The following is a 72089-nucleotide window of genomic DNA, read 5'->3' as shown; positions in this document are numbered from 1 at the left end:
TTTCCTTCTGCCCTAACTCCCACCTCTATCCCTTAAACAGGTCCAATGTTGGATGAGATCTTTGTCAGACTCAACACATCTCCCACACCCTGGCAAGTGAGTGCATGGAGAAATGATGACCCTCGATTTCTGAACTGGAAACACAGGCCTTACATAGTCAAAGGGAGTTCCCCTAGAGTCTCGGGCAAATGAGAGGAGTAAGGAAAGGGTTCTGATGCAATTGATTAGATCAAAGGCAATTCTTTGTCCTGTGTCAGGAAATTTTCTGCTAATGCACACTGTGTAGGACACCACGTTCGTAAGTGCTGGGGTCACGGGGAGCTGTTCCATCTCCAGGCGATGTCTTCATAGTGATATGTTGTGAGAGGGACCTTCTCCTTTCATCTGTGTCTCTTTGTTTTTCAAAACCTTTCTGTGGTTCATTTTATAAAGTTGCAACTCAGCTATTCCTTTGAAATTACCCAAGGAAAGGCTAGAGGACTAATTATTTCATTTATTCAAGCAGCATCAAGATAATCTAGCAGGAAGACAATCTTGGGCAATGGTTTCTAAGTCTAACTGATGGTCCCCAGGAATGCTCTTGCTGTGTTAAGACTCTCTGGTCAACCCAAGACATCACATCTTCAGGGAAATAATGTCTTAAGAACTGTTTTTTGAAAGATACTGGAGCTAGGGCTGGGAAGGTGGCTCAGTGGTAGAGTGCTTGCCTTGCATGCATGAGGCCCTGGGTTCGATTCCTCAGCACCATATAAGCAGAGAAAGTCAGAAGGGGTGCTTTGGCTCAAGTAGAGCACTAGCCTTGCGCTGAAGAGCTGAGGAACAGCGCCCAAGCCCAGAGTTCAGGCCCCACAACTAAAAAAAAAAAAAAGAAAGAAAGATACTGGAGCTAGATAAATGATTAGCTGAGTGAGAGCACCATCCTTAAGCCATGAATCACAGAGGGTTCTCAAAGTCACAGTCCACTAGAGAAATTGTAAAATGGGCAAGTTTTATGTCCAACTAGAAGGGACAAGTCCCCAAGGTGATTCTGGAATAGGTGGCCATGTACCTCATTGCTCTGCTTGTGGTTGTGGACAAACTGTGACACATTTGTGACACTCAGAGGTCACCTGCCCAGGGCCAGTTGCAAAAGTAACATGGCCACTACATGCCACAAGATTTACCACTGCCAGAGAGAGTGAGTAGAGGGGATAACTTTAGGGACAGATTGGGCTTCTTGGTGCATCCTGCTGTTCCTAGACCAGGACCAGAGAGATTCTCATGCCCTCCCTGCCCTCCCTCCTGAGTTAAAACCTCCTCTGTACCTCTTAGCCTTGGTATCGCCCTGGCTTGCTGGCTTCCTTTTTCCCAGTTTGATTTCAGTTCCAATATGCATATTAGAATTATCTTTCATATATATATATATATATATATATGGTATAAGATGTATGTTATACAAGTTATATATAATATGTGATTATTATAGAGTATATATACTTTTATATATTATAACATATAATGTGATACAATATTATATATATATATATATATATATATATATATAGTTTCTCTGTGCCTTAACCATTTTCAAGCATACACAATGTTTTCATAACAAATCCAGATTCCTCTGCATAGGATGTGAAGTTGTTTGTCACACAGTGAGCTTCATTCTTCCAAGCTGATCCATGATGGTCAGCTCATATATGTGACAGCTGGAGGAAGCACCTCTTCTTCCAACATCCTTGCCATGACCATTCGATGGACTCTTCAACTTTCGACCTTAAGCTAAACCATAATTCATGCCATAAAAACTTCTTTGACCTTTTTACTACATTTATTACTCTTACTGAGTCTTGTACAGGCTTATATGAAAGCATTTATTAGTCTATATTACATTTATTTATTTTAAAATCTATTCCCTGTAGTGCAATGCAACCATATTGCAATGCTATTATTATTAAGAAGAGTAGGAATCATAGCAGTAATTATTCTATTCTATATCATTGCAAGGTGCTGTGTTCTGTGCTTTGTATGAATTATCTCATGTGATCCTTCTAAAACCTTTAAAAACTAGATACTACAGCAAGCCAGTATTAGAAGATAGGTTAATCTCACTTAAAGGTAGGTGCTTCACATTTAGTATTAAGTATTTGTAAAACAAATAAACTTAAAGAATTTGTAAAACAAATAAACAACTCATGTCTAAATCTACTTAAAGTCAATCTCACTTAAAGGTAGGTGCTTCACATTTAGTATTAAGTATTTGTAAAACAAATAAACTTACGTATTTGTAAAACAAACAACTCATGTCTAAATCTACAAATTAATAAATAATACCAAGTTTTCATAGAAGTGGCTAATTAAGCAGTTATGAGTACGGCTACTTACTGAGTGGTCTGCTGGGATTCTTGAGCAGTATACTTCTATACATACAGAGAATAAAAGATCTACACTCTACACAGGGTCTTTTCTTCACTCTCTGAAAGATACCTCCTTTCTCTCTCTCCCTGTCTCTTTTTCTTTTTCTTTTGGTCAAGGCTTGCACTCAGGGCCTGGGTGTTGTCCCAATAAATATTAAAAGCAATCTCTACCAACTAAGTATATAATGGACTATATCATACAGAAAACAGAGTAACATTGGTAAATGAAATTTCAATGTGGAAGAAAGCATCAAATGAATTGAATTTCAATTAAGGTGGCACCTGCATATTGCTGGCCTGAGCTGTTATCTGTACAACTCTGGACACGCCATGTATCATATTGGGGTCCTATTTTCTCATTCCTAAAAGATAGAGAATTCGTTAGAGAGCCATGGTAGCAGTAAGATCTATGATTTTTTCTAATTATTTTCTAAGTGACTGTGTAAAATTGAAAGCATTGAAAGAATCCAGAACAATAAAAGATAAATTTGTTAGCATTATATCTTGTACTCCATGAAAGAAAAAAGAACATTTTGGAAAAAATGACTTAAAATATAAAATAATAGAATATATATATTATATGCAATTGTAATATAACTTCTTCCACATACTAATTACTTAGATGTTAATTTGTATTTCCAAATCATATTATAAAGCAAGTATCCTACAATTAGGATAATGTGCCTCTAAAATGGACTTTTCATTAAGTTTTTGTGTTTCATGTACTTTTGAAGCTGTAGCATAGCCCTGTTGCATTTTATTTTTAATAAAGATGATGTGTGTAAATGAATTAAAAACACAGAAATGAGAAAGAAGCTATTGGTTTAGAATGGTCCATGTTCTGTAGTTCAGAGTTTGTCAGAAGTTTGTCTCAGAAGTTTGTCAAAGCAGGGGGGATGAAAGCCATTCAGAACACCGAGGAAAATGTCCCTGGGTATGATTTGTGAGAAAGCAAGAATTACATTCTCATAGTTTGGCCAGATTACTAGGGGAAAGAGCAGGGACTGGGATAACTGCTTCCCAGCTTTAGGGCAATCAGCAAGTAAACCCAAGAGAAGCTGGGTAAAGGGAAATTCCACTATAGGACTGCTGGGAACGCTTAAGCTCATAATTTTGCTGCTAATATTGTTGGAAGGATGCTGATCTCTCCCTTTGGCTAATCCAAGGAAGGAAAAGAAACACACTTCATAAAACTCAAGTGCATGTGGACCAGTCAAAGGAACAAGTATTTCACCCGAGATGCTTTTCCAAAACCAGACTTTTCTTTATTGAGAGGAAAAGGGCTGTAGCTGAAGGGGCAGACTTGGTTACCATGTTCAAGGAGCTACCTCAGTCCCTGGCACACAGGAAAATAAAGCAACCAAAACAGAAAAAGAAATAATTAAGATGGTTCTAAAAAATGTAGGTATGTATTCCAAAGAATATCTTAAAACCTTAACAGAAATATTAAAATATAAACTTCAATGAATAGTTTGAAAAATTTCAGGCTTTTATGTACAAATTAGCTTACAATCTTTACAAAGGTTTTGCAACACATGATGGAGGGGAAAAATAACACGGGGGAAAACCATGAACTCATATAAAAATAATGCATGATTCTTTTTTTTTAAGGTCATGGGGCTTTAATTCTGGTGCTCTACCACTTGAACCACAGCACCACTTGCGGTTTTTTTCTGCTTATGTGGTGCTCAGGAATCGAATCCAGGGACTCATGCATGCAAGGCAAGCACTCTACCACTAAGCCACCTTCCCAGCCCCTAATGCATGATTCCTTACAAATATATACAATGCTTAATTAACTTTATTTGTATCAAGATGACTTTTGCTGTCTGGAATTTTCAATTATCAATACTTGACACTAGCGTTTGAGTATCTTTTAGCCAAATATGTAACACTATCTATTCAATATTTAACATTAGAGGTTGAGTATTTTTTTATGCAAAATGCTGGGAACCTGGCTTCAAACTCACAACTCTGTTACCTTAGCATTCCAAGTGCTAAAATTAAAAACATGTGGCCCAAATCCAACTCTGCTTGCATTTTGATTGTGACCTGTCACATGAGTCAGGAATGGAATTTTCCACTTGTGTCATCATGTTGTCATTCAGAAAGTTTTGGATTTTAGTGTATTTCTTACCTCATATTTTTGGATTGTAGCTCTTTAACCTGTAATGACTATTTTTTAATAGAGATGGCTCAAAGAAGCCTCTCAGTTTTCAACCCCATATTCATGTCTTTGAATAATGACTACCTTTGTATAGGCAAAGCAAATTATTCTTGGTAGAAGTCTTTGCTCTATGCACCACTAACAATCAGGAGGCAACTTCACAGTGAACACACCATGGGAGAGTTATGAAATGGGCAAATGGTCCCAGTGGTGCACGCTTTGGCAAGGAAATTGTAATGTTGAGAAACACAATCCCGTTTGCTGGATATTAAGTCAGATTTTATTCTAGCTTTATGTCTTTTCCATGTTAAATAGCACCTATAACTTGCTAAATTTGCATTGGATTTACCATGTATTTATTGCAAATAAGTACCTAATTCAATGAAGCTACCCAATTCCCTAACTGATAAGAGTATTCTCTACTACATGTGTACTACAAAGTGTAATAAATGGGCAAAGTTGGTCAAGGGACATCTTATATATTTCTGGAGATATCACAATAAAGCCCCTCTGTATAACTGATAACAATTTATAAAAGAAAAAGACTAATCATTCTAAAAGAATTAGAATTACAAAATGTTTCATCTCAGAAACTTATCAAGTTTGCTTCCTATAATTAGGAATAAGGAAAATCATTTCCCTTTGGAGTTGAAAATTTGCAATCATGCAGAAAGCACAAAGGGAAAAGCCATACTTTGTAAAGTCTTGATTGGTCTTGAGAGAGTGATTAGAACTCAAGCACAGTCATTGTGATTGCCATGGCATATGAGTTGAAAAGACAACAAAACATACTCACTTGAAGGCCACGTACCTTATAGCTCTCTTACTGGAATATCCAAGGGTCTTGCTCTCTGCCCTGTGTCCTCTCAGGAGAAGTTACTCCAAGTCCTATGCTTCTGCTAGATTATTTTTCTTCAGCAGGTCAGGAAAGTAAATGTTTACACATAATGTCTATTTCTTCACTCAATTATTTTATCTTTATCCTCTTGCTTGATAATTTTTGCTTGACAGAAATATACTCAAAGTAAGTTGAATGACTATTGACTTCTATGAACCCGGCCCTCTGTAGACATCTAATACTCGCTTGTATTTTCTATCTAGTATGTAAACTTTGTGCCTATGATGATTATTTCAAATGATAAGCATCATTGAAAGCAAGTCTTAATTTGTCATTTTTCATTCATTCACGAGAGTTTAAAGTGTATGGCCTCTTTGAAAGGGAATTTTGTTTATGTATATTAACTTTAGAGAGAGTGGAATAATTGCCTTCTTAAAAAAATCTTATGTAGTTTTAATTTTTGTGTCAAGCATTATCATTCTTTTGTTTGATACAGAATCTTACTCCCCCAAGCTGGTCTTAGGCTCACGATGCTCCTGCCTCAGCTCCCCCTGCCTAAGCTAGGATACAAATGTGTACCACCACACCTGCCTCTGTTATTTACTTATCTTCTTTTTATTAGCATCAATTAGTTATATAAGAAGGTCTTGTTTTAACATGTCCATTTATTTATACAATTCATCCTGGTTATAATCACTCTCTCTGTCATTCTTCCTTTTTTCTCTATCCCCTTTCTCTATCCCCTATCTCTATCTTCTACATTATATTCTCATTTAAAGAGGAAAATTTTTCTACCATGAAAGGAAGGCAGATATTGCAATGACATTGTGATAGAAGAGTTTGAAGCCAGAACCTTGAACATGTTAGGAAAGTACCCTATGACTGAACTATATCCCTAGCCCTGAGGGAAAAAAATCATATTCCAAATCATGATTATCAAGAAAATCCATTTCAAGTTCCATGAATTTCTATACCTGAAACTAAAATCCAGAATATATTTTGTCTGGACATAATGGCACATGCCTTATGTAGCTACTAAGGAGAAAGGTAGGAAATCACAAATTCAAGGGAAAAGTTAGCCAGAGGAAAATTAGCAAAGTTAGATCTATCTCAAAAACAAAAATACAAACAAGGGAGTTAAAGCTGTGGCTCAAGTGGTAGAGGCTCAAAAGATCTAACACATTCAATGCTCTGGGTTTGGTCTTTGGTACCACAAATTATTGCTAAGAAAGCTCAGCCTTTTAGGAGTTCTAAAGACCAGAGATTTCCCAAAGTAAGACTATTATGTGCCAGAAAAGTTTCCAGTTCTTTCCAACCCCAAAACTCCTATTCTCAAATGTGGGATTGGTCTTCCAGGTCTATATTATTATTATTACTAGTCATAGAACTAGCTGTTATATTACACGGAGCTAAATTCTAGGCAACATCTAAAATACTTGACATTTAAGAATCCCCATTTAAACAATAACCATAAAATGTAGTTTTCCAATTTCCCAGATGAAAAACTGTATCATGGAAACTAACCAGCTTGCCGAAGGTCATAAGCTAACCAGCTTGCCGAAGGTCATAAGCTAGTGACTAGTAGAAATAGAAATATCTGATTCCAAAGTCATAGATCTTTCTCCTCTGTCACCAGGTTTATAAAGCAACCATTAAATTTCACAGTAACCCTTAGTAACCATTGCGCCAAACTTTCCATGTAATGACAGTTATAAAGAATGATAGTTATCTTTAGAACACAGAATTCCCCTCCAGAATCTTATGGGCAGAGAAATCACAGTTCACCCTGGAGAATCTTGGAAAGCTTCATGATAAATGCAGGAATGCACATTTCACCCAGTGAGAAAGGGTTGTCCTCAAGAGGGAAGTTCACAACCAGATGGCAAATATAGTTTGCAGATGCCTGACACTTGTGCTTTCTTTCCTGATCAGAGTTCACCGGTAGAAATGTCACAGCAATGGAGCCTCCCTGGTATTTCCTTGTGATCGAGATCATTCTGGACAAATTGTTCCTGTTGTCTCTTTGTCAGCATCAAATCACAGGTGGTGCCAATCGAGGCATCTGCTGTCTTCTGGTATTTTTCTTATAGTTCTTATAGTTCTTTTTCTTATAGTTCTTATAGTTTCTGCCACCTCAGATAATATCTGTATGTGCTCCTCACTGTGGGTTCTTTCTTCTGTTTCATCCATCCTCCCTCTAGTTTTTGTAATTGCCCTTGGTAGGCAAGCACTCTATGGCTTAAGCTAGGCCACATCCTCAGCTCTCCTTTTTTCTACTTAAATTCTTGTTTTTGCTAACCTTCTCCTTTCTTCCTCTTTCAAATCTTACATTATTTATTTATTTTTTGTGCCAGTGCTCTTACCTGGTTTTCTTGTTCATGACTGGCACTCTGCCACTAGAAACATGGCTCAGGCTTAGCATTTTTCTGTTTAATTGGAGACGAGGTCTCTAAAGACTATTCTAGTAGGGTGCTGGTGGCTTATACCTATTATCCTAGCTACTCAGGAGGCTGAGATCTGAGGTTCACGGTTTGAAGCCAGCCTAGGCAGAAAAGTTCCTATGAGGCACTTATCTCAAAAAAAAAATACCCCCAAACCAAAAACAAACAAAAAACAAGCCAACAACCTTCCCCCCCACCCCCACAAAAACCTGGAAGTGGAGCTGTGGCTCAAAGTGGTAGAGCAAAAGAGCTCAGGGACAGCACCCAGGCCCTGAGTTCAAGCCCCACAACTGCCTAAAAAAGACTATTTAAAAAGACTATCTTATCTAATCAAACTGAGATCTACCAGGTAATAGCTAAGGTTACAGGCATAAACTAAAGGGCCTGGCTTCAAATATTATTTCTCAAATGTCTGCTGTGGTCTGAAAACTGTGTCCACTGTTCGCCAGAAAGACTCTGGATATACAATTCCTCCTTCAGCCAACTCCCAGCATGCAGTCAGAAACGTGAGACATGGTCATGGTGGACAGGGTGTAGGAGGATCACACAAAGATCATGGTTCTGGAGAAGAATTTAAATGCCACCTCACATTTCCTAAATCTAGCTCCATGTCACACACATCTAAACTTTGTGAGTCAAAACTGCTTTGCTTATTCATTTAAAGGTTCTAGGGTTCCTGGAATCAAGGGCACAGAATGGCTGGATGCTAGCTGCCGTTGTACCACTAGTGATTGTTTCTAGATACTTTCTAGGCACTCACACAAGATTTCCCTCTGGAAATCCCTCATGCTCAACTTCATTCAGCACCTTATAACCTTTGGCCTTGTTTTGAATGTCAGGCTTTGGGGAAGCCTTTGCCAGTACTGCTTTCCCTGATACCCTGATCAAGGGTGCATGAGCTATTTTATTGTCACCAAAGCCTATGGTTCTTTACTTACCGTCCTTATGACACTACATTGATTCTCCTGCTCCATCCCCTCTTGTCTTACTCATTCTTATACCAGAACATCAAACACACTTATTAGGCATTTAATGAATGTATGGCTGAACGTCTTCCTTGCATTTAGCCCTATGTGTGTAATTTAAATTGTGCAATATATAAGGCAAGTGGGCTGAGATTGGTAAAGGTGAGTTTATGAACGGAAGTTGGGGAGAAATAGAGGATGGTCACTCTTTATGGATTGCAAAGAGTTCTTATAAACACAACTAGCAGTTTGCCTACCACAGCTATGACAGATCACACCTGAAATATTTTCCTTGACTTTGTCACAAACAGTTGCAAGGGAGAAGGTTAAGTGCCTTTTTATTTTTATAATGCAAATACATCTAGTTATTATGATACTATTTGCTCTATAGTCCTAAATATGATCCAAATTAATTGGATTAATTTTCTTTTGATTCAGCAATGGGTTTAATACATAATGCTAAGTCATACACAATGCTAAGCCTGAGCTATAGAAGGAGGGATAAAACCCAGCCCTATCCTCAAAGCACTCATATCCAGGAAACAAAAGACAAATTACTTAATATTACATGAGCACCAAGTAAGTGTATGTGTGTGTATGTGTGTGTGTGTGTATGTGTGTGTATGTGTGTGTTTCTTTCTGGAAACTTTCTTGGTTATAGCTTCTGATATCACAATCACTGTGTAGGTTCCTTTCTGCTTTGCCTACTGGAGATTTTCACCTTTGCCTACAGTGGGTTCATCGTGATATTTGCTTTATGAAATGAAGGCAAAGGAGGTTAGAGTTTGTATTCAGAAAGTGCTTTGCCAGCTCCTTCGTTGGTTCCTCTCAGCATTTGTACCCACTGAACTCTTGAGTGAAGAGTCTCTTTTATGAGTAAGAGGGCAAGTGAAGAAGTTACACAACAGCCCACAAGGATCCCCAGACTGTAATTAGCCACTGCCCTTTTAACTGAAGCACAGTACCTTTGACTTACTCACTCTTCCCTAATGGTCACCATCTTGAAGGTAAAGAGTCAGTGGTCAGTCCTTTTGCACACATATGCAATGAATGGTACAGAGTTTCAGAAACTTTGCCTCTTAAGCCTAGGAGAGGGCCAGGCTGCTGGTGGCTCATATCTATAATCCAACTACTCAGAAGGCTGAGATCTGAGGACCACAGTTCAAAAGGCAGCCTGGGCAGGAAAGTCCATGAGATTCTTATCTCCAATAAACCACTCAGAAAATTGGAAGTGGTGCTGTGGCTCAAGTGGCAGAGCGCTAGCCTTAAGCTGAAGAGCTGAAGGACAGTGCCCAGGCCCAGAGTTCAAGCCCACGATTGACAAAAAACAAAAATAAACAAACCCCAGGAGAGGAATGTAAAGCCATTCTCTTTTTAAGTGCTCTCACTAACCCATGAAGAAAGAAAATCAAACAAAGTCTGTCTACATTCATGATTTTCACCTTCAGATGCTAACCCTCTCCAAACCTAGGTACGAATAATGCATGATTAAAAGAACTTTGCTTCAGATAAAATGAGAGCCTGGGCACAAATCTACTCCTCACCTTACCTAGATTGTGCAAGCTGTGAAAACCCTCCCTCCCACAATGGCTTTGTCTCTACTCATTATCCAGACACAGGTCTGTTTCCTCCTCAACTCAGAAATCATCAGGAAAAAAAAAGCCCTCATTTCCTCCCAAAGAAATAAACACAGGCAAAGGTCAGGGGAATGCATTCCATGGACACTGTCCATAGTGGAGCAAAGTGCATGGCAAGCAGCCTGCACCAGAGGCCTGTTCCCGTCAGCATCAAGCATCTGGGGCTGCGTCCCCAGAGTCAAGTGAGACCCCCTTCCCTACAGCCCTGCAAACACATTCTGCCTGGTGTGTGCTCTTTTCATGTGTCTATGGTCTTTTGGAGAAAGTGCTTTACTATCTATCCTGTCTGGTTTCACATTTGTTAGGTAGCCCAGATTTGCCTTAAACATCCAATGTTCTGCCTCAGTATCCTGATTTGGGATTGCAAGTGTGCAACACCCTGCCCAGCTAGTATGTGTGTATGCTCGTGTACACACGTGCATGCGTTTGTATGCAATATTGGAATATTTCTAAAGAAAAGCATGGTCATTGTAGTGGGGATCCTTTTCATTATCAAAATCAAACTGAATATCATGTGCCTGTTGGTGGGTGGTATGCTCCTCCAGATGGCAGGAGCATCCTAAGCCTCTTCTATGTCAGTCATCAACTTCTTCCTCTGCTCTGCCATTGCTTTGCTGCCATTGTTCTTGTCAGACCTTCATCATCTCTGAACTCTTTCCTCTAAGCAGATTTCTATTTGCTCATTCTATGCGTCATGATCCATTCTTTCTAAAGTCAGATAGGAGTCCATGGCTTCCTTGCTGTAAAGTACATACACAAGCATGAAACATGAATTTGTAGCCTAAACCCATCGCTCCTTTTGTCAATTAATTTATGAATGCAAATTTTACTAAATGAGCTAAGTTCTAAGGGCCTTACTACACGGATAGGACAGCATTGGGGATGGAGAAGGGAATCCAGGAATGGGAGGAGACTGAGGCCAGGCTGCAGACTTTCTTACCTTGCATGCATTATGTGCTAATAAAAACATGCTAAAAGCATTGAAAAATAAGAAAGCAGCAAGTGCCCTTTGTACAAAAATGCATATCTCAAGATACCTATAAAAACAAAATCCCTCAAAAACATCTTCATATTTTATTTGGTACCTAAAATGGAAACTTGGATCATTAAACACAAATAGAAATCACGTCTTAAAAAAAAAATCACGTCTTATTTATTATTTATTCCCTTATCCCATGTAGCGCCATGTATTGGATATAGCAGATTTGCAAAAAAAAAAAAAGATTTTTTGAGAATTATTTGCCAGTATGAACTTTATTCAATGAAACTAGGTCTGAAAAAGCAAGTGGTATAATTTCCTACTAGTTTTAAAAAAATGATGATCCCCAAACACTTTAGTTAAACTCAAATTGTCTTCATAAATGCTCAGGGAGGATATTGTTCAAGAAACACTACGACTAAGGCTTTACCATACTGAATTTTAAGCTGTTTCTAAGAACAAAATCCCTTCAGACTAAGAAACCGCCAATGGTATATTAAGTACCATTCTTTCAAGTATTAATTCATTCAGTGTTGTTGAAGTTACCAAGGGCCTTTTCTATGGGTTACTGCTACTCTTATTTATATGAAATTATGAGAGGAATCAATAGTTATTTTTAGATATTCTCAATTATGCCATTTCTGTAGTGATGATGGGGCCTGAACACATGAAGACGGGAAGCCGCTGCCGCTGGTTCAGACCTATTCTTTCAGGTTTTTACACGTGCTGTGATGGGGCCTCACTACCCTACCTCATTAGGGCTTCTTTGATCATGTTCCTTGACTAATTAGTGCCTTGGTATAGAACAGTGAATAAAGGTGGACAAAAGTCTCTAAGTGGATTTTGTCTTCTGTGCGTGCATGTGTGTGCACATGAGTGTGCATGTGTGAATGCATGTGTGTGTGTTTAATTGTAGATAAGAGTCTCATGGACTTTCCTGCCTGGGCTGGCTTTGAACCTCAATCCTCAGATCTCAGCCTCCTGAGTATCTAGGATTGCAGATATGAACCACTGGCACCTGTCTGGACCTTGGCTCTTGCTAGCCCGGAACATGTATCTGTATATGTCTGCTCTGTATTGTATGTGCTCTGAGTGACCACGTGAAGTTGTTTTGAAAGGAAATCAAACCAGTAACTCCTGTAGTTCCCAGTGCCTGTGTGTGTGCACTTACCCCGCTGATTATCTTGTTGTGGCTGTCTTCTCATCATTTGGATTGTTTTTTTTTTTTTTGGTGAGCCTTCCTGCATTGACCCATTTACTGTTATCAACCCTCTATATAGTCATCAGATGTCCCCATGGTTCTTGCTTTGAAACACAGCATTAACTGCTATTAGTTCGTTGATTTGTTGCCTTTGCATATTATGTTCTTTAATGTAAGCTCCACAGAGCAAGCAGAGCTCACTCACTCTGTGAAATCCTCAGCCCTTAGCACAGCATCTAGTTCATATGTTGAGTAACCAAAGAACCTGGGTGTCACAGTAGTCCTCTAAAACAACCTTCCAAACAGAAATATAATGTGAGTTACACATATGATGTAATATTTTCTAGAAGCCACATTAAGAAAATAAAAAAGACACAGGTTAGTTTTTGGAAATGTATTTCTTATACCTCAACATGTCTTGTCATCACAAAATATAATCAATGTAAGTAATTTTCATGATATACATAATGTTTTTATATTGACTTCAAGAAATGCTATATGCTATATATTAGTGGTACATCTTGGAACATACTAGATGTGTTTGTGGGAGTTTTTGTGTATGCAAACATCTTTCAAAATTCTTTTATGGCATGAGAAGATTGAAACCCATGATTACTTAAGAAAAATAAGCTCGCAAATCAGTTACTATGTAAAAGAAGAAAACAGGATTTTTTTTTGAAGGTAGATCTCTGGACTCAAACTTGCAATCTCTCTGCTTTAGCCTCCTGAGTGCTGGGATTGCAAGAATGCACTGTCGTCATATTTGGCAGAAAACTAACTGTGATAACTTGTGAGCATATTATTTCAGATAATTCTGTTAACATGACACTGTTTATCTGGATGGACTTCGAGCTTAAAACATATTTCAGAAACGGAATAAATTTTCTTTGTAGCATACTATGAGAGTATGCTGTCAGGAGCATACTTGGGCTTAGAGCTGTGACTTGGAAGAGGTCTTTGGAAATCAATATGATACTGGGAGTTACGGATGAGAAGAGTGAGATTATTTTAATTAAGTTTTCACCAGTTCCTTGTACATGGGCTGAATGCACTTTTCAATTCATTAAAAAACATTTAAAATCTGAAATAAGAAATCTAGCGCACTTTATAACAAATTCTCTCCCTTCTTTTGTTGCAATTGGCAGGTTATTTCTAGGGCAACACTGTCCCAAAGAGCTTTTGCAATCATTTAAGAATCTCCAAGGCAGTCCTTTATGTTTAATTCAAAAGAACCACATAATTATAATATCATTAAAATAAAAACAACCCAAGAAGGTCAAAGTTTATCTCAACAATAGGGTAAATACATATATGGGAATAATAAGGGGAAGTTCGATGTACTAGGCATTGAGTAGTCAAAACAGGAACATTTAAAATACTCTGTTCATAGTTAAAAATAATTTGTACTCTAAGCCCAATGACCACTTGCCAGGGAGAACCAAAGTTGAGAAATTTCTATTAAAAACATGACTCAGAGGGAAAAAAATACAGAGGCTAGTAATGAAGGAAATGATCTGATATCGTCTCCAATTGGTTCCTCCTACAATCACATGTTCTGGGCATCTTTAAAAAGGAGTTATCTGGACTCAGGAGAATCATAGCACCTTCTTGAAACCTGCAGTCTCTTTCTCACCTGGAAGAAGAATCCTAGAAGGTTCACAAAATGTGTGATGCATTTGTAGGTACCTGGAAACTGGTCTCCAGTGAAAACTTCGATGAGTACATGAAAGAAGTCGGTAAGAAACTGTACTTGGATGACTGGATTTGTATCTTTTTTCTCTTGGTGGGAAAAGGGCTTAGAGCTGGCTTTTCACCCTGGAAGCACTGGCTAGAAATAGTAAGGCTGTTTTCTATATTGAAGCTGTACAGGCAGCAAATGAGATTCTATTTCTAGAAAAATTCTGAACCATAGCTATAACTAATGCTTCCTACAGGTGAAACAACCTGAAAAATTGCATAAATAGAATTGTGAGCTATAGAATGACAAGACTTCTACTTTTTCTGCAAAGCTTGAGTGTCTTTGGTTTACATAGCTCTTTTCATGCTATACTTTCATCCCCTTTGTATGTAAAATATGCAATAACTTGGTAAGAAAAACATTGATTTTGCAATATGCAATGATTTATCTTTAAAATTGAAGTCACTATATTTCCTGTCTTAGAAAAAACTTCCTTAGGGGTATATGTGTATATATATATATATATATATATATATATATATATATGTATATGTATATATATATGGTATATATGTGGTATATATACACATACATATATACATATATATGCCAATTATTTTCTTGTTGATCCATTAAGAAGTACAACAGTTTTATATAGAGAAATATTGATTTTGAAAAGATATTCTCTGAAGAGTTTAAATACTTCTTTGAGTAGAAAGAACATGACATGCCATAGAATTATTGAGTTATTAAAAATACAGAGTTATATAAGTAACATACTTTCCTTTTGATAGTAGAGGCTTGCAATCATTTAAGCTCTGCTAACATCTCCAGTGTGTCACTGGGTGAATGTCTACCAGATAATTATTGCAGTAGAGCTGTAGAGGTAAATTAGGGAGGCCCTTCTACGAAGGCTTCAACTTTGAGAAGCCCTTTCTCAACCACAGGGTTAGATCCACACCTGGGAAGAAATTTTAGCCACTATCATCATTATGGTTTAGATTTAATTATCTAAATTTCAAAGACTTTACCTTCTCCTTAATTATATAGAATATACTTTTGGTTATCCATAACTACTGATTTTTCCCCATTTTTATTTTTTTTTTGTCGGTCGTGGGGCTTGAACTCTGGGCCTGGGCGCTGTCCCTCAGCTCTTCAGCTCAAGGCGAGCGCTCTACCACTTGAGCTACAGCGCCACTTCCGGTTTTCTGGTGGTTTATTGGAGTTTGGAGTCTCACAGTCTCTCCTGCCCGGGCTGGCTTTGAACCGAGATCCTCAGATCTCAGCCTCCTGAGTAGCTAGGATTACAGGCGTGAGCCACCAGCACCAGGCCGATTTTTCCCCATTTTTGAATTATCTAAGTAGCTGTACAAAGCAATTTCAATTCCGCATGCTAATTTATGAGTTCAATGCATCTTGAGTGATGTCATCTCTTCCCTTAGTCTTCCCCTCACCATAGATCCCAACCCATCTATCCCTTCAAGTTACCTCATTCCATTTTCACACTTGTACATAGATTATGATGACTGTTTTTACCCACCACTCCTCTCTCCATTTATTTGCCCTCGTCCCCTCAAGCCCTTTGTTTTTCTTGTTTGTAGATGAGAAGGAAATTCAGAATTTCAGCACAACTAATTAGCTGTTGATTATTTTTTAAGGTCTTTGCACTTGTGATCTGTATATTCAAGTTCTAAAACTACATCTAAATTATAGGACTGGTAAATGGAGTTAATAAAGTATTTCCTGGGAGAAACTGGCAGTTCTAAGGAAGGGTGAATGGGTAGGTATTGCCTCCAGTGGTTAAATAAGGGAGTAAAGGAACACGGTGATTTTTCCCAAGCTCAACCTGTCTGGACTCACACTCCACTTTGCCTGCCTTACTAGTCTGTGTTGCTCCCTAGGTTTAATGTTGTACATTATATCAGAGCCAGCACTGACCATATATTAGCTTCCCACCTGTGGTCACTTCTTAGGTAGGAAGCTGAATCAGGCCCTTCGTATTACCTACCTTACCCCATATTTCTTTCTCAGTCACTCCTCATTTCCTATGTTTGGCTACTTTTAGTCAAAGAAATGGTTTAGATTTCTGTGCATGGGCCAGAAAACCCCCACATCTGTAATGGTTATAAATTCTGTATAACACATGCAGTGGCAGCAAAGTAACACTGTTCATATTAGGTTGTAAGTTGTTGATCCTACACCTTACACAAGAAAAATGTATTCCTCTTTAAAATAAACAAATAGGAGTTGGCCAGGGACTAGTGGCTTACACCTGTAATCCTATCTACTCAAGTGGCTGAGATCTAAGGATCAAGTTTAAAGCCAGCCTGAGCAGGAAAGCCAATGAGACTTGTATTTCTAAGAAGCCAGAAATGGAACAGTGGCTCAAGAATAATGCCCGGTCTTGAGTTCAAACCCTAGGATCAGCACACAAAAAACCCAAAAAAACTAGGAGTTGAAAACTCAGGTAACTGAGATTCAAAGTATCAGTTTCCAAACTATTCTAAGAAACACTAATTTCTTTTTTAAATATATTTTTATTGTAAAGATACTGTACAAAGGGGTTACAGTTACACGAGCAAGGTAATGAGTCCATTTCCTAATGAGCATTGTTACCTCCTCCTTTGTTTTTCCATCATCCCCTACTTCCCCACTTCCCCAACTCCTCCTTCCCCTCCCACAAAATTGTAGTTTGTTTTCAACATAGTGTCTTGTACATCTCATTGTTACAATAGATCATCCTGTATCCTTATTTCAGCATTTTGTTATTTCCCTTTCCCTCCCCAAATTAGAAAAATGTATATATAAGATGCAGGACACTGGAATCAAATACATTGACAGCAGGGGTTATTAAATTATGAAATGTTTCCAGTTTATGCCTATGCAATCCTTCTTTAATGTTTCCAATAACTTTTGGGCAATTTTATCACCTAACATGGTATGAACATAGGAAAGATTTTTTCTTCTGGAGAAATTAATCAAAATCTTGAATTCATAGTGGAATAATCAGGGAAAGAAGCCTAGAAAATTAGACTTGGCAGTAATAGCGATGAGATGTAATTTTTGTTCAGACAAAATAAATGATCTTTCAACCATTAACTCTATATTAGTTCTATACATTCTGTTTCTGACTTTGAATTTTCAAAAATAATTTTTAATCCAGGCACTGGTGACTCATATCTGTTTAATTTAAGAGGCTGAGATATGAGGATCATGGTCTGAAGCCAGGCTTGGCAGAAAAATCCAAGAGACTCTTATCTCCAACTAACCAGCAAAAAACCAGAAATAGAGGTGTAGCTCCAGTGATAGAGTGCCAGCCCTGAGCCAAAAAGTCAAGCCCTAGAGCAAGGCCCTGAGTTCAAGCCATATTATGGGCAAATAAAATACCTTTTAATATCTAAGAAGGAATGAAATGATGCCTCAATCATAAACAGGAAAGTGATTATGGAAACATCTATTATATACATATAAGCATGTCCATATACATGTATACATACATGTGTATATTCATGCATGTTATATGTGTATATAATGTGTGCGATGTATAGTTAACTTAATCTCTGCAAGTATTTCTGTTGAAAATTAATACTAGGTGTTCCAAAGAGTTGGATTCCAAGCTACCAATGGGGAAGTTTGAGGAATAATCCCATGTCTCTTGAACCTCAGTTTTTCTTTAAGTATTAACCCAATATATTTACAGCAAGAACCATTTAAATAGACCTTGAGAAATTCACTGGTATCTTTTTCTTCTCCCCTGTGCTCATGTGGATGCATACACATACAAACATGCTCACCTGTACACCCATACAGCTCTTTGATTTAGACAAAGATGTAAGTGAAAATATCAACCTGACAATATTTTCTTTTCCTAATGGTAGGAGTGGGCTTTGCCACCAGGAAAGTGGCTGGAATGGCCAAGCCCAACATGATCATCAGCGTGAATGGAGATGTGATCACCATTAGATCAGAAAGTACCTTCAAAAACACAGAGATTTCCTTCAAACTGAACCAGGAATTTGATGAAGTCACTGCAGATGACAGGAAAGTCAAGGTGAGAAGTAAACAAATCTGCTACTTATTGCCTCTGCTCACCAGAAGCAGTTTCATAATAACAGGAGGAAAAACTCTTCCATCACAGGCCAAAGATTCCAACTAAAACTCATATTGCATGTGTTTCCTTATGCAGTTGATTGATTATCTCTTTTTTACTTAGTCATCTTTATATTAAAAATAATTAATGTAATTTGTTTGGTATTTAATACATAGAGTTTTTAAAGCAAATTAATTAAAGAAAGTTTTGGGTTTTTTTTTTTTGTTGTTGTTGTTGTTGTTTTTTTGTTGGTCGTGGGGCCTGAACTCTGGGTCTGGGCATTATCCCTCAACGCTTCAGCTCAAGGCTAGCACTCTACCAGTTGAGCCACAGTGCCACTTTTTTTTTTGCTTCTGTGGTGCTGAGGAATCAAACCCAGGGCCTCATGTATACAAGGCAAGTGCTCCACCACTGAGCCACCTTCCCAGCCCCAAGAAAGCTTTTTTTTTTTTTTTTTTTTTTTTAAGTTTATTAAACTGGGTGCAGTGATGCATACCTATAACCTCAGCTACTTGGGAGGCAAAGGTAGAGGGATTTGGGGGCAAGGCATCCTCAGCTATATAGAAAGACTCTGTCTCAAAAATAAATAAATAAGTAAGTAAATAAATAAATATTTTTAAGTGGACCAGGATTCAGGTAATTAGTGGAGCACTTGGCTATTGAACCTAAACCTTGGTGTCAACCATCTGAACTGCAAATAAATAAATGATGTGTTTTTTAAAAAAAATTTAAAAGGTAGTTTATAAAGAAGAATGCTCACCTATAGTACCATCATCTCAATGTAAATATAGCTTTCTTGTTTCATAGTATTATTTTTTCAAATTGTTCTTTTATTGAATATTCTGGTGATTGCATGCATGTTGTATATACATATACACATATACATGCATATACACATATATACATATATCCATTCATATATGTATACATGCATATATATGCATATGTATATAAATACACACATGGTTTTGCCGTTTTATTTTTTTGCAGAGCATCATAACTTTAGATGGAGGTGTTCTGGTACAGGTGCAGAAGTGGGATGGAAAGTCAACCACCATAAAGAGAAAACGAGAGGATGATAAACTGGTGGTGGTAAGTACATTCTAGGGGCTTGGTTCTAGACTTCACTCCTAGGTCATCTCATGGTCAAGGAACTCACCTTTCTTGTACAGAATGATCATCCTTATTAGACTTAGGTTTCCACGCTGGCAATTGTTCCAGTTTTTTGGTTAGTTTGGCTGTTTATGTTTTGATGCAGGAATTGAACCCAAGGTCTTGGGCTAGTTGAGCACACCGTTACTACTGAGCTAGTGTGCAAGGCCTCTCCAGGCTGCCAAGTTCAGCCCAGGCCTTTTGCTTTCCGTGAACCATTGATTCCTTGACACCTCCCAAAGCCTGTCTCCAGTCATGCCCTACCACATTTTGTTACACACTCCTCCTGGATGTTACTCTCCCATCATGATTTGAAAGCTCCTGTAGGAAAAGGATCATACTTTAATATGGGGGACATATGTCTATATATATAGGAGCTCAGAACAAATGTGTTTTGTTGATTCTTGTTTCTTTCCCAAATGTTGAGAGATTCAATAGTTATGCCCATGGTGTAGTCCCATTGCTTGACTGATAATGTGTTTGCATCTATGTGTAGGAATGTGTGATGAAAGGTGTCACTTCTACCAGAGTTTATGAGAAAGTCTAAGCCAAGGGACACAAACCTGGACTAAAGCTTGCATCGGACACAGCAACACTCTATTGGACATTGGGTTCAAAAAAGATATTATTGTTTTCCACTATTTGACATGCAATTAATTTTTCCCTAAGCTGGATTTTATTGACTGTGGTTGTGTTTGGTTAAATAAATAAACTTTTTAGATTTAGAAAGTGGTGTAATGGTTTCTTTCTTATGCTAGATAATTTTGTACTCATACTGAATGAAGAAAATCTTTGTATTATTACACTATTTTGGATATAAGTAAAAAAGCTGTTTCATAATAGCTCATGGTAAGTAGGTGCTATAAATGATGGTAAGTCCTTCTAGAGTACATTGTCTCCTCAGAGACACCTTAGATAGTTTTAAGTCTACCTTGTCTAGAGCTTCGTGAGTCAGCAGTACATACGATGCATGCTATAAAGAACGAACTAACAAACAAAATCCTGTATAATTATTTTTGAAATTTTTGAGATAGTATCTTCCTTTGTAGTCCAGGCTGGTCTTGAACCCATTATGCAGCTCAAATTGGTCTCAAAACTTGGAATCCTCCTGCCTTCCAGCTCGTCTGTAATTTTGACTCTAAACGTTATGAATAAACCAGGTGGCTTAATCTTCTACGGTTTTAGCAAAATGGCTGAGGCTGGCTGCTTTAAACAGAAAAGTTTATACAGCTCAGTTTGGGGGCTGGAAATTAATCATTGAGCAGCCCATCAGATTTCAGACTCTGGTGAAGATTTTATGGTGGGTGGCATTCTGGGGGAAGCCCATCGGAAAGGGAGATATGGGCCTATTGAAACAGGAAGCCAGAGAGTAAGAAGGGGCCTGTCTTATGTTCCTTTATAACAATCTACTGTTGCGACATCTAGGTAGAGTCCCACTCAGCCCATCGGTGGGCATTCCTCCTCACTACTAATCACTCGGTGAATGGGCAGATCTAGTCCCCTGCTAGTAGGGCCAGCTCTTAATGTTTTCAGCATCTTAAAACCACCGATTTCCAGGATATGAAAGCCACACCCAAACCCACACACAGGCTGCCTCCAGAACCTGTACTGAATTCTGTGCACAAAATTTAGTAATTTTTATTCCAGAAGATTGGTGAAAAGATAGTTTTTGAGTAAAGATTCAATCATCATTATAGTAGTTTCCAAACATTTATCTTCAATGCACTTGCTTTTCTTCTTCTCGCCATAATTTTTTAAATTACTTCTGGATTCTCCCAATAAACCTCCCTCTTAAGTCTCTATTCCCTCCCTTCTTTTCCAAGTCCTTTACACCTCAATGATCACACAGTGTAACTCTTTCTAATTGGGACTCCGACTGATTAAACCTTTAGTAGCTCCTATTGTTTCCAGAAAATTTTTAATTGCCTTAGTATGGCATATACACTCTGCTTTATCTTGTCTTTTTTATATAACTCCCAGTCTTATCATTGTCCTGTTATTTTCACACACCTTGCTCAATCATATTTTTTCTTTCTTCCTTTGAAACCCTCTGCTTCTTGCTCAGTAGAATTCATTACCCACCCACCCCCCTCTTCATGAGCCTTCCCTATCTCTTAATGTTGCTATTCTGCTAATCCTGTATTTAAAAAAATAAGCTAGGAGCCAATTCTTTGCAAATGCACCTGTGAATTGAGTTATTTTTTTTTAAAAATAATTTAACTCTTCTTATTTTCCAGTTGATTTAAAAGCATAAGGTAGCAAGATGCAGTCCAATATTAATTTGATAGAGAAGTCTGTTTTACATCCCAACATTTTTACTATAAAACTAAAGACCTACCTAAGGAAATACCTTTAATTAATAATTCTCCAGTTTATATTGCCTGGGATCCTTTTGAAGTTCACCTCTTTTCCATTGTCTGGCATTGCTTCTACCGACACATACAAAAGAAGACAGAGGAGATGCTGCTCTAAAGAAGAGAGGCAGGATTGAGTGAGGACATCTCAGACAATGTGTGAGGACAGACCTATCTGCCTATGGCTCACTCATGTCTTCTTCAGAAACAGAAGGGACCAGGGGAAGCAATGGGCCAACACAGCAACTCCCAGCACATCCCCAGTTCCTACCACTTCCACCTCTGAGCTGTAATATGGGGGTTAGAAACACTCCCTTCAGCTGGGCGCTGGTGGCTCCCGCCTGTAATCCTAGCTACTCAGGAGGCTGAGATCTAAGGATCATGGTTCAAAGCCAGCCCAGGCAGGAAAGACCCTGAGACTCCTATCTCCAATAAACCACCAGAAAACTGGAAGTGGCGCTGTAGCTCAAGTGGTAGTGCACTTGCCTTGAGCTGAAGAGCTGAGGGACAGCGCCCAGGCCCAGAGTTCAAGCCCCACAACCGCCAAAAAAAAAAAAAAAAGAAAGAGAAAAGAAACACTCCTTTCAAGGTCTCAAACATTACTGACTTCAGAGTTTATATGAAAATTACTCCTAATTTTTGAGCTAAGACCCAATTTCTTGCTTAGAAAAGTGATTTTTCAGTCAATGACTCAAGTCATGGAATCTTTCTTGTCAGGAAAGAATAAAGATTGGTTCCCCATTGACATGTTGGCCTCATGAGATCATAGACAGGATCCTGGACCACAGAGGAAAGAGAAGAGGTTGAAACCTTGGAGTAGCAATAGAAAAACTGTAAGGACAATATGACTGGAGCTGCAGCTGAGTGGAAGAGTGCTTTCCTGGGTTGCACAAGGCCCTGGGTTCAATCCTTAGCACCACAATAAAACAAAAAAATCATAATCTTTCTGAGCCCAGCCACCACTGGCTCACATCTGTAGTCCTAGCTACTCAGGAGGCTGAAACCTGAAAGATGAATATTCAAAGCCAACCCAGAAAGGAAAGTTTGTGGGATCCCATCTCCAGTTAACCAGTGTTAGACTAAAGGAGTGGCTCAAGTTGTAAAATACCAGCCATGAGCAAGAAAGCTGAGCGAGAGCACAAAGCCTTAAATTCAAGACCCGTTTCTCTCTCTCTCTCTCTCTCTCTCTCTCTCTCTCTCTCTCTCTCTCTCTCTCTCTCCTTCCTTCCTGCCCCCCCCATCTTGCTCCCTCTCTCCCTCCCCCCCTCACATACCCACACACACACACAAAGAGAGAAGAGGGGAGGGAAGGGGATTTGGTGGGAAAGGAAGAGAAGGGGAGAGGGGAGGGGAGGAGCTTTCAGACTTTAGTGACAATTAGGTTTGATGGGGTCTGTGAATTAGATGGTTGTTATTGGTGTAACATTCCTAATTTTGATGGATGTACTGTGGAAATATATGAAAGGCGCTTATTCAGAAAGGACTAGAGCAGTATTTCACAACTTACTCTCAAATGTTTCAGCAAAATAAAAGGCTCCTTATCAGAGAGAGAGAGATGAGGAAGAGAAAGAGAAGGGATAGCAAGGCAGAACAGGGAAAAGGGAAGAGGGGCAAATGTGTTGGAATGCTGGTAAATTCCAGTTTCCTTGTAACTTTTGAATGATTCCAAAATTGACAAAACAAAAACAAAACAAAAATAGAGTTGGGGTGGAAAGTTTTGTGAAACAATTGAAAGTATCTATTATGAAGAAATTAATTCAATTAAAAAATGATTCCCAAGCTAATCAGCCTTTTATACAAACCTTCTGCGAGAGGAGTTTCGATTTCTACATATGGATTAAACATTGTTTAGTGTTTAAACTGTTTAGTGCAAAACAGAATTGGAAGCTTTCATACTGAAAATTTTTTTCAGTATTAATTCAGCTTCATTGCTTTAGCTGAAAGAGTTGCAGTAATCAAAACTGAATGCAAAAGTTCTCTGCAAAGCTCTGAAATGCATTAGAATTATCAGAAGTGATGTTTCTTAAAAAATACATCATTTTTGCTCAGTAGATATAATATTAACCAATTTCTCTAGTAGCAAGTGAGGTTCTGAAAACTTCAACTGCACATCTCACATTCAGACTTGATATTAACCAGTACTAAATTTCAAAAGAATTATCTTCCATAATAGACAATGTAATGATACCGTAAGAGGAGGCATTTATAACAGTGAATCACTTTGTAGCTTTAGATTATTTGATGATAATACATATATACTGTGAAAATGCATTATGAATATTAACCTCTGCATCCAAAAATATAGACAATCAAATTAAATAATAAACCTAGCAAGGAATGTGATACCGAAGAGGTATCAGTACATAAAGGAATAGCACTCTTGTTGAGAAGACAGGTGTATAGTAATTAGGAAGAGATACCACAATCCCTTTACTATCCCAGGATGACCAGAACACAAGGTTAATCATAGCACCAAGTCAGGAGAGGACAGTGTGCAGAAATGCTGTCAGTCATCAAGAACAGTCAAATAGAAATAAATTCTGTTTACATTTTTGTCATTCATAAGACATCCACTTAACATTTATGATATGCCAACCACTATAGTAATAATAATATTGAGGTGAGTAAAAAAATATTGTCCTTGTTGATGAATTAACTTATATTTGTCCTGGTTTTACTATGTAGCTCAGACTGATCTGAATTAATAATCCTCCTGCCTTCCCCTCCAGAGAGATAGGATCACAGGCATCACCACCAGGTCCAGCTGTCTTTTCTTGCTGATTTGAGAATAGTTCCTGATGCAGCTAAGGAATATCTTGCTGCAATTCAATGAATTATGTTCTCCAATATATAAAGGTCTCGTTGTATCACATAATAGGAGGTCAATGAATTCGAGACTGAATCATCAAGGAAGAAAATAAGTTAGAGACAGATCTGGGAAGATGGGCTGGTTCTGTACCTGAAACAGGACAATTAACCATTTTGTGAAGCTATTTCAAACGTGTATCCATTGTGCAGGCTTAATTAGCAAGTCACAAAATCTCAGATACATTATTTTTGCCAGTATCAGAGTTTGAATCCTGTGCCTCACGCTGCTCATCTTGCTTGTTCAACTGGAGCTCTGCCACTTGCATCACATCTCTAGCTTGGCTTTTTGCTGGTTACTTTGGAAAGGAGTCTTGGACTTTTCTCATCTTGAGTCATGGTATTCCGGATCTCAGCCTCCTATGTAGCTATGATTACAGATGTGAACCACCAGCTCCTGGCCCAAATTATTTAATGAATAATGATATTTATGTTCTCATATCATAGATCTTCCAGAAGTAAAGCATTTTTTTTCCACTTCTTTATTCTGCCATCCTGTCTGGCTTCATCTTGGAGTTGAACTCAACAATGGATGTAGCCATGTTGCTGTGATGTACAAAGCGTACAGAGAAGGACTAGAGGTTCTTCCCTCTGACTCCCTTCCATGTGTTGAGAATTTTTGAGAAGCCAGATGTTGAATCTTCCCCTTTGTCACGTGGGCCAACTGACTTGTAAAATGGACCACAGGACTGACTTCTGAGACGATGACAGGAGAAGCAGAACAACAAAGATGCAAATGTCTCACGACCCCACTGGCCAGTATGCTTAGCCATGCACTCTCACTGTCCTTCAACAAGATTGCATACATGCCTGACACCAGGAAAGGGAGCTCTCTACTTTAGTATCATATTTGAGTATACCTTTGATGACCCATAAGTCTGATGGGACATAAGTATGAAATTATCCTAGGGTTTTTAACTTTATTTTTCTCTCTTCATCTTCTCAATAATTGGTCCACTTATAAAGACATAATGTTATACAAGTCTTCAAAAGTAGTTATTTATCCCACTTAAGTTATTATTTTGTGGTACCTACACATAAATCTCTTGTTCTCTTTGTCCATAAAGAGATGGGATAAATAGGTGTTTTTCAGAATTAAAGGAATCTTTGACATAAAGCAAATAAAAGTATGATTATTCTTCTGTTCCCTGAGCCTCTCGCTTTCCAGCATCTTCTAAACAGCAGAAGCCCAGAGTTGTGATGTAAATCTAAGAACCTTGATTCAAATCAGCTTGCCACGTTTATTTCTATTGCTTAGATTGTAGAACATAACTTCAGAAGTAATTGCATAGAAACTTGATTTATTCACTGACTTTGTTTTCCCTTTAGAACATAGATCTCAAACATCCTTTTCCTCTTCCCAAAATTTGCTGGGCACTGGTGGTTCATGCATGTAATCCTAGCTATTCAAGAGGTTGAGGCCAGCCTGGACAAGAAAGTCTCTGAGACTCTTATCTCTAATAAACTCCCCAAAAGCCAAAATAGTGCTGTGGCTTAAGTAGTGGAGTGCTAACCTTGAGCAAAAGAAGCTCAGGAACAGTGCCCAATCCCTGAGTTCAAGCCCCAGGAGCAGTACAAAAGAAAAATCCTCCTAAAACTTACTTTCAATTTTCAAATGATACCTTTTAAGTGCAAAGTACTTTATAATTCTGAAAGACTTTCTAGGCATTGTCTCTCCCTTCTTTCTAAAGTGCAATGCCATCTACTCAGTGATAATTATTACTTTTTTCTCAGTCCTCAACTACCCTTGATTGACAACAATGATAATAGTAATAATACACTACACCTCACTCCAAGTCATTGTAGTCATTTCAGTCATGTTACAAATATCACTACATCAACCCTGCAAGGGAGGGAAGGGAAGATATTTTAATGAAGAGGGGATTTGCCCAAGCCAAAAACAAAAACAAAACAGCTGAGGCTAACAAAGGAAGGAGATCTTTATTTTGAGTGGAAAAACATCTCAGTCAGGTGTTCATCAGACAGCTGAATATTCCCTCAGGGTCACTCATTTATTGTTTAAAAGGCTACATTGAAAATCTCACAGTAATATTTATCAGGTGACTCTTGGGTGTAAATCCCTTAGCTAAGAGCTATAATCATTGACCTGAATTAAACTTCACATATTAATTTTGTGTCTCTTAATTCGGAGATAAATAAAATGAGTCAAATGCCAGGTGCCCAGGACCTTCGAGTTGCTGCTTCCCATTGGCCACTTTCGAAGCATCACATGGCAAAAATTTCATTTAAATGAAGCCGCTGTGGCACCATGCTGCCCCACACTCCTCTGGTCTTCGGTTGTGAGTGCCTTTACTCAGAGCACCTCCTATGATGATTGAGCCCTTCCTGGGAACCTGGAACCTGGTCTCCAGTGAAAACTTTGAGGAGTACATGAAAGAGCTGGGTGAGAAATGTCTTGATTCAATTTTGGAAGTGGCGAGGGGTTTTCAGATGTGATTGGGTTTGCATTTTACAACAAATTTCCCTATAATTCTGGATTATATTTATAAGATTAACAAAGTTTATGTTCTTATTTCTTATTAATACTACTGAGGTGTGGGGGGGATACTGGTTGTTCTAGGGTGAACTCAAGGGCCTGAGCACACACTTTTTTTTTCTCTCAAAGGTAGCACTCTACACTGGAGCCATAGCTCCACTTCAAGCTTTCGGGTTTGGTTTTGTAGTTTAGGGGAGGTAAAAGTCACACAGAGTCTCCTGCTCAGGCTGGCTTTATACCACAATCTTCAGATCTCAGCCTCCTGAGTAGCTGAGATTACAGGAATGAGCCACTGGTGCCTGGCTGACCTTTCCTTCTTAGTAGTTATAATTGTGTCATTGAAATAGGTACCTAAATCAGGATCCATTTATCCTTTTGTGGAAATACTTTATGCTGATCTATATATATATAGCTTCTCTTTGGTCATTTAATTAAATAGTTTTTTTCCAGCCTCAAATTTGTAGGCAGTGATAACTATTTAAAGTTACATTTATTAATTGAATTTATTTTATGGTTTGCTTTAAGCTATAACTTTAAGAGAAGAGAAACAGTTTCTACTTAATTATTTAGAATTTTCATTCATGTGAGACATTTAAAACATCATTTTGAAAAACTCCTAATTTGGGTGGAAGAAATAGAATATTTTTATTTATTGACCTGTCTGATCATTTCATATTTCTCAGAAGTATAAACCCTGTCTGCCCTTTATAGCAAATTCAAGCTAAGAGGCCAAATATTAACTATCGTGAATTGGGTTTCTAATAGTCATATTTTTATTAATACTAAAAAGTTACTTATTTTTTCTATTTAATTAAAAATGATCTTATAATAATAAACTCTACACAAAGCTGTGGATTTTTCCACTATTTTTAGTTTGCTAAGATTGATCATGGAGGCTCACAATAATTAATAATATAATTACTCAAGCTAGACATTGAAACAATAATTCTTTATTTTCAATAATAAGAAGACAGTGGGGCTGGGAAGGTGACTCAGTGGTAGAGTGCTTGCTTTGCATTCATTAGGCCCTGGGTTCGATTCCTCAGCACCACATAAGCAAAAAGAAAAAAGCAAGAAGTGGGGCTGTGGCTCAAGTGGTAGAAGTGCTAGCCTTGAGCTGAAGAGCAGAGGGACAGCACCCAGGCCCAGAGTTCAGGCCCCACCACCATACCCTCCCCCCCCAAAAAAAGAAGACAGTGTGCTTATCAATGAAGATTTGTTCCTCTTTCACAATCCATATTAATTATCTCAGAGTATTAAAGAGTAATCCATGTCTTCATGAATTTGTATATTCACTTCTTTTGACTGAAAATGTCAGGATATAACAGAACTTGAGACTGTGTAGTACTTGTGTTGACGGGAAGCTGGATTAGTTAGCATGGCAGAACAGGAGAAATAACTATGAACACTAACTCTGTGCCAGTAGTAGGCTAAGTCCTTCCCTTAGATCCCTGCACAGCTGCAGGTCAAACGCTACTTACATGCATTTTACCATGAGAAAAGCTGAAGGAAAACAGGCCCAAGCTTGAAGGTGTCAAAAATCAAAGCCCAGATTTTAACTTTCTTGTTCTTTGCAATCCACTTAATACTGCTTCCAAAATATGTATGAACAGGAAATAGCAAGAGGAGGAGTTATGTTTTCTACCCCTACTGTAGGATTTAAGCTTGATGATGATGCAAATCCCTAACTTGAACAAAAGAGTCAGGCTCTAGGCCAAAAACTTAAGTTTCTGTGAGATAAAGAGCAAGCATTTGATCTCCTGAAAGGTACCACATAAGTAGACATTTGGGATGAAACACAATAGTCTCAGGATGTGAAATTAGCTTTTTGAAATGTCACAAACAATGTCTAACTATACCTTATACTTTGGGAGGATCTGGATGAATCCAGATAATGTATAAAGCAAGCATTCAAAAAATGTTATTCATGTTATCCAAAACTTTAATGTAAGAACTATGCATTCTTTAAAAATAGATTTCCAAAATGCTTTAAAAAAAAACCATTTTCCTAAATATCTGAAAGAGATCTCTAGCTTTTGCTGTCTTACAGGAGTGAATTTTGCTGCCCGGAATGTAGCAGGGTTAGTGAAACCAAGTGTCAGTATTAGTGTCAATGGAGGAACAGTGACCATGCGGACAGAAAGTTCTCTCACAAACACTGAGATTTCTTTCAAACTGGGGGAAGCGTTTGATGAAACTACTGCAGACAACCGGAAAGTAAAGGTTAGTGATAATTAAGTCTTCCTGATGTCTCCAATAATCGGGGTGGGGTGGGGTGTAGGTGGGTAGGGGGACTCAAGATGACTAGTTATGGGTTAATGTATGCAGTTTGATTTATCACCAAGTCAGTTTGGGCTTGTTTAATATTTGCACATCTGTTAAGTAATTTCTTTTGTTAATTACTCTGATGGTTTATTAGAGCTAGCACTTTCACATTCTCACTTTTCTTTCTCACTTTTCTACATATAAAATATTATACAGGAACACAAAAAACAGTTATTAGGCATAAAGAGCTTAAAAACTTTACCTAAGAGAGAACATTAGTTGAATAATCTCAAGAATTCTTCTATGTTTGAGAGTTCTTAATCATGACAAGAACCAAGGGGAGGATTTTATAGAACTGAATTTCAAGTTCTAAATTAAAAGGTGTAGAAGGTTTGTAGCCAATTATTACTGCAACTGATTTATTCTTGTGCTTATAGAGCATCATCATATTAGACAGTGGCACAATGATTCATGTCCAAAAATGGCTTGGCAAAGAAACGACAATAAAGAGAAAAATTGTAGACGGAAAAATGGTAGTGGTGAGTTTTCTCTAAATTTAATTTTTTCTGTGCTCCTATTCCATACGTGCCTAAAAAGGTACTCTGTTGTTTTTGTATCCAGAATTGGTCTGGGGGACAAGGTAAGTCTCACCAGTTAACAATCAAATGTAATAGGTTCTTCTCTTTCTTTTAGGAATGTACCATGAATGATATTGTCAGCACCAGAATCTATGAGAAAGCATGAAGAAAGGGTTCAATGGGAACTTGCTGACAAAAAAAAAAAAAAAAAGATACTTGAAGACAGAAGGCCTCAGGGATAGTGATCAAAAAATTCTCTTTACGAATTTGCTCAATAAAAGCATCAAATTAAGTGCAGTTTTGGAGCTACTTGATAAAAGAGATCAAGGCAAGTCTGGAGTACGGGAGAGGCAAGAAGCTACTTGCCTGTGGCATGAATGTAACAGCACTTCTCTGTCCTCTGACCACTTAGCATAGGCTTTGAGTTCCTTCCACTGGCCCATTCTATTTAGGAATGCCATATGTCATAGTCATGAGGAAATCCATGTGACCTCAAAGGAGAGGCATATCATTGTATCATTGAAGTCTACTTCAAGCAGCACAGATGCCAAAAAGAAAAAAATCAGCATTGCTGACTTCATACAAGTCTAATCATGCTTAAGATGCTAGGTGGGATGGTGCCAGGCCCCAGTGGCTCAAGCTTATAATCTTAGCTACTTAGGAAGTTGAGATCTAAAGATTGCAGTTCAAAGCCAGTCTGAGAAGACTAATTTGAGAGACTCTGGTTTCTAGTTAACCAGCAAAAAGCTGAAAATGGATCTATGGCTCAAGTAGTGGAGCACCAGCCTTAAGAGGAAAAAAGCAAGAGCTCCAAGCCCTGAGTTCAAGACCCACTATTGGTACACACACACACACACACACACACACACACACAGATAATAGATGGGTTAGATGATAATGGTAGATAGGCAGCCATACAGAGCACAAAATAGTATTGAACACTGTGTTATGACAGAAATGTTTGAAATAGTTATTATCTCTCTTCTCCATAAATGCATTTTTCAGGGATTCAGATTAGTCACATGTCACCACAATTTACAGCTTAACTCTTGAACAATGACATTTTTATTAGATGCTAGCCATGAATTTCTAAATGTCTTGTGAGACTATAACTGTAAGAACGGCATGAGTCTCTCAGTGGTTTCACCAAATGAAGCTACTAGGTGTACATACTCTCAGAGTTCAGGGTAAACAGGGCAGTGGAGGTAAAATGAAAGAATAAAATCTTAAAATTAGAAGCTTTCTAGAGCAGTTGGAGGAAAAGGAAGCAAAATTATACCTTAATTGAAAAATAGAAATGGAACAAACGTAAATCCTAAGTGCTATGTTTCAAATGAAACATGGTAAAAATATCCATGCAATCTGTTATCCAACATAGGAACGAAGTGAAAAGTGGAAAGGAACACTACTGTGAGTTACATCTAAGAAGCAGGCATGAGTGGGGAGTGGGTTCCAGGCAAACTGAGGGGTATGGTCACCTTAGTAAGGTGATATTGAATAGTAATTAACAAAAAGGCTAAAGTAAGGAATTGGGCTATGAGAGACTTCTTGGCCAAATGAAAGGCTTTGGTATTAGTCTTGAGAGCATGTGCTTCTGTGGTGGAGTGGTGGGCTTGGTGCTGGGCACAGGCTGGGAGCAATAACAGACAACCCACCTGGCTTGTTTTCCCTCTTAGGAACTCTGGTATAGAAGAAGCATGACAATGAGACTTTTCATTCTAGTGCTTTGATTAATAAAGAGCCATTATGTACTTAGTCTCCAAGATCATTTGAAATTAAAGATCTGGAAATAGCTTTTATAAACCACAAAAATACATTTTATTTTAAATTTGTTTTAGCCTGAGTAACATAATAATAAATCACATTATACTTCAGATCCACACTAACATTTAAAGGAAGTATTCATTTTCCAAACAAATTAACCATACTAAAGCCGTCATTACTGTTACTATCCAAGAATAACTCACTAGATTTCCTTTATTGTTACACAACAGTTAAATCACTAATAGATTTACTTTATTTTCTAAATCATTGAGAGAAACAATTTGTTTTGAACAATCATAGTGATACTTAATATTCATACTTTTTGTACCAAAAGTGCAGTAAACATAAAATAACGTAGTTTTCTTCACTGGTTATAAAAAGATATCAACTATCCCAAAGGTAATAACAAAAGACAAACAGAATCTTAGGATGAATTATCAGGACATCACCTGCCCCAAAAGTGACATGTGGTTACCGTTTCTGATTTGAATATTTAAGAGGAAATCAAATGTTTCCCTTTTGAAGTTTGGGATCCAAGCCTTGTGTCCTTTTTTCCAAGAAGGTGGGATGAGATGACCTCACTATTAGTCCCACTGATAGGACAAGACTCCTATATTGCCCCAGAGACATCTGCAGTGAGGTAGAAGGGAGTTTGAGGGCCCATCAGAACTGGACCTGATGCATCTTCTGCCATTGACGGCTCTATGATAGTTTGCATGAGCTGTTAAGGTTGTTAACAGGTGGTTAACCACCTTACCTTTCTCCTTTGCTGGTGAATTCTGGCTTCTTATCTACTTCACAGAGAGTGGTGAGGGTTAAGGAGACCTGAAAAGGAGTCTTCCAAGAAATCCTTCAGCACACTGTTTTCCCTGGTCTCTCCTTCTGAGATGTTAAAGGAATGAGAATGGGAAGAGAAGGAACAATGTCACTCACTGGTGATCATGTGGCCGAAGTCCCAGTCAGGGAGTCTCCCGACAGAGCCTGTGCAAGAAGCAGTTTGTAGAATAGACTTTCAGAAAATCAACTGGGGAGGATGGATTCTGTTTTACTTGTGAAATAGATTTCTGTCTTCCAATGGTTAATTGACAAATACAGAGCTTGCCTCAGTACAGTGTTATTGCTAAGCAGTCTGCAAGCCATGACACAAACTGCTCAGTCCCTCTCTACTGTCTGCACTGAGACTTGTGACTATTTTGGTTTTTTTTGCAATGTAATCTTTTTGAGTGATAATGCCATTGTGGATTAAGAGTAGTAAACTCAATCTGTGTCACCCTGCTTGAAGAAGGACTTGAGACCTAGGGGCCTGAAAAAGCCCAAAGTAACCCCATGGAGGAAAATTCCCCACAGAACAGAAGCCCTTTCACGGAACTTCACCACGGATACCTTGGCATTTATTGCAGTAATCAGCGCAACTCAAAATTCATACAAAATTCAAGAAATCCCATTTGTTTACAATGTATCACCAAATATGCACATATAGATGGGGAATGTAACTACAAATCTAGTTTCAGTAGTTTGAGAGAATAAAGGGTCAAGTTAGCTGAATAAAAGAAAATACAAGCTAGGTTCCACGGACTCACACCTATAATTCTAGCCACACAGGAGACAAGATCTAAGAATCTCAGCAGCTTGAAGCTAGCCCAGCAAAGAAACGTCTTCAGGATTCTAATTCCAATTAGCCGGGTGGAAAAAAAAAATGGGCTGAAAACAGGGCTCGAGTGGTAGAGTGCCAGCTGTGAGAAAAATTTGCTGAGTAAAGACGAAAGATCAGGAAGCATATAGTTCAAGTTCTGGTATTGGACAAGAAAAGAAGAGAGAAAGAAGATCAGAGAAGGGAAGAGAAGAGAATGAAAGAGAAGAGAGGAGAGGAAAATAGGGAGAGGAGAGGAGAAGAGAGGAGGGAGGAGAGGGGAGGAGTAGGAAGGGGACAGTTACATAAAAGCATATTGATTTTTCTAACCTAACTTCATCTCTCTTGTTCTATATAAAAAGATAATATGCAAATTATACTCTCTTTCCCAACCCTTATACTCTCTCAATTATTGCAAAAGAATTATATGACACAATCAAGGAATAAAGTGGGAAACGGAGCAGGTTGCTAGGGAAAAAAAAACATTCAGTAATTGTAACCCCTCTGTACAGTATGTTCACAAATAAAATTAAATTAAATTAAAAAAACATTCAAAATTCATCTGACCTATGAATTTTTATTTGTTCCTCATGAAATGCTATGGACACACGTTTTTATTGTGCTTTATAGATGAATAATTTTAAGAGAGTATTTCTTCCATAAGTAACCTGAAAACCAAAGGCAGAGTCCTAAAAGTGTCTCAACAGCTTTTTGTGCTAACCAACCTACTTGGATGTATTTTGAAAGTGTTACAGCAAATACGAAAGGAGTAGATCAGCTGTGGGAAGCAAAAAATAAAGCTAATTACATTGTTCAGAGGAAACAAACTACATCTTCCATCTTTTTTTCACTCAACAAAGAAAGGCTGTTAACTGCCTTTGAGGATAGCATAAATGAAATCATCACCATAGTAACCAAAAGATTGTCTACGTACTGATCACTGAGGCAATTACAAGCAATAATTGGTTATAAGAAATTTTAATCTTGGTATCCTTACACTTACAAAAAAGCACTTATTTGAAACGTGAAAGAAGAGATATAGATTACCAGACCCAAAGTTCTATGCCCCAGTAGCTACATTCTTTTTGTTAGTGGTGATGATTGTGGGGCTTGAACTCAGGGCCTAGGCAATGTCCTGAGCTCTTTTGTTCAAGTCTAGCACTCTACCACTTTGAGCTACAGAGCCACTTCTAGTCTTTGAGTGGTTAATTGGAGATAAGAGTCTCACAGGGACTTTTCTGCCCAGGTTGTCTTCAAACCAAGACCCTTAGGTCTCAACCTCCTGAGTAGCTAAGATGTAGCTACATTCTAATGATAAAGCAGATCATTATCCCTGACTATGTCTAAGAAACTACACAAAGTATCTTCCTACATTGTCATAGTCAATCTGACTCTTTAATTGCATTCTTACTATGTGCATCTCCAAACAATACAGGAGCATAATTATCATGTCTCTGAACTTAATGTCTGTTTTCCTAACTAGAGAACAAGTTTAATTAAAGGAGGAAAGTTGATGTCTCTGAATAAATATTTTTGCAACTGGAAGATCCTGAGTACTTTGTTCTTTTCTATACAATAGTTTCCTTACTTCTTTTCCAAATATACAACAGGATATAGCTTGAAAACAACATAGAAAGGATATATACAACTCATGTATAGAACATGCTTTCTTTACCCATTTTCTTTGGATCTTTAAATGTACTTTTCAGTGTATGATTCAAATAACTTCCTTCTATCTTGGGAATTTACCTGGGAAATAAATTCTGAAAAGAGAACTGAATCCATACTTTTCAACACTATATTTTAGCTAACATTTAGTTCAATTCTAAATAGCATGAAGCTCTAAAGTAATTGTGGTGCTTGTTATTCATCCTTTCTCATAAGGTACTGATGAATTTCTTCATATCTCAAGCCTGGTTCAGTCTGAATGTTTTTTATGGCTCTAATCTGGCATTTGGACCCATACATTGGCTTCAGAATCCCAGGCCCTTTAAGCCAATGATTTGTTATAAGGAAACTGAACGTTTGATTTTTTTTTTTTTATTCCTATTTAGGTGAAGAGTGCCAACTTGTGTGGCAAACATATAAAACTTGGTGCAATCAAGTTGTCTAACAATCAGTATCAGTGCTGGTGTAGAAGACCAGCTAGGAAGGTGTGGCAGCCTTTATGCATTCCTGAGTGACACTTAGTTGTGAACTGACCTATATTTGTTCCCCATGGTCAAACACTGAGATTCTGATAGTCTGGTCTTTGATGAGATAATTAGTTCAAAGTGTAGATCCTGGGCAGTAATACTAGGTTCAAATCCTTCTCCTCTCTTTTTAACAAGTACTGGGGTTTAAAGTCAAGGCCTTGTGCTTGCTAAGATGGTGCTCTACTGCTTGAACCAAGTCCCCAGTCCTAAATCCTGCCTCTCTTTATTTCAGTTCTGCAAGCAAGTTTCTTAACTTCCCTAAGCTCCAGTTTTCCTCACTAACAAAACGAACATAGCAACTGTCCCCAATTGTTAGTGTGAAGAGGATTCAATGAGATAATCTATATTAAGCACTTAGCATGGATGGTGTAAGCTCTTAATATCCGTTACTGTTATTTTTTTTCAGGAAACTTGTCTTTATTGATTAATTTTACATGACTTAAACTTGGAGTTGTCATAGTAACTAAGAACCTGCTTGATTTGCACTGAAGGATATTTTTAGATGAAAAATCTGAGCCATGGTCAAAGATCCCATCACAGTGCTCCTTCTTGTGCTATGACATGAATACAATTTCTGTACTCTACTGTGACAGACTGACCTCATTGTCCACCTACTCTCCCTGCCTGGGATATGTGAACTATGCCAAGCCTCCCTCACCTCTGAATGCGTCCACACACTGCTGCCCTATGTTTCTCTCCCACAGCATATTTGAGACTCTTATCACAATACTTATGGACCTTTCTTGTCTTTCTTCCTTTTGAAATGGAATTCTTTAATTGTGCCGAGTCAGGACTTGAGAGTGACTGAAATGCCAAACACACACACACACACACACACACACACACACACACACACACACTCACACTCATTCATGATCCTGTAACCCATGGAATCTTTTCCAAAATGCAAAGGACTTTAGCATGCCTAGATGTCAGATTAACCACAATGCTTTTCAGGTTCAAATACCACCCTCCTTCACTTTTATAAAATTATTTGGGAACAAAAGGAAACATTATGTGGGATTTTTCTTTCACCCAGATGAATGGGCAGCTGGTGATTGAAAAGACATTCATCACCCATCCTGACACTGCCCTTCCCCATTGGATCTCTGTGAGAGTCACATGCTTTGGACATCTTTGAAAAGAGCCTTCTGAGGTCTCAGCATCACAGCAGTCTCCTGAATCCCATCTAGAGCTGTGCTGAAGTCTCATCCATCACCATGAGCAACAGATTCCTGGGCACCTGGAAACTTGTCTCCAGTGAGCACTTCGATGACTACATGAAAGCTCTGGGTAAGAAATGCTATATTTCTCTGGCTGCGAAGATTCTTTTTAGGAAAGCTATGTGACATTTCCTTTTAGCATCTTCAGGATGCTGGGCAAGGTCACACGGGCTGAGAGAAAATTGTCTTGTGGGATTCATCCATTGTGCCACTCAGATAATTTACTTACATTTCATTTATGGCAATTACAGTTGAATATGAAGCGACTTAATACATGCAACTCTGACACTGATATTAAAGGCAGTTTCAGGTCAATAGGTTTTTCTTTGGAGGCATCAGAGAAAAAAATTCTAGTCATCCAATCTCTGCCTTTCTTGAAAGCTAGTTTTAGAGCAACTCAGAAGCTCATAAAATAAGGCATTGAATCCTAGAAAAACTTCAATTTAGAAATTTAATGTTTAGGCAAACAAAAAGCTCTCTCTTTACCTGTAGGTTGTCTGTTGGTAAACAACTATGTAGATATAGAGAGTTTGGAAAATAAAAGTGTTTTTTCTACACTCTGGCCTAAGGAGCATTGCTGATAGAAAAAGAAAAAAACTGGGTTTATAACTATGAACTCAAACTTAGAGGAATCCAGACTTTCTTGGTGTTAGAACGGTAAACAGAGATGGAAACCCACTCATTAGTTACAACGGACTTATTTTATACTATTCCTAGAGAATGTTCCATAAGCATGAACATAATAGAGGTGAAGGGTCTGTAGAAATTTCCAGAGCTGTAGAATAATGTCAAAAGACATTAAGGTGTCAGGCTTGTCAGAATGCGTGTAGCTTTACTTATTTATTCAAAATAACTTCTGTACAAGTTTCTATGAATAAAATCAGGTCATTGCTGTCTAGAAAAATGACAGGAACTTATGGGAATAGTTCTATACTGTGAGACAGGTTAGATGTATAAACTTCATCATGGGGCTGAGAGAGATGCAAAATCCAAGAAAGTCTCAATGAGGAACTCTCTAATTTCATTGTTTCCAATTATAGACTTCCCAGGGTTCCTTGGTGCTTGGTGATTGTAGAGTCTTGGTTCTATGTTAGAGATTATGATTTAGTTTCACAAACATTGTCCTGAGCCATTCAAACTAAATGAAAAGATTAATTGGATTTGGGAGAAGAACACATCCAATTTTATTAGCCACTTTTTTTTAGTATAGATGCAGATGTACAGATTTTAGGGTTGGGTTTTGCTTTGATTTGTTGTGGTTGCTTTTGTCTGTTTTGAGACAGTCTATGTAGCCCAGCCTGACCTCAAATTTGCCGTCTTCCTGCTTTAGCCTCCCAAGTGCTAGAATTACAGACCTATGCCACCATACTTGATTTCCAAGTAAGTTTGTTTAACATGGAAAAGTAAATTTGGTACTTCTAACTGACTGGAGCTTTAGTCTTTCCTATATTTTTTTGTAGCAGTTCTTTTTTTTTGCACGAATCTCTACAGTTTGGATCTGAATGTAGAAGAGTTTTGAAAAAATCATTTAATTTATGATCACTTGTAGTTATGTGGATGATAGATGGATAGTTTTGTCATATCAGCTAGACTTAGGAGCCACTAAATTTTAGGGATTAGATGGAGATGAGAATTTTTCAATGTATCTATCCATAATATATTACTGAGGAGAAAATATCATGAAACAAAGTATTTATGTCAAGATTTTGCTAAAATATGTATCTGTAATACTTGCATGTATAAAATAAAATGTCTTTAGTGTTTAAATGTCATCTGTAATGATTAATTTTCAGTGGAAATAGGCTTGGAGGTGGTAGAAGCAGATAATTTGCACTCTCTCAGATGAATACTTTTTTTGTTGTTGGTCATGGGGCTTAAACTCTGGGCTTAGGTGCTGTCCCTCAACTCTTCAGCTCAAGGCGAGCGCTCTACCACTTGAGTCACAGCACTACTTCCGGTTTTCTGAGCGGTCTATTTGTTTATTGGAGGTAAGAGTCTCACAGACTTTTGTGGGCTGGCTTTGAACCATGGTCCTCAGATCTCAGCCTCCTATGTAGCTGGGATTACAGGTGTGAGCCACTGGCACCCGGCTTCAGACGAACACTTTTAAAAGTCTGCCCAGAAGCAGACAATTTGCAGCCTTTCAGATCAACACTTTTACTTTTAGAAGTCTGCTCATACTATTTATCGAATAACAGAACCTAAAACATTTGGGTGCTGTCCATGCATTTTAATTGGATGGAGGAGGCCCTTATGTAAGCGGTACCACTTGCCATACACACCCCTGATACACTCTAAGCATAGAATGTGATCATTACAGTCTACACAGATTGACTGTTTTGATCAACACAATTCTAATACTGCTTTGTTTTTCAGGCGTGGGGTTAGCCACCAGAAAACTAGGAAATTTGGCCAAACCCAATGTGATCATTAGCAAGAAAGGAGATTATATAACTATACGAACTGAAAGTACCTTTAAAAATACTGAGATCACCTTCAAACTGGGCCAAGAATTTGAAGAAACCACAGCAGACAATAGGAAAACCAAGGTAATCTTTAAAGATTTCTCCTTCAGGTTGGCACAATCAATTGCTTGAGTATTATTCCTGAGAATTATTCCTGCTGTCATTTAAAAGGGCTGAAAGTTAGTGCCTCTCATGAGACAACTATTATAAAAATGGTTCAAGACCGAATGAATTGCTTCTTAGATCAAGCAAAGTCTTAGCAAGTCAATGACACAAATTTGTATTTACAGAGCATTGTAACCTTGGAAAGAGGTACATTGAATCAAGTACAGAAATGGGATGGCAAAGAGACCACCATCAAAAGAAAGTTGGTAGATGGGAAAATGGTAGTGGTAAGCATATTTCCAATTTTGATACAGAAATAATGCTATATAAACAAATTGATCATGTTGTTTTCAATATGTTATTTGTTCTTTGGTATAAAATGGATAAAGTCAGAGTTAACTGCTGAGTGATACTTAAATCATACAAGATTCACCTTCAAGTATTTTAAGTACTGGCCCCAACATTCAGAAATAACAACACCCAAATGTAAAAGTAAAGAAAACATGCATAAATATCATTAGTGTATACTCACAATGAGAAAAACAGGTCTAACTTTTATAAGCAAAATAAACCTTGAGAGGCTCAATTGTAAAATGTCTGATGATATGTAAGCGTTTTTGCTTTCAAGACTGTCATACTATGTGCTTCTGATTGTATAAAATAATATTTACCAAAATGAACTCTAGGAAATGGAAACAAGAGGATTCTTCTTTATTTTTGCTTTTATTTGGTTTTCTTTTTGTCTTGTTTATTATTTATCTTTGGGTGGGTAGGGGGAATAAGGAGAGCACAGAAATGGAAAGAAAAAGCATGAACAAATGCAACAGTGGTACTCACTAGACAGTATGTTGAAAATTAACTATGCAACTTGTGGAAGGGAACAGGAAGGAAAAATGAGACAGAGATGACCAAAAAGAAATGTACTCGTTTACCTGACTTATGTAACTGTAACACCTCTGTACATGACCTTTATAATAACAAAACATTTTAAGAATATATGGTAAACCGCATGCCAGTGGCTCAGTCCTGTAATCCTAGCTACTCAGGAGGCTGAGATCCAAGGGCCATGGTTCAAAGCCAGCCCAGGCAGGAAAATCACAAGACTTACATGTCCAATTAACCACAAGAAAGTCAGAGTTGGGGCTGTGGCTCAAATGGTAGAGTGCTAGCCTTCGGCAAAAAAAGCTGAGGGGGGCTGGCAAGGTGGCTCAGTGATAGAACACTTGCATGCATGAGGTCCTGGGTTCGATTCCTCAGCACCACATAAGCAAAAAAGAAAAAAGCCAGAAGTGGTGCTGTGGCTCAAGTGGTAGAGCACTAGCCTTGAGCTGAAGAGCTGAGGGACAGCGCCCAGACCCAGAGTTCAGGCCCCACGACCGGATTCCCCCCCCCAAAAAAAAGCTGAGGGACTGTGCCCAGATTCTGAGTTCAAGCCCCAGAACTGCACAAAAAAGAAGGAAAGAAAGAGAGAGAAGAGAGAGAGAGAGAGAGAGAGAGAGAGAGAGAGAGAGAATAAAAGAAAGAGAATCCATACCTACTTCCCTTAAATGATATCAATAATGCAAGCCCAGTTCCTAGGAGACCTCTTTTAGTTAGCAAGTGAAAGTAACAATGACAACAAAAGTATATAAGATGAACTCGGAGGATTTTTTGAAAGGCTATGACACCATACTTACCAATTAACATATACATTGAATGTAAATAGGTAAAGTTCAGAATGTTTCTTTTAGTATTCATTGATTCTTTTCTTTTGAGATAGTTTTCTTGATGGTTTCTCCCCCTTCATTCTTTTGGAAAAAAAAAAACATTGTATTGTAAAGGTGATATACAGAGGGTTTAATAAAACCTCTTGGAGTTCATTTCAATAAGCATCATTGTGTATGATCATATGCACATAGCTATTGAGCCCTTGGGATCCTCTCCCAAAAATATCCTCATTTGTTCTCACACATTGATTCTTAGACTACAGTAGATCTTAGCACAGTAATTGCATGGGGAGTAAATTCCAATATGGGTGCTATTATGGATCAACTGACTGCAATCTCTTGGGAGGATTTTAGTATGTTTAAATGTTTCTCAGGATGTTGGTATAATTTGTGGAGGGGAAGGGAAAAAACAAATTGTTTAAATAAGGATATAGGTGGACCCATTACAACAAATGAGATATACAAGACGTTAAGTCTAAAAATGAACTTTACAACTTTGGCCAGGGGTGAAGGGGGTAGAAGGGAGGAAGGGCAGAGATGGGAAGGGATGGGAAGGGGAAACAAAGGAGGAGGCAACAATGCTTGATAAGAAATGTACTCATTACCTTGCCCAAGTAATTGTAGCCCCTCTGTATGATATTTTCACAATAAAAATAAAATAAAATAAAAATTTCTCAGGTAATGCAAATGTATAAATGGTTTTAGAAACTACATTTTCTAAATTTAAATGCTTACAAATTATTTATAAAAACTTGTCACTAAGCCAGGTGCCAGTGGCTCATGCCTGTAATCCTAGCTTCTTAGGAGGCTGAGATCTGAGGATCATGGTTTAAAGCCAACCTGGGCAGAAAATTCCATGAGGCTCTTATTCCCAAGAACTACTGAAAAAAGCATGAAGTAGTACTGTGGCTCAAGTGGTGAGTGTTCACCTTGAGCAAAAGAAGTCAGGGACAGCACCCATGCCCAGAGTTCAAGCCCCAGGACCAACAACAACAAAAAATAATTAATTAATTAATTAAATTTAATTTAAAAACTTGCCACATAAGTAGAATATATTGCAAATGTGTGGAAATGTAACAGTGAAATCCTCCTCTGTATAACTGGTGTAAACAAAACAATGAGTTTAGGAAAATAATTGCCAGATTAAAGAATCTGTTTAAAACTATCCAATTTCAATGCGCATAATTCTGAATTATTGATGATTGGTATATTGACATTTCAGTTTTTTCTGTTTAATCTCATAAAATTTTTATTTGCACTATTATTATAAATGTACTAGTCTCTGAGTTTTAAAATTTATTTATCTCTCTTCCTCTTTAAGGAATGTAAGATGAAAGGCGTGATCTGCACCAGAATTTATGAGAAGGCCTGAGAAAATCACTTCTTTGTTGAAATTGTATTTACTCTTGCCTGCCTTGGCAAGACCTGATTGCCCGCCAGTTTGCTTGTTTGTGTTTGCTTTTGTCCAATATTTCAGACTGACAAAGACTTAAATTGAGGATTAATCTAAAAGTCAATGTTATTTAAACATTTTCAATTTGCATACATGTCTTTATTACAGCATATATTTTAACCATGCCTAAATAGTTGATAATGTCATTTAATTTTATGCAAAAATCTAATCTATGCTGTGTCTGATTATTTGAAATAATAGCAAAAGAGTAATAGGATAGTAAAAGGATGGATAGAGTAGCCAACACATGTACCTGCAGAAGCCACGAGAAACACAATGAGGTAGGGGAATCAGAATCAGAAATGAGATGGTCCACGAGAGGAAATGTCTTAAACTATGTGTTCTAATCTCAGCTAAAGAACACAGCCTCTATCTGACTCGAGCCAATGTTTCTAAACTGAGGGGGTAATTTGGGACAGTCAAATACACAGATATTAAGAGCAGAACTAAGTGACAAATGTGTGTACCCATGTAATTTACATCCTGACCAGAATACACATTTGCTTAATTCCCCAAAGTTTCCTTCTGCCCGTTCCCAATCATAGTCTTGCCCTTTTGCACTTCCACCCAGAGCAAGCACAACAATGTTTTAGTCATCCTGCATTTCTAAATATGTGTGCATTCCTATTTGCCTTTTGAAACTTGGCACGATAATTTTAAGGTTCCTCCTTATTGTTGCATGTAATAAAAAGGTGTTGTCCAGTATTCCTTCTGCTTCAATTTATTTATCCATCCTTCTGTTAAGACAATTGAGCCATTAAAAATTTTTAGCTGCTAGAAATAAAGTTGCTACATACTTGCTGAAGACTTTTTTTGTGTGTGAAAATATATGTTCTTTTCTTTTCAATAAATAGCTAATTATAGAATATCTAGGTCTGATAAGCTTTGGAAGACAAATAGGGATCACTGGGCCCAGGTAAAACTGAAACTGCATTGTACGATTGAGTCAAGGAGAAAATGTGTTGCTGTTGATGGGAGCCTACATATTCACTGTGGAAGAAGATATATCCAAATATGAAATGAGGGAATACAGGGAAGAACTATGTAATAATTGAACCAATATAAAGTGGCATTTCTAAGTCATGGATAAGCAGTTATAATTGCAGATGCATATATGTATGTCTTATGCTCATCTATATGTGTGAAAATTTCCATTTTGTACACATATGCACGCATACATGCATACATGCATCCATACATATACATAAATACATATATGCAATAGACTCAAACTCCAAGAGTTTCATATGTCAGCTCCAGCCACTCACTCAATATACCAAATAAAGAGATTTATTACATGGCAGTCATAAGAAAAGAACACTTATTTTCAGCTGTCTTGTAGGGTACAGACATTTCTTTAGGTTACACTGGGAGAACTAGGAACAGAGAATAAGAAGTATACTCATCATTAAAATAGCCTCAAGTCACAGATGTGGCCTAGCTGACCATTTTCTCAGTCTTTGTCTCTGGAGGGGCATCAGCAAGAGAGGTTATCACTTCACTATTGAAGGGAGCAGGGACAGGTCATTCACTGTGGCCCGGCACAGGTGGTGTGTCCAGAGTATTTGGCTGTTCTCTTTCTTTGGGAGCATTTTAACCTTTTATTACAAGATGATTACAAGATGATAAGAAGAAAGTATTGTCTATGGGTCAGTTTGCCATGGGTCATAATATGGTAATTGGTGAATCCTTCCACTTGTGGAGCCAAGGTAATGGAAAAGTGACTGTAGAAGAGAATGTCTCAAATCAAAGAACTCAGGTGCAAAGTAGGTGTCTGAGATGCTTAGCCTTTATTTAATTCTTGGGCCTTTATTTAATTCTCTTTTAAGTTGCCTCTTGCATATACACATGGTCACAGGATGTGTTTTCATAGATCAGGCAGCCAGAAAAAGAGCTGAGAAGCAAAGACACATATATAGGAATGAGCATGCCTAATACTCAGATCTTGGTATCTAATATCACTTCCCACTAAAAGAATCGGTATCTAGAAAAAGTTATTCCACAGCAAGGCAGGGTAGGTACAAGATGACCTTGAAATATCAGCTACAACTGAAAATAAAGGAAACATTTAAAGAAGTAATAGAACAGAGGCAAGTTATCCAAACAGGAAGGAGTTCTCATTGGCCAGACTTGGGAGGATTTGAGAACAAAATAACCTAAAATACCATGAATTGTAAACCAATGAGAAAAATTGGAACCTATGAGACCATACTGATGTAAGTGGCTAGGTTGATAGACAAATGAAAAAGTGTGTTTTATGGACAAAGAAATCAGAAAAACATCATTTTTCAAACATCACAGCAAGTATTGAGTCAGAATAATCAAGGAATGCTATTAGTTTAATCTTAAAGTATCTCTTAGTAGATTTCTTTTGATTTTCAAGGAGGAAAATTGGCCTGTATAGTGGCATAAGGAAATATTTCAAGTTCCGGAGGATGAATAAAGAAAAGAGCAGAGAGGCAAGTATGACAGGCCAGCAGGCTTATTGGACTGAAAAACCTGAGAAGGCTGAAGAAGTAATGGCTGGCCACCCTTACAACTAAGGTCTCTTTTATTAAGCAGAGAAGGTGAACTCAGAAGAGACAGAGGTCAGGGGTGGTGGGGGTAGGATAGGAACTAGGGAAGGGGCTCTTTGTTCAGAGATGGAGATAGGGTGAGAAATACACAGGAAAGGGGATTTTTAGAGCATCTTGACAATAAATGTTTTGCCCTGCAGTTCATAGGTTATCTCTTCTGTAGACTCAAGGTATGTTTGGGGGGGGGGGGGTGGTAAAGGGAGGTATTGCTAATCTTAACCAGGAACAGCACAATGAGGAGATACTGCAGGAGAACTGAGAATGGAGAGAGAGAATAGGAAGGAGGTACCAGAGGTCCAGCAAGCTCACCAGCTTCTGAACTCTGAGTTCTTGTTAACAAGCTTTTTTATTTAGTTCAGTACAGGGGAGGTGACTGCAGAGACCAGGGTATCAATCTACCTTTGAAGTTATAACCACCAAGTGATCATTGACTCCCTTATCTTAGGAAGACAAGAGAAACAATAAACATTCCAACATTAACATAGATTTTCATCTTATCTCCAAGGTCTTAAACTTTTGGTGCCCAAACACTTGAGATAAAAACTTGAACCTCTATCTTGCCTGGACTATTTGTTATTTCCCGGGGCCCAGCCCTCAGACTTCTGATTGCTGTTGAAATGGCCTTCCAATCTCTTAACCCTTTCCAGGCCCCACAGCTCCACTCCAGAGGTCCCTACAGGAAGAGATGATTCAGCGTAGTCTGCAGCTAAGGTAGTTCTAAGGGGGGGGAAGTAAGGTTTTTATTTTAAGTCATTTTCTATCAGTGGAAAGAATGAAAATCCCCTTGACTGAAAGATCAAAATTAACTTATCAATAAGGAGCAATGAATGACACATTCATATTTGAAACCCTGAGAAGGAAGCAATGACATGTATGTAGTATTCAGGCCCAGAGCCCATGCCTGAGTCTTATCCTAAGAAAATACCAAATTCTAAATGAATTGCATTATATTTAAGGAAAGGAGAGAGAAAGAAAAGCAGCTGGTGGCTAAATTCTTCAAAAAAGGCCAATGTCATAGAATATGTACTAAATGTATAAAATACAAGGCAAGCAAATGAACAAATTATTCTAGAATGAATCCTGTACTAGAAGGAAAAGAAATGGTTCAAAAGACAATATTCAGTCAACGGGAAATTTGGGCTATAAATGGAGATTTAATTAAAATGCATTGTAATTAAGTAAAAGATTACCATTACTCTTGGGAAATATGTCAAATATTTTTAAGTAATGGACTAATGTATACAATTTGCTTTAAAAATCAGAATATACATGCAATTGCTTATGCATATGTTTGCATATATGTATGAGCAACTGAAAAAGCAAAATTGAAAATAGACAAATCTGAATAAAAAGATGTTTGTTTTCTGTGAATTAGTCTGACACCTGAATCTTTTCTCTAAGTTTGAAATTATTTCCTAATAAGATTCTTTTTGAAAAGTTGAATCATCAGGCAAGTTTCTTTCTGTTTTTCTCTTTTCTGTTGGCAAATGCCTGGAAGATTCATTAACTTTGATGTGGGCTTGGCGATTTTATTTTGTGTTTTTTTTCCCCCTCTTTCCAGATTAATCCATTATAAAAAGGAGTTTGAAAACTATGCTGCTATTTTGAGAGGGTTGTGGTAATATGACTTGTTATAAAAATGTGTTCCTCCATAAATACAATTGCTTTATTATACAAAAATCCTGGGTACTTTTGTTACAGGAAATGGGGAAGTACATTGATAATGAAGAAGATAAAATAATCATTTCAGCAGGTGGTATGTGTTGATAGATGTGGAAAAAAAATTCCAACCAGGAGCAAGGTGTGGGGCTTTGATATCTTAGTGCATTTGTGAAGGATCTTTGCGTGCGTGCGTGCATGTGTGTGTGTGTGTGTGTGTGTGTGTGTGTGTGTGTGTGTGCTGGTGCTAGGACTTGAACTCTGGATCTGGGCACTGTCCTTGAACTTTTGGGTTCAAGGTTTTTCTGCTTTTGTGCTCTACCATCTGAGCTTTAGCTCTACTTCCAGTTTCTCAGTAGTTAATTTGACATGAATCTCACAGAATTTCCTACCCAGACGGGCTTTGAATCATGATCTTCATATGTTGGCCTCCTGAGTAGCTAGGATTGCAGGCATGAGCCACCAGTGCCCTGCTTCTTTGAGGATCTTGATCATCCTTAAAAGCTCAGTTCTCTTATAACCTAACCACCTCCTAACACTCTCCACATTGGGGGTGAGAGTTTCTACTAACTGAATTTGGGGAGAACACTGTTATGATTTAGATCTGAAGTATCCTGCAAAGGTCTGTATGTTAAAGGTTTGGTCCTTAGCCTGCATCTTTCTTGGGAGACAAAAGAAACCTCAGGAGATTAGCACAGTGGGAGGAAGTTATATCATTGGAGGTGTGACCTTCTCACTCACTTTGCTTCCCATCCACCAGGAGATGAGTAGTTTTGCTTCATGAAGTACTCCCTGCTGGTGATGCTCTGTCTTGCCACTAAGCCCAAAGTAATGAGCCAAGCACCCAAGGATGGAAATCTCTAAAACTATGAGCCAAAATAAGCCTTCTCTTCATTTCAGTTGATTTATCACAAGTATTTGTCACAGGAATGGAGATTAAACATAAACAACCAGAAAATAACAATTACATCAGTAGTATTTAAAAATAGTCCCAAGTCATAATCTTGCTTTTCTAGATCTTTTTGATATAACATAGTGATTAAGAATAACCAGGCCACCTAGTTCAAATTTTAAATTTTCATTTACCAGTTGTGTGTCCCTGGTCAAGTTACTTAAAGGTTTTGTCCCTCGGTTCCTTTCTCTGTGAAAATGAGGAAAATGATATAACCTACTATCACCCCTCTCCCCTTTAAAAAAAACCTGTGAAAAATAAAATGACAACATAGAGTAGCACAGGAAAAATATTACAGAACTATCTTCCTTTATTGTATTAGTCTAATAATGTATACTATAGATAATTTGTTCAAAATAATAGCCAGTTGCAGGGAATTGGGGGTTGAAAAACAGAATTAAGATTATAGAAATAGATTAAATGAAAACTCAGCACTTCATTTTACAAACTGTGAGACTAAATTTGCTACAACTGTTAAAGTCCATGGAAGGGATCATTACAGAGCAATAAAGGTTGACAGTGAAACTAACATACATTACGTTTGTGTACCAGCTTCAACCACAGGACTTCCATCAACATACTCAGCCAAAATCCACACATTCTTCTTTTTTAAAGACTACACAAAATTAATGATAGACTCAAACTATTGAAAATTTTTTGTTCTTACATTATTTATAGTATGGCATTTTAAGACTATAATAAATGATAAAACCAAAATCCTTAATATGTAGTTGAGATTCACTCAACAAGGTGAATTTCTTTCTGACTTATTTTAATATGAAATACTGAGCTAAAGAATTCTGATAACATTTCCCTATATGTTCCACTACAGATCATTTTCATCAATATTCTGGTAATTCAAAAGGGGTAAGTTGGAAAGCAGCAAACTTGAAAGAATGGTACATTAATGAAGTATGTGCATAGGTAGCTTTGATATAGACCATAGTAGCACATTTTTATCAGAGGTGAAAATTTGGGTGGCAAGAAAATATCCAAGACATCCCTGAATCTAAAAAATAAAATAAAATAAGTCCAAAAGTAGAATGTTAGAACTGTCTTTAAAAAAAAAAAAAAAGCTGAGTATCACAAGCCTACACCTTGACAGAATTACAACACTATTTCAAGAATTTCACTATCTGCCCTTCAGTTGCAATAGTTCATTATAAATTTATTTTTTTCTTGACTTCTCTCTTTTGAGAGCCAACTTTTACAAATAACTATAAATCAGGAACATCGGCCTCAGTAACATGGAAAATTATTTTGAACAATGCATAATATCATGGCAAGCTACCAAATAGCTGGGAAAATGCCAAAAGGAAGTCATTTTATTCTAAATGTGAATGATGAGGATGTTAGTTCACAATGTCCAATCAGGACATTTTATACTAGGACTCCCAAGAGATTACCTTTTAAATAACAGCTAAGGTCACAGAAACTAATGGTTTTATCATTGCTGGATCACTTCCCAGTTGGCAGAATACATGCTGCTCTTACAAATTGAAGTTGCTGAGTTTTCTACCATGTGGGCTGAAGACCAAGGACAGAACTATAACATTTAAACTTAGGCTATGATTTCTTGTATATGTCCCTTGCATTAGATTTATCCCCTAAGACAGATGCTTAATTAATTAGAACAACAGATCACATCTGTATGCAGAATTGTTAAGTTATTAACAAGGTGCTGTTACCTGTGGTCATTTCACCAGTGTGGCTTCAGGAGGAAGGGGCAGCAGACAGGAGAATAGAGAGACTTCATTACTGTCTTTACCTGTTACCTCTTCCCTTTGGCTTATTCTTCTTTATCCATTTCAACTCAATGTGCAGGCTACACACCAGCAGTATGGTCATCACATGAGAGCTCTTAGAAATGCAGAATCTCAGACCACATTCAAATCTATTTTACATTGATTTAATTTAAAAAAGTTTAATATGTAGGTCAAATTATCTGTCTATCTTCCTGAAGAGGTATTTTGTCCTACTGACACTTTGAGAAACTTGGGACATTAAACCTGTTGGTATTTTCATTTCTATAGCTTCAAATTATCCAAGAAATTCATGCTCTCTTCCACACCAAAATAAAACAAATGCTTATCAACATTTGTTTAACCTTAGACAATTTATAAAACGCCTTGATAGTCTTATCTATTTGATGCTCAAAGTATGCTTCTCGTCTTATAGACCAGGTTTTACAGATGATGGAATCAAAGTGATCTGTCCCAAATCATATATATAGCTATTTTACTAAAACCATAGTTCGGTGCTTTTTCTGCATCTATGCCATGATGATTATATAGATAATCATCTGAAAATGGAAGGTCCAAAGAGGAAAATAAATCTAGGACATAAATTAGATTTAGAAATTGTTAGAAAAAGCAAGAACATTTGGTGGAAAATTTGTAATTTGTAATCACCTTATCCAAGGCTTCTATTTCTATGATAAAAACAAACAAATCTCTTAGGTTTTCTAAAAGATCATCAGCCCCTTCCTGATTCAGAGCTAAATATAATCATGAGCAAGAGAAGAGAGGAAATGATCTGTTCTTGTCCAAGCTGTCTCTCTGCTAGCAACCTTCACAAATATATCAGCAGGAACCAGCTGAGAGACAAACAGTCAAGCAGGAGCCATACCATAGATCCTCTAGCAATTTTTGGCCAACATTTCCTTCTAGATCACAGGCATCAGTCAATCAGTCAGCCAATCAGAAAGGATATAACTACCAGGTATTCTAGCTGTACCTCCTTCTAAGCAAAAGTTATATTTCCTTCAGGTAGACCTTTGAACTTACTCATTTTTTCCCTAAGTTTATTTATGACACTTCCACATAGGAGACATTCAGCTTCACTTTTGGGGATTCCCTCTTTAGAAAAATGATAGGCTAATCTTTCTGGAAAGACTGTCTTTACCAAAGCCATTGTAATTCTTCAGGTTCTGAAATACCATTCTGGTCTACCATTTATGGAGCCATACACAGCACACATGAAAATGACAGATGTTTACCTGTGAGTCAGAGCCATGAAAACCAGGGCTTCTTTTCCAAAACACACGTCTTTGTGTGTCATGGCTAAAGGAAAACAGTTAGGATACCTTTGAAAAAAGAAAATTAATTACTTTTAACCATCAAATCTGTACAGACTTCTTTTCAAGACTTTCAAAATAATTGGATAATTTAGGAAGTTACTAAATAAGTTTGAGAATGTAAACTTTCATATAATTTTTTAAAAATACTTTTCTTGCTATTAAAGAAAAGGTCAATGCACAAAAAGGAGAGTAAAGATTCCAAACATAGCTGAAGCATGGGTCCTGTAAGTAAGGGGGTGTGTCGAAAGTATAGAACAGCAACATACTAACATCCTAGGAATATGCTGAGTATAATGAGATTTCCAGATGTAGACATGCACCGGTCCCTGGGGGCTGGATGTGGAAAAGAGCCTTCTACTTAAAAAGGAAGAAACAGCCCTGCTTTTAGTCCAAGAGAAGTATGAATAATTCTTCCAATTATATAATATAAACATGTCACCAGCTAACTTTGCGAGAGACAGTATGTCCATAAAGTTAAAGTGGGATCTTGCTTGTGAAGCATTCAATGAAAATCTAGCTCGATCTAGGATTTCCTAAATAAAACTAAAATTAATCAAGGTCTAGAATGTTTTGCTCTTTATATGTCATTTACTTGTTCTTTATGTATTTCTGCAATATTTTATTTGTTCCTGATGTCTGGAATGTAGAATTAGTGCTGAGTCAATGGTATCAGAGATAAGAACAAAATGGCAGAGACAGATGCCGGGAGAAGAATGGGAGCAGGCAGCCATTGTTGGCTTCCATGGGAGGCACTATGTGGATTAGACTGTAACAGGAGAGTGAAGCAAACCTCCTTTGTGTTTATGCCCCTGTTACGGCAACTGTCACAGGTAAACTCCATAGAAGGTGTTCCCATACAATTCTAAATCGTTCCTAAAGTTCAGAGTAGAATAATCAATTTGATTTTAAGTTCAAATTATTTCTTACAGCCCACTCTCCTCTCTGGAATTCTGTAATAAAGTCTAGGATGAATGAAATACCTCCAACATGGTCCTAGATAACATTTTAAGTGCTGAATGTGGGTGATTATAACTTTTAAAGAGAGATTAAGCTTTATCACAGAGTTGAGTCCACCTGACAGGCAACTCTTCAGTGAGGAAATCATTTCTTCCCTTTTAGGGTTGAGAAGAGTTGACAGAATCAAGTATTTGAAACATGATTTCTATGTTTCACTTTTTTTCTGGGATACAGAGAATTCTGAACTTGGGTCTTTGTGAATAAATCACAGAAAGCCCTGGGTGAGTAAAGGTGGTACTTAATACATGACCTGCTTCAAAGCATAATCCATACTTGCTTGATGGATTTCCATATTATTATACGTAAGTAGTACTCTGCACTAAATGAAAATATGTGTTATTGACTTAGGAACCAAGTAGTGATTAGTAAAGAAGCCACTAATTGGTGGCTGTAATTTTCAGTTGCAAAATATTTAATAAATCCTTACTAAAAACAAAAATTGGAAGCACAAGATGTACTCAAGGAACTCGGAGTCTTAAGAAGAAGTCTGAAGGGCTGGGAAGGTGGCTCAGTGGTAGAGCGCTTGCCTTGCATGCCTGAGGCCCTGGGTTCAATTCCTCAGCACCACATAAGCAAAAAGAAAAAAGCCGGAAATGGCGCTGTGGCTCAAGTGGTAGAGCGCTAGCCTTGAGCTGAAGAGCTGAGGGACAGCACCCAGGCCCAGAGTTCAGACCCCACGACCGGACCCAAAAAAAAAAAAAGAAGAAGTCTGAAATTGGCTACCAACATGAGGTATTCATTGTTTGGGGCATTATTTGACAAAGAACTGAGTCTGGAGTCCTAAGTCACTAAGCCCTAAGAGTTAAACTTGGCGATCTATATAGGATATGTGCAAACCTTTCTTCTTTAATACAATTGAAACTTTGAGTGTCTTTGTTACCAGAGGAAAACCAAGCCTACTCTGACTAAAGTACAGTTCAATTAGCCTTATTGTACAGATGAAAAAGTTGAAAAAAATCTTAGTACATTTCCTAATATTTCAACATTAGTAAAGATAAAATTAACTCAACCCTGTGTCACCAAGGGTCAATTCTCACCTAAGGAGATTTTTCTCCTTTAAGTTCTGTCAAAACTTATGCAAATATGCATGAAATGCCATTTGGCCCATAAAGGTTGTCATAAGAAGGGATAAGCTTCACTCAAGAAAACTACATAGGAGGTCATAGTCTAATATCCACGTTGAAGGGAAAGGAAGATAAAACTGTACCCTTTATGAAACACAGGGGAAACACTCTCCTTAATTCTTCATAATGATCTAGACATTGTTGGCTCACATCACCAATGATTCTAGCTACCCAGGAGTCTAATATGTGAGAATCACAGTTCAAATCAAGCCCAGGTAGAAAATTCTGCAAAACTCCATCTACAATTATCAGCAAAGTAGCTGAACTGGAGGTATGGCTCGAGTGGTAGAATGCTAGTTGGGAGCAAAACAGCCAAGCAATAGCATGGGAGGCCCTAAGTCAAGCCTCAGTAACCCCACAAAAGAAAAAGAAAGGAAGAAAGGAAGAAAAAAAAGAAAGAAAGAAAGATAGAAAGAAAGGAAGATAGAAAGATACAGGAAGGAAGGAAGGAAGGAGGAAGGAAGAAAGAAGGAAGGAAGGAAGGAAGGAAAAAAGGAAGGAAGGAAGTCAGTCTTTAAAAATGAGAATCTGAAAATGGCAAAGGAGAAATCTAAACTGTTTTTATGACTCCCAAACCAACATTGAAAGGTAGAAGCTTGATATACAAGAAATAAATGAACAACAAAAAGCAAAATATGAACTTTGTACTTGGCAAGCAGTACTTCAGACTCTGCTGGGTGTTGTGGCTCTATATTTTCGTATCTTGTCCTCCTACTGAGTAAAGCCACAATAAAAGTCTGAGGTTGAAAGAGAGGGAATGTTTCATTTTCCTTCCTTAATTTGTGGGCTGGAATAATACAAATCCTTCCATGAGATCAAAAGAATGTTGTGAGGGAATAGCTGCTGGGTTTCTATACTACTTGTATGTTTCTCATGGGAATGTTTAGCCAGCGCTCATCATTCCAGATGGTGAGAAATCATTCATCTATGGAGCAGGAGAATGATAAGCTATTTAATCCAAACATGAGTAAAGCAAGAGAATTATTGAAAATTAGGTTTTCAGAAAAGACTTTTCAGATTCTCATCTTCTCCAAATGGGAAGAATGCATAGTCCTTAAGAGTTGGAGTGAATGAAAGGAATCAATAACACATTTGGAGTTGATTTTAAGATAAAATAAAATTTAAGGTGGAAGTTTAGTGTTCTCACTCTCCTACTAGTTCCCCTACAACCACACACACACACACACACACACAACCTGTGAATGAATACACTGAGCACATTCTTATCCTGAAGTTTCATTTTTCATGCTATTTCTCATGAAACATAGCATTGCCTTGTAGTCAGGCTCTGACAGTAATTCAAATCAGAGTACCTTAGTAAGTAAGCATTGATGATGCTTTAATAAGCATGGCCAGCCCATCATACCACACAATGCTCAGGCACGGAGAAAGCTCCTGTTTTAGCTAAGCCTTCCTAAGAAGGAAAAGTCTTCTTCTACCACTTATTCCCCTCCCAGCAGCACTTTTGCATCTTTGTCATTAAATTTACTTCTCATTTTTCTATAGGAGCTAGGAATGATTCTTTGATTTTTCTAGAGCTCCATTCTAGGGTTCCTTTCCTTGATTGTAAATACAACCAGATAAGCAAATCAGTTTTCAAACTAACAAAAGTATTTTGTTTAAAAATAAATAGCATGTTTTGTGATTCCAGGCAGGAAACCTTTCCTTTTGTTTATTATTTCCTTTCCTGAAATTCTGGATAGATTCAACCCTGACATAATCTTAAACTAATTTCAAGACATCACTGTAGAAACAGAGGGTGCTGGAAAACTTTCTCCTGATTTCCCTGCCACTCTTGCTCATTCAGTCACCCCACATAAAAATATGCCCTTCCACCAACCTTTCCCCAATTATTGACTGTTTCCACCTACAGAGCATTCAAGAAAATTCAAATAAATACTGGTTTTACTCGACACAATAATTCACAATATAACAATGTTCGTATTAATTTCTTTTTGTTGTTATGTAAGGCAGTTGAGTTCTTTTTTCCTACTGGCAATATTTAACAAGAATGTCAAACTATGACAGCTTTCATATTTTGAAGCATTTTTATTGGAAAATCAAAACAACATGAATATCTCATGACATAGAAATTTATATGAAAATTTGAATATTAGTGCCCCAAAATAAAGTTTTATTTATAGCAGTCATTCATATTCATTTGCATGTTATATTTTTTATTAAAATGGAAATGGCAGGGTTTGAGGAATTGTGCAAGAGACCTTATAAGTCTCTGAAAAAAAAAATGTGCAAGAGGGCTGGGAATGTGGCTTAGTATTAAAGTGCTTGCTTAGCATGCATGAAGCCCTGGGTTTAATTCTTCAGCACCATATAAACAGAAAAAGTCAGAAGTGGTGCTATGCCTTGGGCAAAAGAAGCTCAGACACAGTGTCCAGGCCCTGAATTCAAGCCCCAGGACTGGTAAAAAAAAATGTGCATGACTCAGACATATACCAGTTATTGCAAATAAGGGAAACCATGGGACCTATGTTTCTTTGGGCCTAGCTTACTTCACTTAATATATTTTTCTCTAAGTCTTTCCCTTTCCTAACAAATGGGGCAATGTCATTCTTTCTGATGGAGGCATAGAATTCCATTGTGTATATATATACCACATTTTCTTGATCCATTAATCTACTGAGGGGCATCTGAGTTGGTTCCATATCTTAGCTATGGTAAATAAGGCTGCAATAAACATAGTCGTGCTGGTAGCTTTAGGGAAATGAACCCTAAGATATGTATTCAAATGTGTTTTTTTCTTTCATGCGATTGTTTCTAACACATTTATAAGATTATTTCTTTGTTGCTTTGTATGTCCCTCCCCCACGATATAACCCCTGCTTTCACTGTATTTGATGTTGTTATAATTTGTAGAGGAGAAGGAAAAAAACAAATCGTTTTAATAGGGATACAGTTGGACCCATTGCAACAATGAGACGTACAAATCGTATGTCAAAAACGAACTTTACAACTTTGATAGGGTGCAGGGAGGAGCATTGGGTGGGGGGAGGGGGGGAGGATGGGATGGGAAGGGGAAACAAGGAGGAGGCTACAATGCTTGATAAGAAATGTACTCATTATCTTGCCCATGTAATTGTAACCCCTCTGTACAGTATATTCACAATAAAAAAATCTTTAAAAAATGTGCAAGAGACCATATTAGTCCCTGAAAAAAATTCTACTATCTACCCCTTTATAGAAAAGACTTTCTAATATTTACAGTGTTCCTTTAAGTATTTTTTATTTCTGGGCATAAAGGACATTCCATGACTCTTATTTCCAATTAACCACCAAAAGCCAAGAATAGAGCTGTGGTTCAAGTGGTAGAGTGCTAGTGTTGCACAAAAAGCCCCCAGGGACAGTGCCCAGATCCTAGGTCCATATATATATAATATTACATATATTTTTGATTGACAAATAATAATAGTACATATTTAAAGAGTACAATAGGCTTTGATCCACGTATACGTTATATAATGCCCAAATAAGCTTCATTATTACATCTATGACCTTTCACCATATGAGTACATTCCAAACCGTCTGTTCTTACTATTTTGAGATATACAATACATTATGCTCAAATAATAATGAAGGAGTTCATGAGTTCAGAAGAAGCTTTATTTTATTTTGTAATCTGACCAGAGAAAATATATATGAGATGTTTGATCATTTCTAGAAAGATGAAAGCTAAGATATAGCAGAAATAAGCAATTTGTAATAAGGCCAATTGAAACCAATTTTGTCGACAATATTAATTTTAATTCAGTCATTTTTTCTTCCACGCATCCATTAAAATTTGACTGCATGCCTGTCATAGTCCTAACACAGTGTATAACAGTAATCAAGGTACAAACCTTCACATCAACAGCCTAAGGTTTGCTATTAGGATTAAGTATTGTACAATATGCCTGATAAACTGGAAAACTAAAATCACTATGGATAAAAATTAGTGATTATCTTTGTATTTTTAAGACTTGCATTTTAGAATACACGTTTTGGCCTAGCACAGACTTCACAAATTTTGGAAACTTTGGAATCTTTTTGCTCTCTTAGAGTTTTTTTTCCTATTCTTTAAATCTTACACTTTTATCTTGATGTCATTTCAGTTATCCCCTGTTCTTTAATAATATGTTACCTACTTAGCATATTCCTTAATAATATGTTACCTATTTAGCATTTGATTCAACCCCTAACTCTATTCGTCCTGCACTTCAGATGTAACTTAAGGGACAAACAGCAGTGATATTGACAGTAATTTGCATCCTGCTCCAGGATTACCACAGCACAAATCAGCCTTGAAAGACCCAGGAACTAGGACTCTAGAACTAGGTCCATATCATTCCCTGACTCAGACACCAGGCTGGGTACTCAAGGACATTGACAGCACTCCTGCCCACAAACCTGAGCAGTTAGACCAAGGAAAATCTCTCACCGGGCTGTCCAAGCAATGTTTCCCTGTCAAAGCGAGGTTATAATGACTCAAATAGGAACCTACATGTTTCAAATGTGTAATCCTCTCTCTGAGAGGACTGGAATATTTAACTGAATGTAAATTAGAGCATTTCCAAACTTAAAAGTATATAAAATTTTATTTTTATCTTTCAGTAGTTGTACAAAGGAGTTGTCATTTAACAAAGCTGTGTATGAATATATGTCTTGATCAATGTCAACCCTTTCAGCATCCTAACCAATCTCTCTCCTATCTACTCCTTCCCTTACTCTTCTTAATTTTGTAGGAAATACATTGGATTCTTGTCTGAATTCTCCTCATCTTCTCTTTGCTCATCTATCATTTTCCCCTTGACCTCACTCCACCCCTTTTGACTGCCAGCTTCCCGGTGTTTTATTTTGTTGAACTTTAATTTTGTCTTTCTAAGGAATTACACTCTTTGAGATATGCCTTAAATCTACCATATTTCAGTTAATACATTTGTATACACTTGTATACCACCCAATTATAAATCAAGCTCCCACATATAAGGGAAAACATGGATATTTTGTCTTTTGGAGTCTGATGTACTTCACTTAGCATAATTTTTTCCAAGTCTTTCCGTTTCTTTACAAATGGTACAATAGCATTCTAAGAGGTGAGTAGATTTTCATTGTGTATATATACCACATTTTCTTGATTGGGACAATCTGCTACTTGTTCTCCACTGGCCCCTCATAAAGATGAACCATCTTAAGGTACTCATTTTAACATATAGGAGCCCTTGTCTGGAAAGTCTTTTGGACAATGTTTTATGATCAAAAATTGACTACCTGAAATTGCTTTATTATTTTACTAGAACTGTGATACTGGGTGTTCGATAGAACTTGGTAAATTTACCTAAAATTAGTCTAGGAGATTGGTACCCACCCACCTAATTAGAAATCTTGGCAGGAGAAATAATTGAGGCGTGGAACTGGTAAAGCATGTTGTCCTACCCCATGTAGCAAGCAAATTTTCATAAATGTCCAGGTGGATAAAATATTCTTTAAAGAGTGTAGTGAGAAACAACAGAGCACCCAAATTTATCCAAGAAACACTACTTTCCCTTAAATCTCACATAGATCCAAAGACATTAATTGCTGGGGAGTTTAACACACCACTATCCCCACTAGATAGATCAATTCACCAAAAACAGAGAAACTGTGGATCTAAACAACTGCATAGATAAACTAGATTTAACAGACATCTACCAAATATTTCACCCAGAAGCATCAGAATACACATTTTTCTCAGCAGCACATGGAACATTTTCCAAAATAGACCACATTTTAGGTCACAAACCAAACTTGTCCAAATTCAGAAGCATTGAAGTTATGCCCTGCATTCTCTCAGACCACAAGGTAATAAAATTAGAACTCAAAACCAAAAGCCACCAAAAGTCCTGTAACACATGGAGGCTGAACAACACACTGTTGAATCACCAGTAGAACTCAAACCCAAAAGTCACCAAACAAAGTCTTGTAACACATGGAGGCTGAACAACACACTTTTGAATCACCAGTGGGTCATGGAAGAGATTAGAAAGGAAATTCAAATGTTCATGGTATCTAACAAAAATGAACACACAAATTACCAGCTCCTCTGGGACACAGCAAAGGCAATACTCAGAGGCAAGCTTATAGCTCTGAGTTCCTACATCAAAAAATTGGAGAGATCTGAAACGAGCAATTTAATGAGACATCTGAACTTCCTTGAAAAAGAACAGCAAGATAAACCTCAATCCAGTAGATGGAAAGAAATAGTTAAATCAGAATTGAATGAATTAGAATCCCAAAAAACCATAGGAAGATTCAACAAGGAGTTGATTCCTCAAAAAAATTAGCAAAATTGACAGACCTTTAGCAAATCTTATCAGAAAAAGAAGGAACACACCCAAATAAACAAACTCAGAGATGAGAATGGAAACATCACCACAGAAACCAAGATTCAGGTCATTATAAGGGAATACTTCTCAAACCTTTATGCTAATAAGTTTGAGAATCTGGAAGAAATGGACGATTTCTTAGCAAATATCGACATTCCGAAACTAAATCAAGATGAGTTAAACCAACTTAACAGACCCATATCAAGCATCGAAATAGAAACAGCAATAAGAGACCCCCCATCTAAGAAAAGCCCAGGACTGGATGGATTTACAGCAGAATTCTACAAGGCCTTCAAAGCAGAACTCATACCAATACTCCTCCAACTCTTCAATGAAATTGAAAAAGAAAGTTCACTACCGAACTCATTCTATGAAGCCATCATAACCCTCATCCTAAAACCAGGCAAGGACTCATCAAAGAAAGAGAACTATAGGCCCATTTCTTTGATGAACATCAATGCAAAACTTCTCAACAAAATTTTGGCCAATTGACTTGAACAGTTCATCCATGGTCAAAGGGGATTCATTTTAGGGATGAAAAGCTGGTTCAATATATGCAAATCAAATAATATAATTCATTACATCAAAAAGAACAAGGATAAGAACCACATGGTTATCTCAATAGATGCAGAAAAAGCATTTGACAAGATCCAACACCCCTTTATGATGAAGGCTCTGGAAAAATTAGGAATCCATGGAACATTCCTCAATACAATAAAGTCTGTATATGACAAACCTACAGCCAGCATTATACTTAATGATGAAAAACTAAAGCCATTTCCTCTAAACTTAAGAATGAGACAAGGATGTCCATTCTCTCCATTTCTCTTCAATTTAGTATTAGAATGCCTACCTACAGCAATAAGACAAGATGCAAACATAAAGGGGATCCAAATAGGAAAAGATGAAGGAAAACTCTCCCTCTTTGCAGATGACATGATCTTGTATTTAAAGAATTTATTTTGTATTTATCTTGTATTTAAAGAATTTATCTTGTATTTAAATTTGTCTTGTATTTAAAGAATCCCACGGACTCCCAAATTACTCGAGCTGATTCAAAATTTTGACAAAGTAGCAGGGTATAAAATTAACCCTAAAAAATCAATGCCTTTTCTGTATGCCAACAATGAGAAGAGTGTGGCTGAAATCAGGAAAGCAACTCCTTTTGTAATAGCCACACACACACAAAAATACCTAGGAATTAACTTAAGAAGTGAAGGACTTCTGTGATGAAAACTTTAAAAACCTGAAAAAGGAAATCAAAACAGAACTTAGAAAGTGGAAAAAAACTCCCATGCTCCTGGATTGGAAGGATCAACATCGTGAAAATGGCAATGCTTCCCAAGGCTATCTACAAATTCAATGCGATACCTATCAATATTCCAACCTCATTCTTCAAGGAAATAGAAGAGGCAATCCAAAAATTCATATGGAACAATAAAAGACCCCCCAATAGCAAACGTGATACTTAACAGAAAGAACAGTGCAGGAGGAATATCAATACCAAATTTCAAACTCTACTACAAAGCCATAATAATCAAAATAGCTTGGTACTGGCACAAGAAGAGACCTCAGGACCAATGGAATAGAATTGAAAACCCAGAAATGAACCCACAGACCTATAGCCACCTAATCTTCGATAAAGGAGCTAAAAAAAATAGAACGGAAGAAAGACAGTCTCTTCAGTAAATGGTGCTGACAAAATTGGTTAATCACCTGTAGAAAACTAAAGCTAGATCCTTATATATCACCCTGTACCAGAATCAACTCCAAATGGATCAAAGACCTCGAAGTCAAAGCATACATCCTGAAAACATTACAGGATGGAATAGGAGAAACCCTAGGTCTACATGGCACAGGCCAAAATTTTCTTAATAGAGACCCAGAAACACAACAAATCAAAGAAAAGTTGGACAAATGGGATTGCATGAAGCTGCAGAGCTTCTGCATGGCAAAGGACATAGCTAGTAAGATCAATAGAAAGCCCATGGATTGGGAGAAGAACTTCACTAGCCATACAATGGATAAGTGTCTCATATTTAAAATATATTTGGAACTCAAAACATTAAATCCCCAACAACAAATCCTCAAAGAAACAACTGCCCTTATAAATAAGTGGGATAAAGACTTAAAGAGAAACTTCTCCAAAGAGGAAATAAGAATGGCCAATAGACACATGAAGAAATGCTCAACCTCTCTAGCCATAAAAAAAGGCAAATCACACAACCATTGAGATTCCACCTCACCCCAGTTAGAATGGCTATAATCACGAACTCTAATAACAACAGATGCTTGAGGGGATATGGCCAGAAGGGAACCCTACTGCATTGTTGGTGGGAGTGTAAACTTGTTCAACCACTTTGAAAAGCAGTGTCAAGGTTCCTCAAAAGACTCCACATAGAGCTCCGCTATAACCCAGCAATCCCACTATTGGGCATTTACCCAAATGATCACAAACAAGACCATGGTAGAGCTACCAGCACAACTGTGTTTATTGCAGCATTATTTACCATAGCTAAGATATGGAACCAACCCAGATGTCCCTCAGGAGATGAATGGATCAAGAAAATGTGATATATCTATAATGGAATTCTATGCCTCCATCAGAAAGAATGACAATACTCCATTTTTTGGAAATGGAAAGACTTGGAAAAAATTATATTAAGTAAAGTAAGCCAGGCCCAAAGAAACATAGGTCCCATGGTTTCCCTTATTTGCAATAACTAGTATATGTCTAGGACAAGTAGAAAAAATCAAAAGCTTTGTACAAATGACCAGATAAGATGAAGTAAAGTGAAATGAATCCCCAGATAGGGACACAAGTGTTTTTTTTTCTTTCTTGTTACGTTTCTAACATATTTATAAGGTACCATGTGATTTCTTTTTGTTGCTTTGTATGTTCCTCCCCCACAGTATAACCCCTGTTTTCACTATATTTGATGTCAGTATAATTTTGGAAGGAGAAGGGGAAAAAACAAAATGTTTAAATAGGGATACAGGTTGACCCATTGTAACAATGAGATGTACAAGACACTACCTTGAAAAACAAACTTTACAGTTTAGACTGGGGGATGGTGGGGAGTGTAGTTGTGGAGGTGGGATGAAAAGCATTGTAGGAGAAAACCAAAGGAGGAGGCAACAATGCTTGATAAGAAATGTACTCATTACCTTGCTCAGGTAACTGTAACCCTCTGTACAGTATTTTCACAATAGAAAACTTACCCAAAAAAGTGTGGTGATCCCATTGCCCCTTATTTTTATACAAGTCTCATTTTTTCCAATAAATGTGTGTTTGTTTTAGCAACAACAACAACAAAAAGAAATGAGTTGATACCACAATATAACACCACAATGATTATCATTTATAAGGGAAACATGACAGTTGGAAAGCAAAAAAAAAAAAAAATCAGAAAATGTCCTAATGAAGTAGAGATCTACAAACTCCCTGAAAAATATTTCAGAAAACAACCATCATAAAGCTCAGTTACAATGAGAACATGGGTAGTCAACTTCCTATTAATGTATATGTTTTTTCAAAATGTTTCAATGTATTAAAAATATCATATTTCATACCTCAAGTACATATGATTTTTATTTCTAAATTATTTCTCAAGAAAGTAAGAGAAAAATATTGCTATGCTTAAATGTACTATGTTTTAAATTTCTTTAGCTTCTTTAACAAATTACTCATCAGAATCCAATATGTCAGATTGGTTCTCCAGATAAGATTGCACACACCCCCTTCCCCACCAAGCTTTTAGATTATTTTGAAGGGAATTTCTAATGTTTAGGCAAGGCATGAAATCTCTATATTTATTCCATGTATAGAAAAATTTAACTAGAAATTACAAATTGTAAAAACATATGTTTCCTAAATAGTTCTTCCATTCAAACTCTTATATTATTCTTTATTATTATTATTATTGTGAAAATACCTTACAGAGGGGTTACAATTACATGGGCAAGGTAAGGAATACATTTCTTGTCAAGTATTGTTGCCTCCTCCTTTGTTTCCCCTTCCCATCCCTTCCCATCTCCCCCACCCTCACCATGTCCCCTTCCCTCCCCCCCATGCCAAAGTTGTAAAGTTCATTTTCGACATAACATCTTGTACATCTCATTGTTGCAATAGGTCCACCTGTATCCCTATTTAAACAATTTGTTTTTTCCCTTCCCCTCCACAAATTATAACAACATCAAATACAGTGAAAACAGGGGTTATACCATGGGAGAGGGACATACAAAGCAACAAGGAAATATCTTATAAATATGTTAGAAACAATAACAAGAAAAAAACATTTGAGTACTTATCTTGGGGTTCGTTTTGCTTAACATCAACTTATCTGACCATTTCTGCTTGTTTCAGACATATACTAGTTATTGCAAATAAGGGAAACCATGGGACCTATGTTTCTTTGGGCCTGTCTTACTTCACTTAATATAATTTTTTCCAGGTCTTTCCATTTCCTGACAAATGAGGCAATGTCATTCTTTCTGTATATTATTCTTTAAATGGAGATGTCACTAGTATTTTCTACTAATTAGTTTGACACACATTAAAAGAAATTTCACATCTCTATTCATATTATTTCTCCACTGTCCCTCTTTTAAAAAGCATATTGACTATGAGATGATTATGCTAGAATATTAAATGCTGTCTTCTTAGGAGAAGAATAAGGAGATAAGATAAATAAATGTATATTCAAGACTTAGCTGGTAACCCCACTTTCTTTTCTACTAAAATCTCATTACTTCCTTTACCAATCAAAATGAACATAAAGAAACAAACCTCAGAGGAGCTGAGGTGCTGGGGATGCCCATGACCCACTCATATTTTAATGTTAGGTATTAGAAAAGCAGTGATTTCAACTGACATAAAAGGAGTAGTAGCCAGGCACTGGTGGCTCACACTTGTAGCCCTAGGTACTCAGGAGGCTGAGATTTGAAGTCAGTCCAGGCAGGAAAGCCCTTGAGACTCTTATCTAGTTAACCACCAGAAAACCAGAAGTGGTGCTGTAGCTCAAAGTTTTAAAGTGTAGCCTTAAGTGAAAAAGCTCAGGACAGCGCACAGGCCCTGAGTTCAAGCCCCACAAGTGACAACAACAAAAAAAGTAGAAAATAACTTCACTAGGAAACCTTCTCTTAAATCACACTACCAGACCCTACCATTTTTAAGGGTACTCTTAACTGCTAACAGGTAAGGAAACTTCCATAAAGCCTCATTTAAGTTTTATTTCCCTAGGTCCTTCAAGAATATGGATTATATTAACAGTAGTTCTGGCACATATAACAGAAGTTATGTGAGTGTTCTGTCAATCAACTAATTACTATCACCAATTCTTTCAGAGCAGAGTCATTCTTTCAAAGTTTTAAACTTTCTATGATGAATGTTAATATTTATTAATATTAACAATAATTAACATTAATAATTCTGGGTCACGAATACAATAGATAAGTGTATGAAAAATAAGGAGTCTCTCACAGAAAGAATATGCGCACATGTAACACACAAACACAAGCATATATACATACACACACACAGAGTCATAAACATCTCAATGCCGTTTCAGCGCCTTCATTGATCTCCCTGGGCAGTGGGTTCCACTAAACAACTTGGGGTTGATGGAATTTCATGCCTAAATTAATTTCACCAATTAATTTAGACAATTAATTGATGTCTGGTAAAAAGGCAAAACAAGTGCTTCTGTACATTTTTCTTTTGCATTCTTTTCACATTTCTTTCCACTCCTTTCCTATCAGCTGAAATGTTTGCTTTTTAACACACCATTTGCAGAACATCAGGGTGGAGTGCCTACCTGATAACATACTAGAAGAATGCTGTCACTTCTGGAACTTTTCCATGACCTTGGAAAACTAATGCACTATCAGCAAGTGGTTCTTGGCCAATGTTTAGCTGACTTGAACCTGGAATTGGGAATGCTTTCTTAGGAAATAAGGTAATGTCATATGATTTTTTTTTTACTAACACACCCTAATAATCCATTTTTCATTCCAGAAGTGAATAGTGAGGTATTTCTCCCCTAAGACCATATTAATATAGAATTAATCTAGATTTCCTTCCTAGAACTAAAAAGGAAAGAAAGGATGTGGGGACAGAGAGAAAAGGAGGAAAGAAAAGGAGGGAGGAAGGAAGGAAGGAAGGAAGGAAGGAAGGAAGGAAGCAAGGAAGCAAGGAAGCAAGGAAGTAAGGAAGGAAGGAAGGAAAAAAAGGGAAAATGAATGCTCCATCCAGGACAGGAACTAGGCAGAACAATTCTTACAGCACTTGAGAAGCCCTTCTTCTCAGGTGTGTGTCAACTGTTCACTTTCCAGACAACTATGGAGAATGTCCAAGGCCTGCTTAAACATGTCTGCTTTCCTCCTAGAAAGTACTCTTAAATACTTGTGAGAGAGCCAACATGCACTGTCTAATTTGCATTTAACACCACTGTCAGGGAAACATTTGATGGGGGGGAGACACTTTGGGGAAGATGAGATTTCTGGCATTTTGAAATTTACTTAACAGATCTAGATGTGACAGGAGCTCTTGCACCTGCCCCTGCCAACTTTATCTGGAGTATCACAGTTTGAAGTGAAAAGGGATTACAAGTGTTGATTGGATTTTCTACTTCCATGCCAGTGCCAAGAATAAATCTTGAATGCATGGGATAGTTAGGGGTGTTTCTCCAGTTCAGATGCCTTATTAAATATGTTCAACGCACCCATGATCTGTCTGTCTTGGCATAGACTAACATTATAGAGAAATGGAAGTACTCTCACCTCTTTTTATTTTTTCTTCAGCAACACCACAAGTCAGTTTCTCTATTTCCATCTGATAACCCCATCTCTGTTTTGTGTCTTAGGAAACAATGCGCTCTTTCAACATTTAGCCATTCTTTCAGTTCCAGTCACGGTAATCAGCAGAGGTCCTTTACCACAAGGTGAGGCATCACAACCTTGACTTGCTTCCCTTCTGTCAGGAAAAACATGTCTTGTGTCACAAAAACCCTAGACAAGTCTCCAAGGCTGCTTGCCAGAAGTCATTATCACAAGACAATTGACCCCTCAGAACCCATCTCTACTCCAAGTGGCTGAGAACAATACCTACTCCTGAAGTTGCAGAATCAAAACACACCCCCACTGATTGTGTTATTGTTTAAAAATAGTAAGATTTCTAAAAAGTCTGGTAGTAGTATAATTCATCAAGTTAGAAGGGAAGTTTGGGAAGGGACTAGAAATAATTCTGCAACAGTCTGTCTGGAGACCTTCAGTGACTCAATATTTCTATTTGTTTAAATAAGCTTCAAAAGTGATAAATGTTTATAAAATCCTATCTCCTGGCCTTCACTTTACCCTCAGTGTCTGGCCTAGTAGTAAGTCTACCAGTTCTTTGAATTATTTCTTTTGACCATGAGGGCATATGAGTTATCCAGAAAATATTTGCCAAGTTGTTCCCTAGCTTATATTTCCCTTTGCCATACAAACTTTTAAGAAAATTGAATAAAAAGAGGTTTGAAAATTTTTTCAAACAGAAACCTTTGTTTGAGATAGTCCATATATTCTCATGTAGTAACATGTGTCAGATAAATTTTGATAGCTTAAGATGACTTGATAAATAAGATGAATTAATCACTTTTGAAAACAGAACACAAGTTAGCAAAAATCAATTTTACTTTATTATCTCAACAGCTTTAAAAAGTAGCTTTAAGAAAATAATTTTCTTTTCAGATTTCAAGATTTGTCCATGGTAGTTTGATAACTGCCAGACTAGTTCAAAAAATTGAATCAATTACATGATTTTCCATTATATTTATGACCTGATTTTCTACATTTATCATAGGACTTACAAATGACAAATTCCTTTTTCATGTCTTGTTTAAATTTTTCCCATTACATAAGTCTGTAATAGTGATGGTCCCACTATTGGTGTTTATGGACATAATATAATTATTCAATGAGTCCAAGTCAGAAAAAAATTACTTAATCCCTAATTTCTTGGCCAAGACAACAAATATGTTGTCAGAAATTTTAAGGCAGCTAAATACCTCAGTTCTTGCATCTGGCGAGAGAAGAATTCAGGCAAAATCCAAACACTAAAAGTGGTAGGAAAGTTTATTACAGAAGAAGTAAGCCAGAGAACAAGTGCACATGGCATCAACATAGCACAGGGAAGATGGCAATTCAGCCCATGTACACCGTTTTGGCATTCTTCTTCATTATAGAACATAGCCTTCAATTAAATAGGAAGAATTAGATGGCTTTCTGATTGGTGTGTTCCTTTCTGTTTTCTGTAAGGTTATGATTTCATTGCCAGGTAGATTTTGGTTTACCAGCTTATCCTTTCATCTGCAAATTTTACAGAGGTTATTCCATGAGGGGCTGCTTTTCTACTAACATTTATCAGTAGGTTATGTATGAATAGGTCCCTAACCTAAACAATCCATCCACATCCCTACAAAGCAAATGAGAGAATTCATAATGAGAAGTTTTTTCGTTGCATGGCAGATTCTACTACTTTTCTCATCTAAACCTCCTTTACAGAGTTTCCTAGGAGAGCAATAATGCATAGTTTCCAAAGTATGGATTCTGGAAATTCAATAAATAGATCAGCAAATCTACCTTAAGTAAATGGCCTGAAACCGCAACTAAAAAAGGAAATATCTATGTGCAGCCAATGTGATAAAGATTTCTTGATTTCTGCCAATATCTGAAGTAATTTCCTTCAACCCTGTAAAGATCTTTGTTTCTTTCTTTCTCCTCCTCCCTCTCCCAGCAACACTTGAAATCTTGCCAGGGGAGGGGTTTTCTCAGAGTCTGAATGTGGGCTTAGTTCTATTCCTGTCTGTTTACCATTGTTTCCCAAGAGTTCCCAGAAAGCAAAATGGCTACAAATAAGTGATTTCAGAAAAAGAGCTCTATAAACTTGGCAATGAGTGTGAGTGACATTCATGCCCTGCAACTGAAAAGAGAAACTAATATCTGCCTCTGACTGATCCACAAGTATAGTTCCTAGGGTCTTTTGGAAATGTTAAAGCCCTAAAATTTAGTGCCTACAAGGGACTATTCCCAAAGAAAATTAATGGAAAATGAGTGAAGTAAAATATAGCCCAGGATTATTTGAACCAGTTTCCAGACAGGGAGGGAGTGAGGCAACAACTAAATCCTATTCTTGGGGAAATGGGTTGGACAGTCCTGGAAGTTAATGTGAGTTCAGACTAGCAACAGTCACTAAACACATCCCTCATTTACTGAGGCACATCCATTACTTGCAAAAGCCTAGTCTAGTATCACAATTTAACTTGTCTTTGGGAAGAAAGAAATATATCATGGGCATTTTTTAACTACACAAGATACTTATCAATGTATTTTTCTCTTTCTTGGAGCCCAAGGTGATTGTAAAGTGATTGTAAAGAGAAAATAACTCAGATCAAAGCATACAGATACAAAGTCAGGTGACTTTTAGTTAATTCACAGAGCCCAGCAAGAGCATCTTTTAGGTTGCCTCTTTCACACGTATGTGTGAATATCTTTTTTTGGCCTTGATCCTCAAATGTATTTCTCTACTTATCTGTCCCTGTGCAATATTCATTCTCTCTAATCACGGCAGTATTTTAGTAATTTCTTATGAGCAAGGTCCTCCAGTCTTCCTCTTCTTTAGGAGTATTCTGATTTTTGATGATTTTTTGGTTTTCCAAAATAATCTTTTTTGTGGGGGGGGGGTCCAGTCGTGGGGCCTGAACTCTGGGCCTGGGCACTGTCCCTCAGCTCTTCAGCTCAAGGCTAGCACTCTACCACTTGAGCCACAGCACCACTTCCAGCTTTTTTTTTTTCTGCTTATGTGGTGCTGAGGAATCGAACCCAGGTCCTTAAGCATGCAAGGCGAGCGCTCTACCACTGAGCCACCTTCCCAGCCCCCCAAAATAATCTTGTTAAAACTTCTGGTAGAAAGCTAAAGCATTAACTGCTCTTCATATAAAAAGGAATATAAGGAAACATAAGGAACATTAATGTTGACATATTTGAAAATGGACTTGGTTCTTTTCAGTTGACTTACTATTAACAACTTGTGTGAACACAGCTCCACTGTGTGTGTGTGTGTTTGTGTGTGTGCGTGGGGGAAAGGGGGCATGTGCTCTCATGCATGTATCAGTAGTGGGGCTTGAACTCAGGGTCTAGGCACTGTCTCTTAGGTTTTTTACTTAAGGCTAGTCTTCTACCACTTTAGCCACAGCTCCACTCCTGGCTTTTCAGTGGTTAAATGGAGATAAAAGTTTCACAGTGTTTCCTGCCTGGGCTGGCTTCACTCAGATCTCAGCCTCCTGAGAAGCCAGCAAATATAAACTAGCCTGGTGACTTTATACTACTGAAGGAAGAGACAGATAAGCAAATAAAATATGCAAAATGTTAGTTGGCAAGAAATTCTTTGGAGAAAATAAAGGAATGTACTAGAAAGTAGAAAAGGTGAGAAGATTTAAGTTTTAAATAAAGTGTTCAGAGAGAACACCTTAAGAAAGAGATTGTAAGTCAATAAAGAGAACAGTATTCAGGCAGGAAGAGAAGTTTATTTTTCCAAACTGCTGCCCCTGCATGCATGGTGGAGACCACGTGGCCAACAGGGGCTGGCTGAGGTCCAGCCTGGGTTAAGTAGGGAAGGGGTGGGGAGAAGGTGAGACCAGGTGAGGGAAGGTGTGGCCACACTGGATGCAGATGTGACCTCAGGGCCGGGGACCCTCCCACAGTCCAAAGAGAGGGGGAGGGGGGCAGGAGGGGAAGTGACTGCCCAGGTGTGCCAGTTACCTAGATGACACAGGTACTGGGCAGAGACTTAGCCAAAAGGTGGGAGGAGCCTGCCTTGCCTCCCCAGGGCAGACTTTACAGAGACTTTTTGCCTAGGATTTAGGATTCTTACTGGAGCTTTGGAAGACAACTGTAAGCAGGGAGAACAGGAAATACAAAGGCACAGAGGAAGAGCTTAAATGGTTACTATGAGGAGCATAGTACAACACAAAGAAATAAAGAGAAAGAAGTGACTCAGAAGATTGTTCTGGGCCTTACAATCTATCCTGTTGTCTGTCCCTCCATCCTTTCCATTCTGTGCATTTGTTAAAAATCTTTCCTTTAGTCCTTTTTTTTTTTAATTATTATTTTTTCTAATTCTAGGGCTTGAACTCAATGCTTTGTGCTCTTACTTTGGCTTGCTTGCTCACGGATGGGAGTTCACCATTGAAGTCACAAATTCAGCCCAGCTTTTTCTGCTTAATTGGAGATGAAGTCTCTCAGATTTTTCCTACCTGGGCTGGTTTTGACTCTGATTCTCTATATATGAGCCTCCTGAACAGTTAGAACTAAACCTGAGCCACCATTATCTGACTTTTATTCTTCATTGTCTGGGATTATCAAAATGTTGATGTAGAATGGTGAGAGTGGACATTCCTGTTTTCTCTTTTTTTGGGTCCGGTCATGAGGCCTGAACTCTAGGCCTGGGCGCTGTTCCTCAACTCTTCAGCTCAAGGCTAGCACTCTACCACTTGAGACACAGTGCCACTTCCTGCTTTTTTTTTCCTGCTTATGTGGTGCTGAGGAATCAAACCCAGGGCCTCAAGCATGCAAGGCAAGTGCTACCACTGAGCCACCTTCCCAGACCCCTGTTTTTTCTTAATCTTAAAAGGAATGTTTTCAGTATTACCTTACTATGGTATCAGCTGCAAGTTTGGTTTGTTTGTGACAGGGACTCACAGCAAAGCCCTTTAATTCAACACCTTTTTGCTTTAGCTTTGGTAGTGCTGGGATGACAAAATGTGGCTGTCCTACAGGGTCATTTAATCATTACCTTCTACCTGTCATTCATTCCACTAATTGGCTACATTTTCTTGCTTCACTTGCTTTTAATTTTATCAATATAAATTTTAAGACAAATTTTCCCTGAACATTTTGGGACTATCACATAGTTTAGGATGTGTAGAGTTTTATTAATAGTACCCGTGCAGAGATTTTTCAATGTGGATTTTGATTACCTATTTTATCTAAGCTTTGTTTTGTGATATATTTCTTGTTTAATTTCAACCTAATCAGAGAATTGTGGACTTTTTCTTTTCTTCCTTTGAGAATTAATCAAGATTTTTGTTATAGAGAAAAAAGATTTATGTGTGTGTGTGCTGTGTGTGTGCTACTGGGATTGGGAGGATTAAACTTCGGGCCTCAGGCTCTCACTTGCTCAAGACTGGAGCTATATCACTTGACCTACAGCACCACTTCCAGTTTTTGCCTAATTGGAGATGAGTCCCCAGAACTTTCCTGCCTACGCTGGTTGAACCCCAATTCTCAGATCTCAGCCTCTTGAGTAGCTAGGACTACAGGTGTGAGCCAGGAGCACCTGGCTTGTAGAGAAAATGTAATGGCCAACTTTTGTCATTGTTTCATGAAAGTTTCATAAACTTGCATATATATGGCAATGTACCGTAAGAGTCTACTGCTACTCTGGTTTCATTAGTTTTTCCTTATGGTTCTGGCAGATTTTAGCTTATGATTTACATGATGCTCTGATGGAACCAGGTGCTCATTGGAAACCATATGTTCACCAGTCAGCTCCCTAATCCTATCTCATTTAATTCAACCATTCAGCATTCAGCTCTGAACTGATGGCAACATAAAAATCCTTCTTTCTGCCCAGGCGCCAGTG

The 72089-nt window shown here is 37.6% G+C and overlaps 3 protein-coding genes across 3 annotated transcripts; all 3 read left to right on the top strand.

Moving 5' to 3' along the window:
- Window positions 1-14207: 14207 nt before the first annotated feature.
- Fabp4 (fatty acid binding protein 4) lies at window positions 14208-20276 on the top strand. The gene is made up of 4 exons (XM_042680665.1): window positions 14208-14363; window positions 18184-18356; window positions 19386-19487; window positions 20044-20276. Exons 1-4 carry the CDS (start codon window positions 14291-14293, stop codon window positions 20092-20094), a joined length of 399 nt encoding a protein of 132 aa, XP_042536599.1. The 5' UTR covers window positions 14208-14290; the 3' UTR covers window positions 20095-20276.
- Window positions 20277-27097: 6821 nt separating this feature from the next.
- On the top strand, window positions 27098-30272 carry Fabp9 (fatty acid binding protein 9). The gene is made up of 4 exons (XM_042680690.1): window positions 27098-27170; window positions 29314-29486; window positions 29966-30067; window positions 30222-30272. Exons 1-4 carry the CDS (start codon window positions 27098-27100, stop codon window positions 30270-30272), a joined length of 399 nt encoding a protein of 132 aa, XP_042536624.1.
- A 6634-nt stretch (window positions 30273-36906) lies between these two features.
- Pmp2 (peripheral myelin protein 2) lies at window positions 36907-42602 on the top strand. The gene is made up of 4 exons (XM_042680689.1): window positions 36907-36988; window positions 39295-39467; window positions 39674-39775; window positions 42516-42602. The coding sequence occupies exons 1-4, from the start codon at window positions 36916-36918 to the stop codon at window positions 42564-42566; spliced, it is 399 nt and encodes a 132-aa protein (XP_042536623.1). The 5' UTR covers window positions 36907-36915; the 3' UTR covers window positions 42567-42602.
- The last annotated feature ends 29487 nt before the right edge of the window (window positions 42603-72089 follow it).

The sequence above is a fragment of the Dipodomys spectabilis genome, unplaced genomic scaffold (genome assembly GCF_019054845.1).
Source record: "Dipodomys spectabilis isolate Male_0828 unplaced genomic scaffold, ASM1905484v1 ptg000063l, whole genome shotgun sequence".
Lineage (NCBI taxonomy): Eukaryota > Metazoa > Chordata > Mammalia > Rodentia > Heteromyidae > Dipodomys > Dipodomys spectabilis.
Note: the sequence above shows the minus strand (reverse complement) of the source record. Positions and strands in the feature narration are given on the sequence as shown.

What these genes read in the sequence shown, in the direction of transcription:
- Fabp4 (XM_042680665.1), top strand. Translation starts at nt 14,291, where the DNA reads ATGTGTGATGCATTTGTAGGTACCTGGAAACTGGTCTCCAGTGAAAAC. An exon ending in TGAGTACATGAAAGAAGTCG is followed by an intron (nt 14,364 to 18,183) that starts GTAAGAAACTGT and finishes TCCTAATGGTAG; the next exon opens with GAGTGGGCTTTGCCACCAGG. An exon ending in AGGATGATAAACTGGTGGTG is followed by an intron (nt 19,488 to 20,043) that starts GTAAGTACATTC and finishes ATCTATGTGTAG; the next exon opens with GAATGTGTGATGAAAGGTGT.
- Fabp9 (XM_042680690.1), top strand. Translation starts at nt 27,098, where the DNA reads ATGATTGAGCCCTTCCTGGGAACCTGGAACCTGGTCTCCAGTGAAAAC. An exon ending in GGAGTACATGAAAGAGCTGG is followed by an intron (nt 27,171 to 29,313) that starts GTGAGAAATGTC and finishes GCTGTCTTACAG; the next exon opens with GAGTGAATTTTGCTGCCCGG. An exon ending in CAGACAACCGGAAAGTAAAG is followed by an intron (nt 29,487 to 29,965) that starts GTTAGTGATAAT and finishes TTGTGCTTATAG; the next exon opens with AGCATCATCATATTAGACAG.
- Pmp2 (XM_042680689.1), top strand. Translation starts at nt 36,916, where the DNA reads ATGAGCAACAGATTCCTGGGCACCTGGAAACTTGTCTCCAGTGAGCAC. An exon ending in TGACTACATGAAAGCTCTGG is followed by an intron (nt 36,989 to 39,294) that starts GTAAGAAATGCT and finishes TTTGTTTTTCAG; the next exon opens with GCGTGGGGTTAGCCACCAGA. An exon ending in CAGACAATAGGAAAACCAAG is followed by an intron (nt 39,468 to 39,673) that starts GTAATCTTTAAA and finishes TTGTATTTACAG; the next exon opens with AGCATTGTAACCTTGGAAAG.